General features: G+C 46.0%; 1 protein-coding gene across 1 annotated transcript; it reads right to left on the bottom strand.

The window, feature by feature from the left end:
• Positions 1-11924: 11924 nt before the first annotated feature.
• LOC117975754 (rhophilin-2-like) lies at positions 11925-46760 on the bottom strand. Its single transcript, XM_055100178.2, is given in 11 exon segments — positions 11925-12916; positions 12919-12985; positions 23565-23720; positions 24860-25006; positions 27022-27098; positions 29063-29257; positions 32911-33030; positions 35614-35770; positions 36180-36367; positions 41498-41664; positions 46118-46760. Coding segments are annotated over 11 exon segments (1725 nt in total). The 5' UTR covers positions 46378-46760; the 3' UTR covers positions 11925-12725.
• Positions 46761-60948: the final 14188 nt, after the last annotated feature.

The following is a 60948-nucleotide window of genomic DNA, read 5'->3' on the forward strand; positions in this document are numbered from 1 at the left end:
AGTAAGTAGCTAGTCAGACATGGGTGGAGCAGGGCAGGGCAGGAGAGGCGAGGAGTCGGCAGGAGAGGGAAGGAATGGGCAGGAGAGGGTTCCCCCATCCCCAACCCAGGAGTCTTGGGCAGGCGAGGGGGTTGTTAACTGTCTCTCTAAAGTAATAATTGGTCCCAGCCGGTGCTAGGGAAAGGCAGGCGCCCAATAAATAGAAAACACCTGAAACTGATCAACTTCTGGATAAGCTTTCAGGAGTGGGGAGAAGTAACCCAAGATCCTGGAAGTATGCTGATGTATAAAACCCCAAATCAAAAGGTCAAACCACACACTTGTCTTTCAGGTCACCCACTTGGCCCTCTTCCAAGTATATTTTCCTCCCTTTCATTCCTGCTCTGAAGTTTTTTAATAAACTTTCACTTCTGCTCTAAAACTTGCCTCAGTATCTCCTTCTGCCTTCTGCCCCTCAGTCAAATTATTTCTTCTGAGGAAACGAGAATTGAGGTTGCTGCAGACCTGTGGGATTTGCCATGGTAACAAGGCCAGGAGTTCGAGACTAGCCCAGAAAACGTGGTGAGATCTTGCCTCTAAAGAAAAGGGGGGAAAAAAGTTTCTTGACTCTCTTCAGATCTTTCGGAAATCTTATCCCTTGCTAATAAATATTTGTAGAGTCAGAAAGAGGAGATGGCATTAATTTCTGCATTGATGTTTATATTTTGGTGGTATATGGCCAGGTCAAAGGGCTACATATTCCACCTCTGCTCCAGAGCTGCGTATCCAAGTTCTCTGGGATGTAGCTGGTATAACTAGGAATTATGTCCTTAGAAAGACGCAACCCTGCAGCAGCTAGAATTAGTGCAATTTAGTGAGAAGAGCACGGGACTTTCTCTACACCTGGGTTCAAATTTCAATGCCAGCACTTCTGGGAGCAAGTCTTTGGGCAACTCAGTGTTTGTGAGTCAATCTACTATTTCTAAAATAGGGAAGGAGACAGGTGAACATTCATTGAATACAGAGGCTTTACACAAGCGATCTCGTTTAACTCTCACTAAAAAATGACTGATCCTTTTAAAAATAAGCAAACAGGCTCAGACTGGGTAAGTAATTACTCAGACTCATAAGGAGGCAAGGCAGGATTTAATTCCAGATCTGTCTAGCCCTAAAGCTCACATTCCCTGCCCCACTTGACATGTTGCTTCCTGGACTCACTTGGATTGTGGAGAAATTAGTTGGATTTGAATATCTCCTCTAGCGTAGTGAGCACAGTTTTCACTCCTGTAGCAGTTTTTGTATAGTTTGTTGGGATAGAGGGTTGGGACCAGGGCCAGGAACAGGTTCAGGCAAGTGAAACACTAACCTCAGGCAGAAAATATAAGGGGTGGGGCACAAAAACTCAGTCATCAAGATAAATAATATTTTAATATAATAGTTTTTAAAATCTAAATTAATGCAAAAATCCATAAAGAACAAAATAACATTTTAAATGAAAACAAGAACTGATAGTGCCATGTTAAGCCATATTGGAGCCTACAACAGAAAAACATACAACCCTATTCACATGTTTTTTATGTATTTTTGATGTTTAATTATGATAAATTCTATGTAATAATACCTTGGCCGGGCGCGGTGGCTCACGCCTGTAATCCCAGCACTTTGGGAGGCCGAGGCAGGTGGATCATGAGGTCAGGAGATCGAGAACATTCTGGCTAACACGGTGAAACCCTGTCTCTACTAAAAATACCAAAAAAATTAGCTGGGCGCAGTGGCGGGCGCCTGTAGTCCCAGCTACTCAGGAGGCTGAGGAGGAAAATGGCGTGAACCCGGGAGGCGGAGCTTGCAAGTTTGCGCCACTGCACTCCAGCCTGGGCGACAGAGTGAGACTCCATCTCAAAAAAAATAAAATAAAATAAAAATAATACCTTAAGCAGATATGAATTTTTTTCAGAACACTAGTTTTAAAATATTGAAACAATTGAAAAGTAGATATATTAAAACTCACATTAAGTATTTGATTTATACCAAAATCAGAATTTACTATAAATTTATTTTGCTGGTTTTAATGGAAGCAAACTCATAGGTGATATTTTTATCTAAGTCAATAACCTTTTTTTTTTCCAAGACAGAGTTTCACTCTTATTGCCCAGGCTGGAGTGTGATGGCGCCATCTCGGCTCACTGCAACCTCCACCTCCTAGGTTCAAGCGATTCTCCAGCCTCAGCCTCCCGAGTAGCTGGGATTACAGGTGCTCGCCACCATGCCCAGCTCATTTTTTTGTATTTTTAGTAGAGATGGGGTTTCATCATGTTAGCCAGGCTGGTCATGAACTCCTGACCTCAGGTGATCCACCTGCCTCGGCCTCCCAAAGTGCTGGGATTACAGGTATGAGCCACTGCGCCTGGCCGCCAATAACTGGTTTTAAAAATACGTAAAATCATGTATCCAGTTATATAGTATGTAGTACACATCCTTCCTTTTGCAACATGGCTCAGCACAGCACTGGCTGGAACTATGACTTGTGGCTACCAGCCTCAAAGATTTTCAGGACTCTGTAAATGGAAACAGAACATCTGATCATATCTGACTCCTCAGGTCTCCTGTCACAGCTCCTTTGGGTAGCAGTCTCTCTTTTCATAGAAGAATATCACTGTCAGGCTGACTTTTAGGGTCATGTTCCTAAAGGCCAATAAAGACAAGCTGTGTTCTCATGACAACAGGCAGAAATCAACCTCACACATCTGCTGACACTCCAGAACATCTATGTGGACTTCCAAGCACTAAATATCTGAGAGTTACTGTCTTTTAAATACCCCCAAATGAAGGTTTTGAATAACTTTTCTGGAGCACATATGTTCATTTAACATTTATTGAAGACTACATCCCTACTAAATAAAACAGCCTATATCTGGGTTTGCAGATTCTATTATCCAGCCTTATGTTCTTTACCAATTAGTAGTGTATGTCATTATATCTTTTGTCATTTAAAAAGCATGTATTATGCATCTTTTATTACAGTAAGTGCTATATAATAATGCCTTATGCTTTTACGATTTTTCACTTGCATTCAATGCTTATGAAGGTTCTATGAGGTAGGCAGATATGATATTTTATACAAATTAACGTATTAACTTTTTCTTTGAAGCTGCAGATTATCTAGTGATCAGCCCTCTCACTTTTTACTCACTGTCCTCTGATTCCAGTTCTAATGCTCTTTCCACACTGCCAAGTTGCCTCTTCTAACAGACACACAGCCTAATAACATAGGATTTCAGATAGACAAGTGTAGACAAAACAGGACTGCACAGTTGAATATAGGATGTCTAAAGTGATCAAATGAATATGAAATTATGATATAACCTGCCAAGGAAAAGATGAATTTTCCAGAAGGGAGAGCGAAGAGGAGTCATAGGGCGACTCAGTCCCGGACACAGCCACAGAGCTGGGGAGGCCTGGGCCTGCTGGAGAGGCGGTGCCATGTGTGGTTACCATATGGCTGGGGGCAGAGGTGTGGTCAGCAGCACAAGCAGAGCTCAGAGCATGACAGCCTTACCAGAGACAAAAAATTGAGTCACAAACCTGGCCTAATCAGAATCAAGAAACAGACCAGGCCGGGAGCAGTAGCTCATGCTTGTAATCCCAGCACTTTGGGAGGCTGAGGTGGGTGGATCACAAGGTCAGGAGCTCGAGACCAGCCTGGCAACACGATGAAACCCTGTCTCTAAAATACAAAAATTAGCTGGGCATGGTGGCGGCTGCCTGTAATCCCAGCTACTTGGGAGGCTGAGGCAGAAGAATCACTTGAACTAGGGAGACAGAGGTTGCTGTGAGCCGAGATCGTGCCACTGAACTCCAGCCTGGGTGAGAGAGCTAGACTCCATCTCAAAAAAAAAAAGAAAAAAGAAATAGACCAATTCTCAGAATGAGTGCCAATGAGAAGACCTAAGAAAACAAGAGACAGGCCAGGTGTGGTGGCTCACGCCTATAAACCCAACACTTTGGGAGGCCGAGGCAGTTGGATCATGAGGTCAGGAGACTGAGGCCATCCTGGCCAACATGGTGAAACCCCGTCTCTACTAAAAATACAAAAATTAGCTGGGTGTGGTGACGGGCGCCTCTAATCTCAGCTACTCGGGAGGCTGAGGAACAAGAATCGTTTGAACCCAGGAGGTGGAGGTTGCAGTAAGCTGAGATCACACCACTGCACTCTAGCCTGGAGACAGAGTGAGACTCTGTCTCAAAAAAAAAAAAAAAAAAAGAAAAGAAAAAAGAAAACGAGAGACAAAACAGACTACTGTCTGTGATTTCTTTAAAAAACCAGGAGGAGAAGATAAAACTGTTCTGGAGATGGATAGTGGTATTGGTTGTACAATAATGTAAATGTTTAATGTCACTGAACTATACATTTAAAATGGTTTAAATGGTAACTTTTATTATATGTATATTTTTAACATTATATATTGTGTCATATATAATTGTGTATATGTGCACAATTTTTAACATAAATAATTTTTTAAAATCAGACTCAAGTTGACCTAATTCTCTGTACCTCAGAGGAAAATCCTCCCAGGTCCAAAAAAGAAAAACAGTCAGGAGCTGCTTAACCAGTGATTGAGGTGAAGGCAGGGGAATTATACCCACCTAAAGGGACAATTTGTAAGTTTGTCAGTATTTGGGGGTTTTGCTTTATTTTTCTTTTTTGAGACAGAGTCTCACTCTGTCGCCCAGGCTTGAGTGCAGGAGTTATCTCAGCTCACTGCAACCTCTGCCTCCCAAGTTCAAGCAGTGATCGTGCCTCAGCCTCCCAAGTAGCTAGGATTACAGGCACATGCCACCACGCCCAGCTGATTTTTGTATTTTTAGTAGAGACAGGGTTTCACTAGCCAGGCTGGTCTCAAATTCCCAACCTCAGGTCCACCCGCCTCAGCTTCCCAAAGTGCTGGGATTACAGGCATTAAGTCACCATGCCCGGCCTAGTTTGTTTGTATTTTGGCTCTAACAATGAATGGGGTACAACTTGCTGGGGTCCTGGGATTAGAGATGCCCAATAATATGTGGGTCAGTCATGCAAAAAAAAGCTGTCTCATGTCAGACATGAGCTTTGAATGTCTTTCAAGTAGATGAAAAACCTATTTACAATGATGTGAGCCTAAAACCTAACTTTAATTTACACATAAAACACAAAATACTTTTGAGTAGTTTTAAATGCACTGAATTTTCTAGGAATACAATTTATAAATGCAAAGAAAATTGGATGTTGCTTCACTGAATTTTTAGGAATGCACTTTATAAAGGCAAGGAAAACTGGATGTTGCTTCACGCATAACTTAACCCATTGTAGTTCATCATTCTGGAAAATTACAATACCAATGGTGATGCCCCCTGTGGTATTTGAGTCATCAATGTATCACTCCAGTATCAGTCTGCATTTGTAGGTGTCACATTCACAACGATTCTAGGTATAAGTACAAGCATCTGGCTAAAATGTATGTTTACTGTAAATTTAATTTTTAAAATTTCTCCTTTATGTTACGCTTAGGTTATGTGTGAGATTAGCTTGTATTTTCTATTCACTTTCTTTTAGAATAGAAGATATTTATGAAAGAAAAAGGGTACTGAGACTGGTGAAATGTATCTACATCCAACCAGGATGGCTTGGAGTACACAGCTACTGGGGATTTTCCAAGCACTATGGGAGAATGCACGCATTGTATTGTTTGAACAGAGACCACCCATTTATCACTGACATCCCGTATCCCTTTTCTGCTGCTTTCGGGGGTCTAATCTTGTCCAGACAAGCCAGAAATATCTCCTTTTCTCTTCCAAGTACTCTGCAGCATCTTCACTGGAAAAGAGGAATTTCAGATGTTTGACTATTAGAGGCTTGACAAGGGCAGAGAGAGCAGACACCTAGCACAGAGTTTAGTCAGTAGGAACTCTGAGGAAAAGGGCAATGATCAGTTAAAAAAGGTCAGCTATAATATGTTTCCTATCCTCAAAGTCTGCTGCTAAATTACGGGAAAAAATTTTAAAGATGTATGCAAAAAATTTATTGTACACAATCAAAAGGAAGTTGAATTTAACTACAATTGCAATTATTCATGAGGTTTATCAATTTGTAGATCATTTTGAAGAATTGACAAAATTTTGTATGCTCCTTGGGGAGACACTGAAAAAGTCATTAAAGCAAAGGAATCTCATTAGAAAATGTGGTCTCTGTCCTCACTGAAAGTTAAAGAATGACTCAACTGACAGATAGTTTCCATACTTCCTTTTTAATAGCCATACCTTATATCAGTTTGCTCTCATACATGAGAATTAGAGACCACATATTTTTTCAGAGCAATTTAAAAACAACTGTTTCGCCAAGTGCGGTGGCTCACGCCTGTAATCCCAGCACTTTTGGAGGCTGAGGCAGGTGGATAACGAGGTCAGGAGTTCAAGACCAGCATGGCCAAGATGGTGAAACCCCGTCTCTACTAAAAATACAAAAATTAACCGGGTGTGGTGGCAGGTGCCTGTAATCTCAGCTACTCGGGAGACTGAGGCAGAGAATTGCTTGAACCCGGGAAGCAGAGGTTGCAGTGAGCCGAGAGTACACCACTGCCCTCCAGCCTGGGCGACAGAGTGAGACTCCGTTTCAAAAAAAAAAAAAATCTGTTTCTTTCTACAACCACTTAAAAAAACAAACCACGCCCAAACTTAATTTCATAAACTAAATTGCACTACTAAAAACCAAAGGTTAATTGGAAAATTTAAATTTTCATTACTTTATTGCAGACTTGTTTGTAATAGTAAAAACAAAAATGGAAACAACCTAAATGTCTCAGCAGAAACATAGTTGAACAGGAGACAGTGCATTCATAAATGGAATACCATGCAATCTCCAAAATGATCTTATAGAATTACCAATGTTATTGAAAGATGTGCATGTGCCAGGTATGGTGGCTCATGCCTGTAATCCCAACACTTTGGGAAGCCAAGGTGGGTGGATCACTTGAGCCTAGGAGTTTGAGACAAGCCTAGGCAACATGGCAAAAACCTGTCCTAACAAAAAATACAAAAATTAGCTGGGCATGGTGGCGCACACCTGTAGTGCCAGCTACTTGGGAGGCTGAGGCAGAAGGATCACTCGAACTCAAGAGATGGGGGTTGAAGTGAGCCAGAATTGCACTACATTCAAGCCCAGGTGACAGAGCTAGACCATGTCTCAAAAAAAAAAAAAAAAAAAGCAAGAAAGAAAAGAAAGAAGGATGTGCATGATATATTTAATCATGAGAACATTACTGAAATCCTTTAAAAATGCATATATTTACACATGTGCTTAGAAAAAAAAGGATACACACCAAAGTGTTACAAGTCATTGTAACATTGCATTTGTGTAACAACATTTTCTTTGGCTTGTCTGTAATTTCTAAATTGTCTGTGTATATATTACTTTTGCAATAAAAACAATGTCTTATCAAAATAAATACATTTAATTTTTATTGAGAGTATTTTCTCTGGGGCTGTCATATTTTTTTCTAAGGCCTCAATAAACTAAACAACTAGACAGAACAGAAGGTAAAAAAGTGAAGCTCATTTTCTTTATTAGTTGTTCATGACCATCATCATCTCTACTCATCACCTTCAAGCACCAAGCTGGTTCTTCCCCACCATCCCTGCCTCATGAATGGCATCACCTCGCTGGCTGCCCAAGTGAGAATTTGTTACCTTTACCCATCCCCAATCCAGGGGCCCACCTCTGTCTAATGTTTCTCCATAATAGCTCCCAAACTCTAACACCCTCCTTATCATTTCTACCATCTTGTTGCTCTATGACTGCAGCAAGCCCTGTAACTGGCCTCTCTGCCTCTAGGCTTCTCCCGACCTAGACTTGCTTACATTGCTGTACAAGTGAGGTTTTTAACATTCTCAGTCTTGTCACTCACTGCTTAAACTCGAAGAAGAGTTTTCACTCCCTTCAGGCCAAGGGCTATATGAAGCCCTTCAGATGTGGCCCTTGCTTGTGTCTCCAGCCCCATCTCTCAGCAGTGCTCTTAACACTCCCAACCATCATGAGCTAATTACTATCCTTCCAACACGCCATGCTCCTTCACACCCCTCTTGCTTTGAACACGCTGACTCTTCTGCCTGAAATGCCTTTCCCAGTTCCCTTCTGATATGGTTTGGCTGTGTCCCCACCCAAATCTCATCTTGAATTGTAGTTCCCATAATCCCCACATGTTGTGGGAGGGACCTGGTAGGAGGTAATTGAGTCATGGGGGTGATTACCCTCATGCTGCCATTCTCATGGTAGTGAATGTGAGTTCTCACAAGATCTTATGGTTTTATAAGGGGCTTCTCTCCCTTTTGCTCAGCACTTCACCTTGCTGTCACCATGTGAAGGACACGTTTTCTTCCCCTTCCACCATGATTGTAAGTTTCCTGAGGCCTCCTCAGCCATGCTGAACTGTGAGTCAATTAACTTCTTTCCTTTATAAATTACCCAGTCTCAGGTATGTCTTTATTAGCAGTGTGAGAATGGACTAATACACCCCCTTCACTCACTTTTCAGTCCTCAAAGTGCACAGCCATCCTTTACTGCCCCGTGCAGCACCTTCAGGCCTTGAGCTCTATGCAGGGAGGTAAGCCACGGAAGTCACAAGCACATCTTTTATACTAGTGCACACAGCTGAAAACTCACAGACTGGTACCAAACCAGCTTGGTTCTGTTCTGCTTCCACTGCCTGTCAAGACTGTGTGCTCTGGGCAAGGTACTTCAACCACTGGGTCTTGGCTTCCTCATCTGGAAAATGAAAATAAAACTGCAACTTTAAAAAGCTTTTCTGAAATCAAATGCAGCAATGTACATAAAAGGCAAATAAGCTCACCCTATGTTTTACCTAATTTTCTTTTTATCCTGCTCTGTGTATTTCTTAAGCCAACCGTCTTACTTCCTTTTTAGAATGCATCAGGATAGACACAAATAAATGGAAACACCGTTACAAAGCCCCTGCTCACACTTCAGAATTCAGATTGCATTACCTCCTCCAGGAAGTCTTCCTTAATCACTCTCTGCTCGAGTCTCATTTAGATGATCTCCTGTGTGCTTGCATATCGTCTGTGCATACCTCTGTGTTGGGAGGAGTGGTAAGAGATGGGGCTGGAGACTCAAGAAAAGGCCACATCGGAAGGGCCTCGATCCTTTCCCCTGAAGGGAGTAAAGGCTCTCCAAAGAGTTTAAGCAGTGAGTGAAAAGACCAGCCAAGAATGTGAAAAACCTCATCTGGACACAAGGCAAAATAATTATTTTCTCCCTTGGTTACCTTTTCCATTCCCTTTCTTCAAGGGAAAGAACCATGTCTTATTTTACTTGGCATCAGCAGCTCTCAGAACAGTGGCTTGACCAATACCAAGCATTCAATAAATGTTTATTGAAGGAATGAATCAATGGCCACCCACAACCTATACCTCTTACAGCCCATTTAATTGTCCTTTAGCCCCTTCCATAGGTATTTGCCTGGAATGTTTGTAAGATTTTTGAAAATCTCAGAAACAACACCAGCCCTCCACCCATGGGAAGATGTGTCTCAGGCTAACACCTGTGCTCTTGTTGATGCCATTGCCCCAAAGAAGACCAACCTCTCCTTCTTGCCCATATAAGTTGGCTCTAATTTCAATGCTGCTGAAAACCTCTCCTCTTCCATAAATTATTTTTTCAGATTGCTCCAGCCCATTGTGATATTTCATCCTTCAAACTCCTTTAACATCTAGGGCCTACACCATTAATCTGACAATCACCATATACTGCTTAATATTGTTGTAGTCTGCTATTTACCTTCAGTCTGCAATTTAACTTCCTTAAGTTTATTTCTTGTTCCCCATTGTAGACAATATCTCCCTTAAATAGCTGCCAAGTCTTGCCAATCATGGCCTTTCCTGTAGTGTTTTGCATGTGTGTGCACACATGTGTTTTTAATTGACTTGAAGACAAAGAGACTCCCCTTAGGAAGCTTTATTTTCTGTTTGCCACTTCCCTAGGACCCAAGATACCCTGATCCCCCTCAATTCATTCTCTGCCTTTCCCTGCTCTTCTTCCCAAGGAAACGAACACCTTCCAACTTTATCACCAGGGCTCCTTTGCCTTCTGGCTTGCATTTGGGTTCAACCAATAGAAGGCACAGATAGGTAACAGATGGGTGGGAGGACAGTGGTAGGGAATGTCTTCCCTTGCTTGGCCCATTCTGTAGTGTTTGAGCCCTTCCAGGACTATGGCTTCTCTAGGGCAGCCTCTCTTCAAAAGCTGTGCCCCCCCAGGTAAGCTCCAATGGCATCATTTCTTCCCTTTACCTTTTCAGGCCTGGTGCCTCAACATCCTTTTTTGATGCTCTTAACTCTGCCCACACTTCTGTAAATAGTCCCTTTATTAAAGGGACTTTTATCTCTTCAAAAATCCCCACATAATATTCTGTTTCTTGCTGGGATCTTGACTAACACAGGAACTTTCCGTTTAGTTGGGATAAGACTATGGGTACCTTATAATTTATCATCCAAGCCAGGACACTTCTGAGAGTGAAAGGGGGCACTATTAATTAAACCATGGCAACGGGCGCAAATCAGAACTGTTCCAGGCCACCTGGAATGAATGAGCATCCTAGGTAAGTCAGGCACATAAAAAGATAATTGTTATAATGAAGAGATAAAAACATTTCTAAAAGAGATAATATTACCACATAGATTAAGGTAAGTGCCAAGGGTGGAATAGACTTTCAGTGCTACAGCCATTCCAAGACAAGAGAGATTATTTCTCCTGGGGAAAGACATTTGAGATCAGCGGGTTGCTCAGTTCTCCTCCAACTAAATGAAGTCACACAATCCATGTGTGCTTGGCCGATTTTGTAGATTTTCTCCAAGAAATTTCAGTCCCAGTTGGGTCCCCCCCTCCACCCCTCACACACCCAGTGTAACTGTTCCTATTTCTTTCTATTGTTTAGGCTCTGGGTTTTTAAGGAAAGCAAATTAATTTAAATCTTAGCCAATTATTCCTTTTAAAAAATACCAAATGCATTCCTGATTCAATTATAAATCATTGTAAATATCTTGTATTTTTGATTCTTTAAACCATGTTTTAGCTTCATTTTGCAAAGATATCTAAGAGTTGATTTATAAGCTTTGCTTGCAAATACAAACATTTCTGCTACTAATCACATAAAGCCTAAGTAACCCTAGAAAGCTTCTCTATGTATATATGTATGAATGTTTACCTTGTCTCTTAAACAAAAGAGTTTGACAATTAACCAATACTCTAAAGCCTTGTCACCCTGAGCAAAGTGAACTCAGACTCATTGCACCCCTACTCCTAGCTGATTCAAGGCTACTTGGCCAGGAAATGTTTCTAATGCTCACGTTGCTAGCAGAAGCAAGTTACTATGAGCCCCAGTGTGTGACTTCAGGCTTGCCAAATCACTGCTTTGTTCAGGCATTTCATACTCAAGAGAATACTATATAAAAACACCCACACCCCTGCCCAGGAGCAGAGAGCACCATGTAGATTAGGGCAGCCAGAGTTCCTGCTCTACTTCCCAACCAGCTGGTGCTGGTTAGGATTAGACCAGTGGGAGTTGGGGTTGAAAAGGTCCCTCTTGAGAGAGTCAGAAAGGGTCCTACAAGAACAAGACAAACAGGAAAAGAAAGCAGTAACCAGAGACAAAAAGCAATGGCAGACGTGCAAATCACACCCAGGAAATAGCACAAATCAACGCAGATAGTGTCAATAAATGCAAATAGTGTCAGATATTGAACCAAGTAGGTCCATGCTATGCCCAACATCAGAGAAAACAGTTAAGTATGCCCCACCATGTACCTGAAAGGCAGATAGCTAGAAGGCTTTTGCTATTGACACTAGCAAGACTCTATCTCAAACAACAATAAAAAAGTCAAATAGAGCTTTAAACCTGAATCATTTACATCTTTACTTTATAAAATGTAAAACTACTTTTTTACCCAAGACTTAAAATATAGAATTATGTAACTTCTACTTTAAACAAAATGAAAAATGTTTTGAGTATCAAACAGTATATTATCTACCTTGTAGACAGCATCTTCATCTAACACTGCCACTGAGTTAGCAATTCTTAAATGACATCAAACTAGAAGAAAAGCTGCTCCTACATTGTTTTTATTTAATAAGACAAATTTGGCACTAGACTTTTTCTAGAAATAGCATTCATAGTATATCGATATAATAGTAACATCTTGTTTTAGGTTAATGAATTCCTATTAGGAAGCAGCACTTTGGGACAGTTTTTAGTGACACCGATTTAATTCTATCATTATAGTCCTCTGACCTGCCTTAATTCCAGGATCATCTGAATTCTAGGTTAAGGAATGATTATTAGCCAAACCTGGAAACAACTACAAATTGTACTATTATAGGTAACCCCAATTTAATAGTGACTAAAAGTCATAATTGTCACCATTAAAAATAGCCGTATTTCATATCTTCAACACTATCTATTTACAATACTTTATATAATAAATAACTTATAGCAATATAGTAACAGCCTCAAAAAAGTTCTTTTTTCACTAATTCCTAGAGGTTTCTTGGTTACTTTCCTTCATAAAAACACATCAAATGTGAGTTTACACTATGAGAAAAACAGGATTTGAGAATAGATAGATATTTTCCATTATGGCACAAATGTTTAAGGCTGAGTCAGCACCGGAAATGTTCGGGGCCTGAACGTGTTTGTTTCCTCACATTAGTATGAAGAACTGTCTGAGTTGAGAAGGCTGAAAGGGGAGGGCAGCTTCTTCTTGACCTGAGGCCGTGCAGCCCCGACCGATGGGAGGCACAAGGTGCTGGCTGACTTCTGTCTGTTCTTTCTGGTGCCCCAACTCAGGAAGGAAAGCTTCTTGGAGATTTTCTGGGTTTTATCAGTTTTGTCATCATATCAATGGCTAAGCAGATCATGGAGTATGTTTTCTGCATTCCCACGGAGTACGTGGCACTCTTATTATGCTGCACATAGAAAAGAAAGAAAAAGGGCGTCAGGCATCATCAAGATAGATGATACAAACTACGAAGTTTGGCCAGGCACAGTGGCTCACACATGTAATCCCAACACTTTGGGAGGCCGAGGAAGGTGGATCACTTGAGGTCAGGAGTCCAAGACCAGCCTGGCCAACATGGTGAAACCCCATCTCTACTAAAATACAAAAATTAACCAGGTGTGGTGGTAGATGTCTGTAGTCCCAGCTGCTTGCGAGGCTGGGCATGAGAATCACTTGAACCCAGGAGGTGGAGGTTGCAGTGAGCTGAGATCGCACCACTGCACTCCAACCTGGGCGACAGAGCAGGACTCTGTCTCCAAAAAATAAATTAAACAGACATAATTCGGAAACTCAGGTGACCAATGCTTATATAGAATTAGGTTCTTAAAACAAGGACAAATTGTTTTTCTTTTTTGAGACAGGGTCTTGCTATGTTGCCCAGACTGGTCTTGAACTCCTGGGATCAAGTGATCTTCCTGCCTTGGCCTCCTGAGTAGCTGGGGCTGTAGGTGTGTGTCACCAGGTGCAACAAGGATAATTTTTTGTTTGTTTGTTTTTTGTTTTTTGTTTTTTTTTTTAAGACGGCGTCTCACTCTGTCGCCCAGGCTGGAGTGCAGTGGCACGATCTCGGCTCACTGCAAGCTCCACCTCCCGGGTTAATGCCATTCTCCTGCCTCAGCCTCTCTGAGTAGCTGGGACTACAGATGCCCACCACCACACCTGGCTAATTTTTTGTATTTTTAGTAGAGAGGGGTTTCACCATGGTCTTGATCTCCTGACCTCGTGATCCACCTGCCTCGGCCTCCCAAAGTGCTAGAATTACAAGCGTGAGCCACTGTGCCCAGCCCAACAAGGATAATTTTTAAGGAATGTACTCAATAGTAACAATTTAAGCTTAGGAGCCACAACTCACATTTTAAGGTTCTTCTTCTATTTGAGAAAGTAATAATTACTAATGGTCACGAATATGAAAGTACAGGGTGGGGTGCGGTGGCTCACGACTACAGTCCCAGCTACCTGGGAGGCTTAGAGGGGAGGATTGCTTGAGCCCAGGAGGTTGAGGGTATAGTGAGCTGTGACTGTGCCACTGCACTCCAGCCTGGGCAACAGAGTGAGACCTCTGTCTCAAAAAAAAAAAAGGGCAGGGGGGAAGGGAAGAGGGGAAAGGAAAGGGAAGAGGAGAAGGGAAGGGAAGAGGGGAAGGGAAGGAAAAAAAAAAAGAATATGCAGTGAGCAATAGGTCTCCCTGTCACCTGGGCTTCTAGGCCCTCCATGTTATACTTCTAGAGATGATGTGCATGTACAGGTATTTTTGTATGTACATAAGTATATTACCATTCATTTTCTTAAAAGGAATAAACTACACTATTCTACACCTGATTTTCTTTTTTTTTTCTTTTTCTTTTTTTTTTTTTTTAAGACGGAGTCTCGCTCTGTCGCCCAGGCTGGAGTGCCATTTTCATCATTTTCAAGTGTAGAGTTCAGTGGCATTAACTACATTCACATCATTATGCTCCACTGCCACCATCCATCTCTAAAACTTTTTCATCTTCCTCAGCTGAAACTTTGTACAATTAAACACTCTCTACTATTAACTTTCCAAGAATCATGTAGGATTCAAACTGGAAATCTAAGGAAGCTTGCTTTCTGAAGACTTCCACATGGGCTATCGCCAGCTTCTAAGGTTTGCCTAACATTGAGATTGTTTAGTTCGCCACATGTTTATTGATGGTCTACTATGTTCTGGCACTAAAATTAGGCATACAATATATCGCTGCAATAGTTGAGGACATTGTTCCTAATATAAACCCTAAGAGGGGCCGGGCACAGTGTCTTACACCTGTAATCCCAATACTTTGGGAGGCTGAGGTGGGTGGATCACTTGAGGCCAGGGGTTCCAGACCATGGTGGCCAACATGGTGAAACTCCATCTCTACTAAAAATACAAAAATTAGCCGGGTGTGGTGGCGCACACCTGCAATCCCAGCTACTCAGGAGCTGAGGCAGAAGAATCACTTGAACCCAGGAGGCAGAGGTTGCAGTGAGCCAAGATCACATCACTGCACTCCAGCCTGGGCGATGGAGTGAGACTCTATCGCAAAAAATAAATAAATAATGAATAAATAAATAAAATAAACCCTCAGGAATCTGAGTTATGCAGCAATAAAGTAGGGGGTACTTTGAGCCCCTAAGGATGGAGATGCCTCTTCCTTTTCTGGAAAACTGACCACTAATTCCACCATGTTTTACACAATGTCATTTAAAACAATAATAAAACGAATAATCCTGGAGACAGATGTGAGGCCTGAAAGCATTTCCCAACCCTCAGCTGCTCAAAGTCCATTGTGTATCAAAACCACTGCCTTATAAATACCCTCAGTTCTCTTCCATCTGCCCCCAGCAATGCTAACTCGCTCATCTCCACCCTCTGCCTCCCCTAGGGCCTGTATCTGAAAGGTTGTTCATTGCTGGAGGACACTCACCAAGGCTTCCCTTGGAATTCTAACCTGACCCCAAACCTCTAATAGGCACCCATTTCCCGGCACTCTTGTGTGTCCCTAGTAATTTCATTTCCTTTTCTCCTGTATTCTTGTTTCTTATCTTCACTCTCCTCCTGAAGCCACTCACGCACCCTCCTGAAATCCCTGCCGTATACTTCATGGCATCCGTCCCCCAAGACCAAGCCCTTCTGTGTGCCTGGATCCCATTCCCTCTCTCCTCCAGGCACCCTTGCCTCCCAGATCTCTACACACACATACACACATACACACACACCCCTCTCTCTACACACACACACACTCCTCTCTCTACACACACACACACCCCTCTCTCTACACAAACACACACACACACACCCCTCTCTCTACACGCACCCCTCTCTACACACACACACACACCCCTCTCTCTACACACAAACACACACACACACTCCTGCAATGCGTGCCATCACATTCTTTGAAAAGCCTTTCTTGGCCGGGCGCAGTGGCTCACGCCTGTAATCCCAGCACTTTGGGAAGCCAAGGTGGGCGGATCATAAGGTCACGAGATTGAGACCATCCTGGCTAACACAGTGAAACCCGCCTCTACTAAAAATACAATAAAATAGCCGGGCTTGGTGGCGGGAACCTGTAGTCCCAGCTACTCGGGAGGCTGAGGCAGGAGAATGGTGTGAACCAGGAGGTGAAGCTTGCAGTGAGCTGAGATAGCGCCACTCACTGCATTCCAGCCTGGGTGAAAGAGTGAGACTCTGTCTCAAAAAAAAAAAAGTAAAGCCTTTCTTGACCCTATTCCCCTCCAGGTCCACCCCAGTATCATACCCACATACACTCTCTCTCACTCCTGCAATGTGTACCACTACTTTCTTTGAAAAGCCTTTTTTTTTTTTTGAGACAGAGTCTTGCTGTCACCAGGCTGGAGTGCAGTGGCCCAATCTTGGCTCACTGCAACCTCCACCTCCAGGTTCAAGTGATTTTCCTGCCTCAGCCTCCCAAGTAGCTGGGATTACAGGCACATGCCACCATGCCCAGATAATTTTTGTATTTTTAGTAGAGTCAGGGTTTCACCATGTTGGCCAGGTTGGTCTTCAACTTCTGGCCTCAAGTGATCCACCTGCCTCAGCCTCCCAAAGTGCTGGGATTACAGGCTTGAGCCACTGTGCCCAGCTCCATTTACTATTTCTTTCCCCGCCACCCACTCCTCACTCAAATCCACTGGGGTATCCCTCTAGAACTCTTAGGACTTTATAGAGCACAGTTTAAAACCACTGTGTAGGCCTAACTCTTCCATCCTCTGGATGAGAAAACCGAGGCCCAGGGAGGGTATGAACGTGCTGAAGGTAACACAGCTTGTGAACGGCAGTCAGGGCCTAATTCCAGAGCTTGATTCCAAGCTTAGATTTGTTCAGCTAGGGATCCCCACTGTAGTCAAGAGGGTAGCCAAGGGCAGCAGGTCATTGGTTCAGCCAGAGTGCTAGGATAAATGCTCTCTTTATTTGATTTTGTTTGAAAGGTTCAGTCACTAAAAACAGTGCTTGGCTGTAATTATCTAAAATCCTTATCATAAAAATTAATAGACAAAAATAAATTATTTTTTAAAAATTATTTTTAAAAAGCCAGGGGCTGGGCATGGTGGCTCACTCCTGTAATCCCAGCACTTTAGGGAGGCCAAGGCAGGCTGATCACCGGAAGCCAGGAATTCAAGATCAGCCTGGCCAATGTGGTGAAACTCCATCTCTACTAAAAATACAAAAATTAGCCAGGCATCATGGTGGGTGCCTGTAATCCCAGCTACTCGGGAGGCTGAGGCAGGAGAATTGCTTGAACCCGGGAAGCGGAGGTTGCAGTGAGCCAAGATTGTGCCACTGCACTCCAGCCTGGATGACAAGAGCAAGACTCTATCTCCAAAAAAAAAAAAAAAGAGCCAGGTACAGTGTCTCACACCTGTAATCCCAACTATTCGGGAGGCTGATTCAAGAGGGTCTCTTGAGGCTAGGAATTCAAGATCAGCTTGGATAACTCAGTTAGACCCCATCACTACAAAATTAGTTAAATAAAAGACAAAAGGAAATTACTTTTGGCCTGGTGCACTGGCTCATTCCTGTAATCCTAACACTTTGGGAGGTGGAGGCAGGAAGATTGCTTAAGCCCAGGAGTCTGGGACCAGGCTGGGCAACAAAATGAGACTGTCACTACAAAAAAAATTAAAAATTAGCTGGGTATAGTGGTGCACACCTGTAGTCCCAGCTACTTGGGAGGATCTTTTTTTTTTTTTTTTTTTTTTGAGATGGAGTCTCCCTCTCTTGCCCAGGCTGGAGTGCAGTGGCATGATCTCGGCTCACTGCAACCTCTGCCTCCTGGGTTCAAGCAATTCTCCTGCCTTGGCTGCCCAAGTAGCTGGGATTACAGGCACCCACCACCTCCACACCCAGGGTTTCACCATGTTGACCAGGCTGGTCTAGAATTCCTGACCTCAGATGATGAGAAGGGAGGATCTTTTGAGCCCTGGAACTCGAGGCTGTAGTGAACTATGATTGCACTATTGCCCTCCAGCCTGGGCAACTGAGTGAGACCCTGTCTCAAAACAAACAAAACAAAACAAAAAACAACAACAAAAGAAATTATTTGGCCGGGCATGCTGGCTCATGCCTGTAATCCCAGCACTTTGGGAGGCAAGGTAGGTGGATTGCTTGAGCTTAGAAGTTAGAGAACAGCTAGGGCAACACGGTGAAGCCCCATCTCTACAAAAAATATGAAAAATTAGCTGAGTATGGTGTTGCATGCCTGTAGTCCTAGCTACTCAGGAAGCGGAGGTGGGGGGATCACTTAAGCCCAAGAGTAAAGGCCACAGTGAGCCAAGATCGTGCCAGGGCAATGAGAGCGAGACCCTGTCTCAAAACAAAAAACAAACTTTTTTTTGTCTAGACAGGGTCTTACTCTGTCGCCCCAGCTGGAGTACAGTGGCACGATCTCGGCTCACTGCAACCTCTGCCTCCCAGGCTCAAGCGATTCTTATGCCTCAGCCTCCCACGTAGCTGGGATTGCAGGTATGCACCACCACATCCCGCTAATTATTGTATTTTTAGTAGAGACAGGGTTTTGCCATGTTGGCCAGGATGGTCTCGAACTCCTGGCTTCAAGTGATCCGCCTGCCTCGGGCTCCCAAAGTGCTAGGATTATAGGAGTGAACCACTGTGCCCAGCCTAAAAACATTTTTTTTTTTGAGACGGAGTCTCGCTCTGTCGCTCAGGCTGGAGTGCAGTGGCGCGATCTCAGCTCACTGCAAGCTCCGCCTCCTGGTTTCACCCCATTCTCCTGCCTCAGCCTCCCAAGGAGCTGGGACTACAGGCACCTGCCACCACGCCCAGCTAATTTTTTGTATTTTTAGTAGAGATGGGGTTTCACCGTGTTAGCCAGGATGGTTTCGATCTCCTGACCTCGTGATCCACCCGTCTCAGCCTCCCAAAGTGCTGGGATTACAGGCGTGAGCCACTGCGCCCGGCCTAAAAACATTATTTTTAAAAAAATTAAAGACATCCTGCTGGGTGAAAAGAATAAACATCATGATCATGGTTATCATCATTATAATACCTATTGTGAATTGAAATGTAGCTCATGTTTGGCCCTCTTGGAAGGGCTTTATGTAAACTCAGTTTATCCTGAGGCTCACAGCTATTCACTGACTTGCTGAAGGCCACACAACGGTGGTGGAAAGCCAGGATACACATCTAGACTGTCTCAGTGCAGAACCCTTGCTTTCAGCTACTACAGCAGCCCCTTCCTTGGCCTGGTGTAAAGATGTCACAGACTTGAAAGTCAAGCCTTTGCACCTCTCACAGGCGGCAGGGCATGCCCCATAAACTCAGGCCTCTGCTGACGGGGTCCCTACTCCAACCTTCAGTATGTGGCTCGGCTCTTTTCTCTAACCTCCTTTTGGACAAACTTCTTTTCTGTTTCTGCTGCGGACCTTAATCACTTGTCCATAAACTCCATGCATTTTGTCCCTAAAAATATAATTTCTTATGATCCCTTCTCCCAAGATGCTCTGCGTCCCTTGACTTTATCTTCTTTTAAAATTTGAAGTATATCAGGTGCGGTGGCTCATGCCTATAATCCCAGTACTTTGGGAGGCCAAGGTGGATGGATCACGAGGTCAGGAGTTCGAGACCAGCCTGACCAATATGGCGAAACCCTGTCTCCACTAAAAATACAAAAATTAGCCAGGCATAGCGGTGCCCGCCTATAATCCCAGCCACTCGGGAAGCTGAGGCAGGAGATTCACTTGAATCCTGGAGGCAGAGGTTGCAGTGAGCCAAGATCACGCCACTGCACTCCAGCCTGGGCGATAGTGCAAGACTCCGTCTCAAAAAAAAAAAATTTTTTTTGAGATATAATTCACATACATGCATAAAATTCACCATTTTAATACCCTTCTGTGGCTTTTATTTATTATTTTTGAGACAGGGTCTTGCTCTGACACCCAGGCTGGAGTGCAGTGGTACAATCATAGCTCCCTGCAGCCCCAACCTCCCTGGGCTCAAGTGATCCTCCGGCCTCAGCCCCCCAAGCAGCTGGGACTACAGGTGTGTGCCACCATGCCACACTAATTTTTTTTATTTTTTGTAGAGACACGGTCTCGCCATGTTGCCCAGGCTGGTCTCGAACTCCTGGGCTCAAGCGAACATACTGCCTCAGCCTCTCAAAGTGCTGGAATTACAGGTGTGAGCCAGTATGCCAAAACATCAGTGATTTTTTAGTATATTCACAAAGTTAGGTGACCATCACTACTACCTAATTTCAGAATATTTCCATCCCCCCAAAAAGAAACCTTCTACCTTATGACCCTTCAGCAGTCCCTCCCCACTCCCATTGCCCAGCCCCAGCACCATCTACTTTCTGTCTCTGGATTTGCCTATGCTGAGCATTTCATATCCACGGACTCCAAATCCATTGGCTCTCTGGCCCTCTCTCAACTGACTTCTGTTGCCACCTCTCCACCAAAGTGTCTTTTCATCCTGCTGCCAAATACAATAGGCACAGCTAAGCCAACCTCATTCTCCACCTCTCAACTGCATTCAATGCAACCCATCACTCTCTCCTGCAGAGCTTTCTCCTCTTAATTTGAGAAGCTCCTTTCCTCCGACATCTCTGAACTCTCCTGCATTTTCTTTGCACTTGCTTCTCTTCCAACTGACCTCTAAATGTTTAGCCCTCAGCCCTAGCCCCCTTGCAGGGAGCTGCGTTTTGTCTCACAGCCTCAAATATCATCCGTGTGCAATGATTCTCAAATATTTATTTCTAGCTCTGATTTCTTCCTCGAACTGAAGACTTCACATCCAGTCTCCTCCTTTATGCTTATGTCTGACTGCTAATAGCATCTGAAACATTCAAAACACGACTCTTGATTTCTCTCTCCTTCACCTCCCTCACACCCATTACCCATCATTATGAAAAATAACCAGGCCGGGCATGGTGGCTAATGCCTGTAATCCCAACACTTTGGGAGGCGGAGGTGGAAGGATCGCTTAAGGCCAGGAGTTTGAGGCCAACCTTGGCAATATATCAAGGCCCCATCTCTACCAAAAAAAAATTATAATAGGTAAATAAACAAATTAGCCAGGCATAGTGGTACACACCTGTAGTTCCAGCTACTCGGGAGGCTGAGGCAAAAGGATTGCCTCAGCCCAGGAAGTCAAGGCTATAGTGAGCTATGATTGCACCACTGCATTCCAGCCAAGCAACAGAGTGAGACCCTGCCTCAAAAACAAAACAAAACAAAACAAAACAAAAAACAAACAAAAAAACAACAAGAGAAAAACGAAATTAAAGGTAGAAAAATAACCACTACCCATGAGATTGATCAAGCCAAAAACTGAGGCCTCACCTCCCTGTTCACTGTCTCCTTTACACAAATCATCCACAAATCCCCCATCAGCTCTACCTCCAAACTATGTCCCAGGGCCACTCATGTCTCTCCAACTCTACAGCCACCCCCATCACCTCAGCCACTAACGTCACCAGCCTGGACAACTGCCATGGCCAGTCTCCGGCAGCAGACGCCCTTCTAAAACAAACATCACACCACACCGTTCCCCTTCTGAAAATGCCCAGTGGCTTCCAAGCTCCCACCACTGCCGCCAAGGCCTCCTTCCTACCTCACTTCCCACGGCTCCCTTCCTTGTCCTGGTGCTCTTGCCAAAAGGCCTTCCTTTTGCCTCTCTGGTAGGAGAAGCTTATTCTGCTGCAGGGGCCCTGTACCTGTAGGTACCCCTGCCCAGAAGGCCTTTCTTGTCTCTCTGCAACTGGCTCGAACCTCCTGGTCACTCTCATGTCTGTTCCGGCCCTGCCTACATAGAGCCTCGCCTCCTCTCCAGTCATTCCACCCCATTATAGGTATTTTTTCCTTTACAACACTTATCAAAATCCTGACCATTTATTTACTGACTTAGTGCCAGCTTCGTGGGGAGGGGCAGGGACCTTACCTGTGTAATGTAAACTGGAGCTCTGACACCTAAGAGAGTGTCTGGCACCCAATTGATCCCCAATCAATATTTGTTGAATGAATAAATGAGTGTTGTTACAGAGGGAAGGTCGAGGGTACGTCATTAAGTGTGGCAAAGTGCAGAGGAGAACGTCATTAAGTGTGGCATGAACCCTAGCACTTGGGGAAAATTTTAGGGTTTTTTTGCAGACAGAGTCTCACTCTGCTGCCCAGGCTGGAGTGCAATGGTGCAATCTCCACTCACTGCAACCTCCACCTCCCAAAGTATTCTCCTGCCTCAGCCTCCTGAGTAGCTGGGGTTACAGGCGTGCACCACCATGCCCAGCTAATTTTTATATTTTCAGTAGAGACAGGGTTTGCCTTGTTGGTCAGGCTGGTCTTGAACTCCTGACTTCAAGCAATCCACACACCTCAGCCTCCAAAAGTACTCAGATTACAAACATGAGCACCGTGCCCGGCCTCACGTGGGGAAAATTAAAGGTGGTAACTGTGCAGGTGAACTTGAGAGACTCAAATGCTTCCCAAATCTCCCAGAACATGGCTGACACTGCCTCTAGGGCATACAGAGGGATTGTCTTAACTTTCACAGGTCGTCTTAAGCTCTTCTGTACCATTAGAATTTTTTTTTGTTTTTTGTTTTTTTCACTATGAGTATGTATTACTTTTGTAATTAAACAATTTGATCAGAAAAACAGATCAGTTGATTATTTTATCCACAGGATATTTTTAAAAGTTTGCTAGCAGGGTGCAGTGGCTCACACCTGTAATCCCAGCACTTTGGGAGGCCAAGGTCAGAGGATGGCTTGAGCCCAGGAGTTCAAGACCAGTCTTGGCAACACAGCGAGAACCTGTCTCTACAAAAAATAAAGAATGGGCTGGGCATGGTGGCTCACACCCGTAATCCCGGCACTCTGGGAGGCCGAGGTGGGTGGATCACGAGGTCAGGAGATCGAGACCATCCTGGCTAACACAATGAGACCCCATCTCTACTAAAAATACAAAAAATTAGCCAGGCGCGTTGGCAGGCACCTGTAGTCCCAGCTACTTGGGAGGCTGAGGCAGAAGAATGGCGTGAACCTGGGAGGCAGAGCTTGCAGTGAGCCAAGATTGCACGACTGCACTCCAGCCTGGGCGACAGTGCGAGACTCCGTCTCAAAAAAAAAAATAAAATAAAAAATGAATAAATAAATAAATAAATAAAGAATGAGCCAGGGGTGGTAGTGGGTGCCTATAATTCCAGCTGCTTGTGTGGCTGAAGTGGGAGGATCACTTAAACCGAGGAGATAGAGGCTGCAGTAAGCCATGATCATACCACTGCAAACCAGCCTGGGCAATAGGGCAAGACCCCGTCTTTAAAAAGAAAAAGTTTGCCAATTTTCTCTTTGACCCAAGGTGAGCACATTACAGTGATTACAAGCCTGGGAGTCCAGTCATTTGTACCATGTTACACAGGCAGGAGACAGAGGGTCTGATAAACACCTCTGGGGCTGAACTCATGCAGATTTCACTCCACGCCACTACTGACTGCCCAGGGAGGTGTCAGTGCTCACCACGGATGATGTGGAGTCCAGGAGGCTCACGGCTTGCATCTCGATCTTGTCCTCGCCAAAGCTCTTCAGCAGCTTCATAACCTCACTCACTGTCAGCCACTTACAATCCACAAGCTGAATGGAGACAATATAATTTCCTTCCCGGGCTCCTGCCACCTGAAAAAGTATTGTTGAAAATAAGTCAACGTTTTGTTCACTCAAATCCTTGAATCAGTCCCCATTAACAAAATAGGTATTTGCGTAAGTTCACATCAAGAAAGCAAAAATTCACGTTGGGTGGCTGAGACGGGTAGATCACTTGAGGTCAGTAGTTCAAGACCAGCCTGAACAACACAGTGAAACCCATCTCTACTAAAAATACAATAATCAGCCAGGTGTGGTGGTGGGCACCTGTAGTCCTAGCTACCTGGGAGGCTGAGGCAGGAGAATTGCTTGTACCCGGGGGGAGGCAGACATTGCAGTAAGCCGAGATCGTGCCACTGCCCTCCAGCCTGGGTGCAATTAAAAAAAAAAAAGTCAAAATTGGCCAGGCACAGTGGCTCATGCCTATAATGCTAGCACTCTGGGAGGCCAAGGCAGACAGAATATTTGAGGCCAGGAGTTCGAGACCAGCCTGGCCAACATGGCAAAACCCCGTTTCTACTAAAAATACAAAAATTAGGCCGGGCCAGGTAGCTCACACTTGTAATCCCAGCACTTTGGGAGGCCGAGGTGGGCAGATCACAAGATCAGGAGATCAAGACCATCCTGGCTAACACGGTGAAACCCCGTCTCTACTAAAAACACAAAAAAATTAGCCGGGCATGGTGGCACACACCTGTAATCCCAGCTACTCAGCAGGCGGAGGCAGAAGAATTACTTGAACCCAGGAGGTGGAGGTTGCAGTGAACCAAGATCGCGCCACTGCACTCCAGCCTGGGCGACAGAGCAAAAATGTGTCTCAAAAAACAAAAACTAAAACTAAAATTAGCTGAGTGTGGTGGCACGTGCCCGTAATCCCAGCTACTCAGGAAGCTGAGACAGGAGAATCACTAGAACCCAGGAAGCAGAAGCTGCACTGAGCCCTGAGATCGTGCCACTGCACGATCACGACTCACTGCAGCCTCCACCTCCCAACGTCTAAAAAAAACTAAAAACAAAAAAAAGACAGTAAAAATTAATCCTTTTCTTTTAGGGACTGTAGCACCCATGAGGCCTTTCACATCAAGTCAGGCCTTTGACATGGGTGAACCCGCCCTAAATTCAATCACCCAGATATCTGTGTTTGCTGCCAACCAAGAAAAGCATGTGCTTACCGAGGCAGAGCAGTAAGGATCCAGGAAGTGAACCTCAACGGGGGCATTCCCTCTTAAGGTGAACCCCAAGTCCCCTTCTTCTGCAGTGAAGTGGATGCTTCGAGGAGGCGTCCACTGCTTGTTAGCCAAAAACACAGATAAGGGGCCCTTTGGAAGAGAGAATCATTAGGTGTAGGATTTGAAGGCTGGATCAGACACTTGAAAGCTAAAGGGAACTTTGCCTGCTGTCCTTGAAGATCTCACTTGGCCTTGTTCAGGGACAAATGACACATCTGGGGGCATACACGCTACAGCAGTCATGTGAGAACCTGGAAAGCCATCTTCTCAAACATACCCAATATATTTACAATAAAATTATCTTTTAGACATTGTATTAATTATCTTTTTCTTTTTTTTTTTTTGAGACATTGTCTCGCTCTATCGCCCAGGCTAGAGTGTGGTGGTGTAATCTCGGCTCACTGCAGCCTCTGCCTCCCGGGTTCAAGCAATTCTCCTGAGTAGCTGGAATTACAGGTGCGAACCACCACGCCTGGCTAATTTTTGTATTTTTAGCAGAGATGGGGTTTCACCATGTTGGCCAGGCTGGTCTCAAACTCCTGACCTCAGGTGATCCGCCTGCCTCAGCCTCCCAAAGTGCTGGGATTAAAGGCGTGAGCCACCACACCCAGCCAAAATTATCTTAAATAAAATCTCTAATATAAACAATTTAAGACTAGACATGTCTTGCCTGTAATCCTAAGCACTTTGTGTGACCAAGGCAGAAGGATTGCTTGAGGCCAGGGGTTTGAGACCAGCCTGGGCAACATAGCGGGAACCATTCTCTACTAAAAACATAAAAGAATTAGCCAGGCATGGTGGTGCACGCCTATGGTTCCATCTACTCAGGCTGCTGAGGCAGGAGGACTTCTTGAGCCCAGCAGTTCGAGGCTGCAGTGAACTGATTGTGCCACTGCACTCCAGCCTGGGTGAAAACAGAGTTAGACCCTGTCTAAAAAAAAAAAAAAAAAAAAGGAAAAAAAATCTCAGGTCAGGCATAGTGGCTCATACCTGTAATCCCAGCACTCTGGGATGCCTAGGCAGGAGGATGGTTGGAACCCAGGGTTTGAGACCAGCCTAGGCAACATAGCAAGACCCCATCTCTACAAGAAATAAAAATTAGTTGGACGTGGTGGTGTGTGCCTGTAGTCCCATCTACTAGGGTAGCTAAGGCAGGAGGATCACTTGAGCCCAGAAGGTTCAGGCTGCAGTGACCTATGATCATGCCACTGTAATCCAGCCTAGGTGACACAGTGAGACCACATCTCTAAAAAAAATTTAAAAATATTTTAAAAATTTTTAAATAGACAATACCTAAAAACTACTTTTAAAATATGCTATGGGGCCGGGCACAGTGGCTCAGGCCTATAATCCCAGCACTTTGGGAGGCCGAGGTGAGGGGATCACTGGGGCCCAGGAGTTCAAGATCAGCCTGGCCAACATGGTGAAACCCTGTCTCTACTAAAAATACAAAATTAGCCGAGCGTAGTGGCAAAGGCCTGTAATCTCGACTACTCGGGAGGCTGAAGCTGGAGAATCACTTGAACTTGGGAGGTGGAGGCTGCACTGAGCTGAGATCGCACCACTGCACTCCAGCCTGAGCAACAGAGTGAGACTCTGTCTCAAAAAACAAATAAATAAAAATAAGTGCATAAAATAAAATATGCTATGGTCTGAATGTTTGTACCCTCCCAAAGTTTGTATATTAAAATATTAAAATTTTATTAATATTTATTAAAATTTTAAATGTATATTAAAATCATCAATGTAATTATTAGGAAGTGGGGCCTCGTGAGAGGTGATTCAGTCTTGGGGTTGAGCCCTCAAGAATGGGATACATGCTTTTAAAACAGGCCCAAGGGAGCTCATCACCTTTTCTGCCATGAGGACACAGGTAGAAGGCCCTACCTATAAACCAGAACATGGGCCTTCAGCAGATACCAAATCTGCCCATACCTTGGTCTTGGACTTCCCAGCCTCCAAAACTGAGAAATATATTTCTGCTGTTCATAAGCCACCCAGTTTGAGGCATTTTGTTATAGCAGCCCACATGGACTAAGACACCATACTCGCCAAAGTGAAGAGCTGTCCCCTTCGGTCATTTATGTAGAGAGCTTTCAACATACCAGCTTCTAGAAGAAGTCCGTGACTGTCAGCTTGGAGAACTGGGGTAATATAATGTCAACCTCTTGCTCAGTTTTAGCTAGAATAGAGGATTAGAAATGGGAGGATAAATGTTTCTGTAATTGAAAGTGATCCTTATAGCCCGGTGTTGTGGCTCTCGCCTGTAATCCCAGCACTTTGGGAGGCCGAGGCAGGTGGATCAATGAGGCCAGAAGTTCAAGACCAGTCTGGCCAGCATGGTGAAACCCCGTCTCTATTAAAAATACAAAAAGTAGCCAGGTATGGTGGTAGGCGACTATAATCTGAGTTACTTGGGAGGCTGAGGCAGGAGAATCACTTGAACCCAGGAGGCAGAGGTTGCAGTGAGTTGAAGTCTTGCCACTGCACTCCAGCCTGGTGACAGAGTAAGACTCCAGGGGGGGGAAAAAAAAAGAAAGTGATCCTTGGGAATGAGACAGTACAGAACTTTCTCTTAGTCACACATCCTTCCCCTCGGTTTAGACAAGTAGTACAAGAAGATGGAACACAGCTCAAACCCCGACCTAGGTTGAACTCTACCTTCCATTTGGGTACCTCATGTGAGCCATAGGAGGTATAACTCATTCCTGAGCTGGGACCAAGGAGTGATAACCAGACACATTCCCATGGGGTTTCCTGATATTTAAGGGGCTTAGTGGGCTTCTCTGGCACTCATAAAACCCTAATGAGGAGGCTGGGCATGGTGGCTAATGCTTGTAATCCCAGCACTTTGGGAGGCCGCGGTGGGAGGATCATCTGAGGTCAAGAGTTCAAGACCAGCCTGGCCAACATGATGAAACCCCATCTCTACTAAAAATACAAAAAATTAGCCAGGCGTGGTGGCATGCACCTGTAGTCCCAGCTACTTGGGAGGCTGAGGCCTGAACCAGGGAGGCAGAGTTTGCAGTGAGCTGAGATCACACCACTGCACTCCAGCCTGGGTGACAAGAGTGAAACGACCTCTCAAAAACAAACAAACAAACAAAAAACCTATTGAGAAGTCATCTATGTTTCAAGTGTTATTGTTATGGAAGTTCCATGCCTCACTGGACACAGTCCTGGGATACTGAGCTTTCTGTTTTCAACATTATTATTATTTTGAGACAGGGTGTCGCTCTGTCGCCCAAGCTGGAGTGCAGTGGTGCGATCACAGCTCTCTTGCAGCTTGACCTCCTGGACTCAAATGATTCTCCTGCCTCAGCCTCCCGAGTAGCTGGAACTATAGGTATGCACCACCATACCTGATGAATTTTTTTTAAATTTTTTGTAGAGATGGGGTCTCACTATGTTGCCCAGGCTGGTCTCAAACTCCTGAGCTCAAGTAATCCTCCGCCTCGGCCTCCCAAAGTGCTGAGATTAGAGTTTTGGGCCACCGTGCTTGACCTTTTCATTATTAATGTGGTATGAGGATTTCCCAGTGAAAAGGAGGTTTGGCAAGTCATAACCATTGACAGCTACATACCCCCACCAGCATCTTCACAGCAGGCTCGGACTACCCTTAACATAAGGCTGGTCAATCTCTAACAAAGGATCCCAGGGCAGGCTGATTCTACAAACAGCATAAAAAGTGTATCTAGGCCAGGTGTGGTGGCTTACTCTGGTAATCCCAGCACTTTGGGAGGCCAAGGCAGGTGGATCGCTTGAGGTCAGGAGTTCGAGACCAGCCTGGCCAACATGGTGAAACCCCATCTCTACTAAAAATCCAAAAATTAGCTGGGTGTGGTGGTGGGTGCTTGTAATCCCAGCTCCTCGGGAGGATGAGGCAGAAGAATCACTTGAACCCGGGAAGCAGAGGTTGCAGTGAGCCGAGATCATGCCACTGCACTCCAGCCTGGGCAACAGAGCGAGACTCCATCTGAAAAAGAAAAGAGAACTCCAGGGCAAAATAAGCACCTCGGTCCCTGCCCTGTGCAGCCCTCCTTGTGCCAAGCACACAGCAAGGGCTTACTCAACCCCCACAGGCCAGGCGTACTCTTTCCGCAGCACAGGCACCCCCACAGAGGGAACACAGTCTAGGTTACTCACCAACAACACTGGGGGCGTCGATCAGGTTCAGCAGGTCATCATCCTCCTGGTGCTGGGCGTACGTGAGCCGGGAGCATTCCTGTGCTGCACACAGCACCTTCTGTAGCACCTCAATGCTCCGCAGCTTCTTGCAGAGGCTGGCCTCCTGCACTGACTCCTCGTGATGAGCCATGGCTCTGCGCAGGTGGGACTTTCCTGCAGACGGAAGCCAGCACCCACGTGACTTGGAGATCCACCAAACAGAGCATAAGGGCCCAAAGGGCAGCCCAAGAGGTTGGACGTTCTCTTTTCTAAAGGATCTGCCTGGATAGCTAGAGCCCGTGATACCCTACCTTGTTTTAACCTGAGTGACTCTCTCCTAGCAGAGAGAGACGGACAGACTACATTTTAGTTTCTTCACTTGCAGCTCCCTTTATCCCCCTTAAGGGAAAAATTAGTGTAAGCTGACTCCAAGCACACCCAGGAATGCAAACTGCTGATAAGATACTGAGGCAGGCTGTACCAGCAGCTCCTGGGGATGTGCTCAGTGGCAGGTACCTAAAGCCCCTGCATTTATCTCTTAGTGATAGTTTAAGCACCTGCACCTGGAACTGTTTATTTTTTGTAACTGCTTCTATAACCAATTACTTTTTTTAACTTTTTGCCTATTCTGCTTCTGTAAAATTGCTTCAGTTAAACCCCCCTCCCCTATTTAGACCACAGTATAAAAGAAAATCTAGCCCCTTCTTCAGGCCCGAGACAATTTCGAGCATTATCCGTCTCTCGGTCACCGGCTAATAAACGACTCCTGAATTAGTCTCAAAGTGTGGCGTTTCTCTACAATTCACTTGGTTACAACAAGCCTTTTATTAAAATATTATTTTATTTCATTTTATATTTTATATTTAGAGACAGGGTCTCACTTTGTTTCACATGCTGGAGTACAGTGGTGCAATCATGGCTTACCGTAGCCTCAAACTCCTGGGCTCAACTGAAATTTCCGCTTCTGACTCTTGAGTAGCTGGGACCACAGGCATGCACCACCACACTTGGATAATGTTTTCATTATCATTATCATTTCATTATCATTGCTATGTTGCCCAGGCTGGTCTCAAACTCCTGGCCTCAAGCAATCTGCCTGCCTTAGCCTCCCAGAGTGCTGGGATGACAGGCGTGAGTCACCGCGCCCAGCCCAAGCCTCCCTTAAATGCATATGTAATAAGCTCACTTGTGTTCATAAGATGTTCACTCAACAAATATTTACCAAATGTGCTGGGCACTAGAGATAAAGCAACGAGTAAACAAACTGCCCCCACATTCATGGAGTTTACATGTAGTGGTTGAAGACAGATAACTAACAAGACAAGAAATATGTAATGGATGGGGTGGTGATGAGGTTATAGAGAAAAATAAAGCACGGTAAGCAGAGATGGTAAGAGAAGACTGGGAATGGGGTTGTCCTATGATGGGTGACCAAGAAAGGCTTTTTTTTTTTTTTTCTTGAGACGGAGTCTCACTCTGTCACCCAGGCTGGAATGCAGTGGCATGATCTCGGCTCACTGCAACCTCTGCCTCCCAGGTTCAAGCGATTCTCCCACCTCAGCCTCCCAAGTAGCTGGGACTACAGGCACACACCACCACATCTGGCTAAGTTTTTGTATTTTTGGTAGAGACGGGGTTTCTCCATGTTGCCCAGACTGGTCTCAAACTCCTGACTTCAAGCCATCCTCCCACCTCAGCCTCCCAAAGTGCTGGGATTGCAGGCATGAGCCACCACACCCAGCCAAGGAAGGCTTTGTGATATGGTCCTTTTTGAGCAGAGCCCTAATGGATGTGAAAGAGCAGCAGGTGCGAGGGCCCTGGAGCAGGGGCACGCACAGGTGTTCAAGGGCAAGGAGGAGCTAAGGTGTGCCTGAAGGCGGGAGAGAATGAGTGCAGGGAAGGAACAAGGCCAGATCATGGCGGATCTCATGCGTGCGAGATGAGGGCTCTCACTCCTGTTCTGCGTGAGATGGGAGCCCACTGGGGTGTGAGCCGGGGACTGATGTGATCTGGCCTGTATGAGCAGACTCTGAAGGGGCAGCAAGAAAACCAGCTATGAGCAGGGCAAGCCACGTGACCGCTCTGGGTCTCAGTTTCCTCAGCTGTAAAATGGGGATGCCATGAGACCCACCTCATAGTGTTGTGTGGGGTTTAAGTGAGTAAATGTTTCTTACATAAGCACTGTACACATGTGGCTTCCACCAGGGCAGCAGGGTTAAAGTGGCCAGATTTGAGTGTGTCTTCTAGGTACAGCCAAAGGGATTTGCTAATCAAATGTAGGGTGAGAAAGTAAGACAAGAGGTTAGGTGTGGTGGCTCGTGCCTGTAATCCCAGCACTTTGGGAGACAGAGGAAGGAGGATCACTGGAGGCCAGTAGCTCAAAACCAGCCCGGGCAACATAGTGAGACCGCATCTCTAAAAAAACCTTTTTATAATATTAGCCGGGCATGGTGGTGCATGCCTATAGTCCCAGCTACTCAGCAGGCTGAGGCAGGAGGATCACTTGAAGCTAGGAGTTCAAAACCAGCCTGGGCAACATAGTGAGACCGCATCTCTAAAAAAACCTTTTTATAATATTAGCCGGGCATGGTGGTGCATGCCTATAGTCCCAGCTACTCAGCAGGCTGAGGCAGGAGGATCACTTGAAGCCAGGAGTTTGAGGCTGCACTGAGCTGTGATTGCACTACTGCACTGCAGCCTGGGGGACAGCAAGACACTGTCAAAGAAAGCAAATGAAAGAAAAGGAAAGAGGAAAGGAGGGAGGAAGGGTAGATGGGGAGGAGAGAAAGAGAGAACGGAAAGAAAGAAAGAATAAAAGAGAGAGAGGAAAGGAAAGGGAAAGAAAAGGAAAGCAACAAGGAAAAAGAAAAGGAGAGGAGAGGGGAGGGGAGAGGGGAGAGGGGAAGGGTGAGGGGAGAGGAGGAAGGATGAGAGGAGAGGGGAGGGGAGAGGAGGAGAAAGGGGAGTGAAGGGGAGGTGGGAGAGGGGAGGAGAGGAGAGGAGGGGAAGGATGGGAGGGGAGGGGAGAAAGGGAAGGGAGGGGAGGAGAGGGAGGAGGGGAAGGGAGGAGAGGGAGGAGGGGAGGGAGGACGGAGGAGGGAGGAGAGGGAGGACGGCAGAGAGAGGAGGGGAGGGGAGAAGAGAGGAGGGGAGAGAAGGGGAGAGGAGGGGAGGGGAGGGTAACAGAGGGGAGGGAAGAGGAGGGGAGAGAACGGGAGAGGAGGGGAGGGGAGCAGAGGGGAAGAGAGGAGAGGGGAGCAGAGGGGAGGGGAGGTGAAAGAGGAGGAAAGAAAAGAAGAGTGGAGAGTGAGTCCAAGGTTTCTGGCCTGAGCACCTAGAGGGGTGGGAGTTGCCATCACTGAGACGGGGAAGCTGTGTATGTGTGTGTGGGGGCAGAGTAGGGTGGTGGAGGTGAGGTCTGCACATGGGAAGAGATATTCACACTGAGACATGGCAGAGACCAAACCAGGACACTTCATTACCAGTCATTAGGTGTTCTTGGGAATTCAGCCATGCATAAGGAAATCAACAAACGTCTCCTTCCCTGTTAGCATGATACAGGCCACCCTGTGGACCCCAAGGGAGATGGTTAAAGTCCTGGCTCCACAGGGGGAGGCCTGGGTGCTATGGAACCCATGAGAACACAGCCTGGGAAGCCCTCTGAGGCTCAGGACTGTGCCTCATGACTTCCGAACCCAAAGTGGCCACGATGACTTGGAACACCCCCCTCTCCCGGGCCCTCTTCAGGGACCTCTTTGTGGCTGTCTGTGAGCAGGACCAGCTGGGCACCAAGTGGGACCCACATCTGGGTGCAGAGGGACACGCACCCAGCTGTCGGCGCTGCTGATCATTCTTCAGTGTGGCCAAGGGTGTCAGCCCCTCTGGCATGTGGTCGTAGAGCTGGGACAGGCACTTCTCCTGGTGGTCCAGATCCGTGCCTGGCTTCACTGCAAAGAGAACCACAGGTTAAATCCCCTCTCATGGACCTGGCCACAGACCCACATAGAGATTTCTCTTTCTACCATGTCTCTAGTTTCCTTTCTTCTGCAGTTTCACAAGGCATTTGGGATCATGGCTCTCCTTTCTGCCCCTGGACACACCCCAGGCAGTCTGACCCTCAAGCTTTTTTTTTCTTTGAGACGGTCTCACTCTGTCACTCAGGTTAGAGTGTGGTCTCACTCTGTCACCAGGCTGGAGTGCAATGGCACAATCATATTTCACCGCAGCCTTGAACTCCTGGGCTCAAGTGATCCTCCCACCTCAGCCTCCTGAGTAGTTAGGACTACAGACATGCACCACCACACGCTAGGCTAATTTTTAAATTTTTTTGTAAAGATAAGGTCTTGCTACATTGCCCAGGCTGGTCTCAACCCCCTGGGTTCAAACGATCCTCCTGCCTTAGAATCCCAAAGTGCTGGGATCAAATGTGTGAGCCACCATGCCTGGCTACCCCGAAGCTCTTGCTCACTGGAACCAGTCATGCTCCAGAGGTTCAGAGGTTCAGAATATTTTTTTTTTTTTTTTTTGAGATGGAGTTTCGCTCTGTCGCCCAGGCTTGGGTGCAGTGGTGTGATCTTGGCTCACTGCAACCTCCACCTCCCGGGTTCAAGTGATTCTCCTGCCTCAGCCTCCCGAGTAGCTGGGATTACAGGCATGTGCCACCATGCCCAGCTAATTTTTCTATTTTTAGTAGAGACGGGGTTTCAGCATCTTGGCCAGGCTGGTCTCGAACTCCTGACCTCATGATCCACCCATCTCGGCCTCCCAAAGTGCTGGGATTGTAGGCGTGAACCACCACACCCGGTGAGGTTCATAATTTGACCCTGAGCCCCCACACGCTACCTCCTCTGACTTACCCCCCACACAGAACCTCCTAGCACAGCCCAGACCCTGTCATGCCTGGCCTGCACCCCTCTGCAGGCCTGCACACCTGCAGCAGAGCCCCTTCCTGCTTCAACCACACCCTCCCTGGTGCGTATCCTGCTCTCAAACCTCACAAAACCACTCTCCACTTCCCCAGCACCCTCGGCCTCTGTTCCTGTGCTCAGACACTTTACTCCCTCTAGGCTGACCCTTCCCTCCTGTGCAGATGGAAAAGTTGAACTCAAATGTCACCGCCTCTGAGAAGCCATCAATGACTGCACCATGGAGTCCACCTGCTGCTGCATTTGTGTCTCTGCAGCAATCACCAAGGCACTATATGGTATTTCTATTTGTTTCAACATCTTGTCTCGCCTAATAGACTATATAGTACTAGGAGTGGTGGCTCACACTTTCAGAGAACCTACAGCATATAAAGCATTATTGAGCTTTGCATACAGGCCCTTCATTTTCATGACAGCCTGTGAGGTAGATTCTCTCCATATACCCATTTTACAGATGAGAAAATCGAGGCAGAGGACAGCTAAGTAACTTGCCCAAGGTAATACAGCTCATTCATGGCAGAGCTGAGATATGAACCCAGGAAGTCTGGCTCCAGAGGCTGTCTTTTTAATTCCTCGGGAGGCTGCCTGGATTAGTACTTATTAGATCAAAAATCCCTGGCCAGGCACCATGGCTCATGCCTGTAATCCCAACACTTTGGGGAGGCCAAGGCAGGACAATTGCTTGAGGCCAGGAATTTGAAACCAACCTAGGCAACATAGTGAGACTCCATCTCTACGAAAAAAATTTTTTCCAATTAACTGGTGTAGTGGCATGTGCCTGTAGTCCCAGGTATTCAGGAGGCTGAAGTGGGAGGATTGCTTGAGCCCAGGAGTTCAAGAAGGCAGTGAGCCATGATCATACCACTGCACTCCAGCCCCATCTCTCAAAATAAATAAAATAAAATAAAATAAAACTAAATTAAATTCCGATCATCACAGATTTTTTTTGCATTAATTTTTATTTTATTATTATTAGTTTTTTTGAGATGGAGTCTTGCTCTGCTGCCCAGGCTGGAGTGTGGTGGCACAATCTCGGCTCACTGCAACCTCCACCTCCCCGGCCCAAGCCATTCTCCTGCCTCAGTCACCGGAGTAGCTGGGATTAGAGGCACGCGCCATGCCCGGCTAATTTTTGTATTTTCAGTAGAGACAGGGTTTCACCATGTTGGCCAGGCTGGTCTCAAACTCCTGACCTCAAATGATCTGCCTGCTTTGGCCTTCCAAAGTGCTGGGATTACAGGCTTGAGCCACTGTACCCAGCCTGCATTAATTTTGATTCTTTTAAAATATTACCTTAAAATGTTACTTATCTTGATGCCAGCATTTTTGGCATTCCCTTAGATTCTAGATTCCAGGTGAAAATTCATCCTCTTGCACACAGGCAGAATTAAAGGTGCCTCCTCTTCCTCCCTCTAAAGAAGCTTATAACCCCTAACCCCACCATGGCCTGTGCAGCAGCTGCCTCAGTCATGGGTCATTCTCATCCTCTGCCTTCAGCCTGTGAGCATCTCCAGGGAAGGCAGTTAGCTCTCACTCAGCTCAGAATCGCCCCTGGGGCAGCGGGACCACAGCCCTGGCCAAACCCCCGAACCTCACAGGCCTTACCCTGGTGGTCGATGAGGAGGATGGCAGTGAAGTAGTGGGCCAGGGCCGCGTAGTGGTGGGCCTTCACGCAGGCCAAGCTGGCCCAGGAGTAGAGGATGTTCTCTTTCACCGGCGCCTGGCTCATGGCTGCGTGCAGCTGTTGGCAGACCTCTCCCACCTGAAATAGAAGGGGCATTGGGAAGGGGCAGCCCGGCACAAGGGCCCTCATGAACCCATTTGCAGAGAAAGAGCCCTTTCTTCTTCTCATGCAACAGCCCCTGCCAGGGGCTGCTCCAGAATCTGGGAGCAACTCCAAGCAACCCCTCGTTCTGTCATTGTCACAGTTAACAGGGGGATCAGGCTGCTGTCATTATGCTGGCTTTTAGGTTAAGCTGCAGATGGAATCAGTGATCTGTATCTGAAACACCAACACTTGCCAAGAAAACTCAAGCCAGCAGTACTGGCCGGAGCTGGCACAATGCCCAGGTCACAGGCAAGCTCCTGTGGGAAGGCCCCACTACTTCCAGTGCTCCTGTGCCAGCATTTCCTGCCCACTCCCCAAAGTCACAGGAACCAGGGAGTCTTACCTTGGCAGCCTCCTGAGCCACCTTCACCAGCATGAAGAATTCATTCCAGATCCCAGGAAGGCTGATTTTCTCAAACACGCTTTCTTGGGTTTGTGCAAGCATCATTTTGACAAGCACGCTGAGCGTGGCAGGGATCATATCGTAACTTGGAGTATGGGTAAATGTCTCTTTCAGGTAGTTTAAAACCCCTAAAAGTGGAAAATGTTTTGCCCATTAGTTCGGTTTTATATTTACTTCATCACGTTGCTGTAGAGAAAGATAGGAGGCCAGGTGTGGTGGCTCATGCCCATAATCCCAACACATTGGGAGGTCAAAGCGAGCAGATCACTTGCGTCAGGAATTTAAGACCAGTGTGGGCAACATGGTGAAACCCTGTCTCTACAAAAAACACAAAAATTAGCTGGGTGTGATGGCATGCACCTATAGTCTCAGCTCCTCTGGAGGCTGAGGCAGGAGGATTGCTTGAGCCCAGGAGGCAGAGGTTGCAGTGAGCTGAGATCTCACCACTGCACTCCAGCCTGGGTGACAGAGCAAGACTCCGTCTCAAAAAAAAAAAAAAAAGGAAAGATAGGAAAAAAAAAGAACCGGTGTCCTACAACATATTAAAAAGTTTGATTCTCAATTATATGGTCCAGCAATTCCACTCCTATGATATATATCCCCAAACAATTGAAAGTGGGGGCTTAAATGATACTTGAACACCCGTGTTAATAGCAACATTATTTACAAGAGCTGAAAAGTGGAAACCACCCAGACATCCATGAGCAGATGAATGATTAAACACAATGTGGCCTATCCATACAATGGCATATTTTTCAGCCTTAAAAAGGAATGAAATTCTGACACATGGTACAGTGTAAATAAGGGCATTATGCTAAGTGAAACAAGCCAGTCACAAAAGGACCAATATTGTAGGATTCCATTTAGATAAGGTACCCAGAATAGTCAAATTCACAGAAACAGAAAGGAGAATAGAGGTTAGCTGGGGCTGGGAAAGGGGGCAATGGGAAGTTATTGCTTAACTGAGTACAGAGCTTTGCTTATCCATCATCCAGATGAAAAAGTTCCGGAGATAGCTGGGCACAGGGGCTGCTGCCTGTAATCCCAGCTACAAGGGAGGCTGAGGTGGGAGGGTTGCTTGATATTAAGAGTTCAAGACCAGCCTGGGCAACATACTGAGACCCCTGTCTCTTAAAAAATATATACTTTTAAAAAATGTATTTATTTTATTTATTTTTGAGACAAGATCACACTCTGTTGCCCAGACTGGAGTGCAGTGGCATGATCATGACTCACTGCAGCCTTAAACTCCTGGGCTCAAGCAGTCCTCCCACCTCAGTCTCCTGAAGAGCTGGGACTACAGACATGCACTACCCCACACCCAGCTAATTGTAAAATTTTTTGTACAGATGGGGTGTGCCTATGTTGCCCAGACTGGTCTCCAACTCTTGGATTCAAGTGATCCTTCTGACTCAGCCTCCCAAAGTGCTGAGATTACAGGTGTGAGCCACCTTGCCTAACCAACAAAAAAAATTTTTAACTTCTGGAGATGTTTAGTGGTAATGGCTGCACAACACTATGAATGTACAAATGCACTTAATGCCATTGAACTACACACTTCAAAATGGTTAAAATGTGCTTCTGGTTGGCAGGATAATTTTAAAATTTTAAAAATTTAAGATAATCATTAAAATGGTAATTTTATGTTCTGTGTTATTTTACTATAATAAAAAAACTGGTTAAAATAGTACATTTTAGGTTATATATGTATATTTTAACACTATTTATTTATTTATTTATAAATAAATGCCCAGGCTGGAGTGCAGTGGCATGATTTCAGCTCACTGAAACCTCTGCCTCCCAGGTTCAAGCGATCCCCCTGCCTCAGCCCCCCAAGTAGCAGGGATTACAGGTGCTCACCACCACACCCAGCTAATTTTTGTATTTTTACTACAGACGGGGTTTCACCATGTTGGCCAGACTGGTCTTGAACTCCTGACCTCAGGTGATCTGCCTGCCTCGGCCACCCAAAGTGCTGGGATAACAGGTGTGAGCCACCCCACCCAGCCTTTAAACCCAATTTTACAAATTGGATTATCTTCCAAAACACTTACATCTCTATTGAGTAGAGAAACCAGCCTGCTCCCCACAACTCCTGTGTCACCTGGGACAAAATTCCATCACGACAGGTATGGAGATGCAAGCAGAGAGCAGGCAGAAGGACTGAGGGGCTCACAGGGGGCCAGGCTCACACATAAGATCTGAGTCATTCAGCAGTCCAGGGCTTTTCCCCTGGACCTCAAGAAAGATCTATTCTGGCCAGGCGCGGTGGCTCATGCCTCTAATCCCAGCACTTTGGGAGGCCGAGGCGGGTGGTTCACCTGAGGTCAGGTTCGAGACCAGCCTGGCCAACATGGCAAAACCCTGCCTCTACTAAAATTATAAAAATTAGCCAGACATGATGGTACACACCTATAATCCCAGCTACTCAGGAGGCTGAGGTAGGAGAATCACTTGAACCCGGGAAGCGGAGGCTGCAATGAGCCGAGATCTCACCACTGCACTCCAACCTGGGTGATAGAGTGAGATTCCGTCTCAAAAAAAAAAAAAAAAAAACTCAATCCGTCTGCTCCAATGGAAATTTTCATGCTGCAGCCTTCCACTGACTTCTTTATAGTTTAGAAAATTAACTGTCCAAAGCGCTAACTGACAATCAATCTGGAACTGAAATAGAGTCTCTCATATGAATCCCAGCCAACTGGGTCCTCTGGTTTTGCTGCTGAGCAAAAAAAAAAAAAAAATCTCCGCCCTGCGGAGGGATGGCACCTGCTGTTTTGAGCTGTGAGCTCCGTGGGGGTTCCCTCACACTCCCCACTGTTCTCCCACTTGCTTCATTTCATCTATAATTTGTCTCCATTGCTATAATCTCAGAGACAGGACACAGAGTGCCTGCCTAAGATTCCCCAGAAAGATGAGTCCAGAAAAAAGATTTACAACAAAAGAAATCAACTCATACTTGGAATCTTAGCATATCACTTCATCCTAAGAGACCAATCTTTCATTTTTTTAATTAATTAATTATTTTTTGAGACAGGTTCTTGCTCTGTCGCCCAGGCTGGAGTGCAATGGCACGATCTTGGCTTACCACAACCTTGGCTGATCCTTCCATCTCAGCCTCCCAAGTAGCTGAGACTACAGGCATGCACCACCAGGCCCAGCTAATTTTTGTACTTTTTGTAGAGATGGAATTTTGCCTTGTTGCCCAGGCTGATCTCAAATTCCTGAGCTCCAGCAATCCACCCACCTCAGCCTCCTAAAGTGCTGGGATTACAGGCATGAGCCACCATGCCTGGCCTATTTCTTTAATTAAAAAAAAAAATTCTTTTTGACAATCCTAGCTCACTGCAGCCTCAAACTCCTGGGCTTAAGTGATCCTCCCGTCTTAGCCTCTGGAGTAGCTGGAACTATGGGCGTACACCACCACGCTTGGCTAATTTTAAATATTCTGTAGAGACAGGGTCTTCCTGTGTGGCCCAGGCTGTTAGGACCAATCATTGTAACATCAGAAATTTCACAATGAGTTGAAGTGGCAAAGCTCTGGTTCTTCACAAGCTTGCAGGGCAAAGTGATATCAAACAATGATCCACACGGGTGGAAGGGGATCACACCCCAAAGCAGAATGTCGATGATCAACCTAGAAGGCAACACACTATAGAGCTAGTGTGGAGAACACACTGTGGTCTACACTGTGCCCTGCTCTTGCATCCATCCCCACGCGGAGTCTGACCCAGACACAGGCCCTGCTATGGGGGAGCAAGGCAGAACCCGCAGGCAAGGGTGAGCCATGCCAGGCTTACCCACAGCACTGGGTCTGGTGACCCCGGTCCTCTACAGGTGTAAGCACTAGGCTGCTTTTCTCCTCGACCCCGCACCTCGTTCTCATACTAGGATTACCTGAGGTCAGGAGATTGAGACCAGCCTGGCCAACAGGGCAAAACCTCATCTCTACTAAAAATACAAAAATTAGCCGGGCATGGTGGCAGGCGCCTGTAATCCCAGCTACTTGGGAGGCTGAGGCAGAAGAGTTGCTTGAACCCAGCAGGCAGAGGTCGTAGTGAGCAGAGATTGTGCCACTGCACTCCAGGCTGGGTGACAAGAGCAAGACTCTATCTCAAAATAAACAAATAAATAAAATAAAATAACAAAAGACAGTTCCCAGAAGAAGGGAACTGAGCTATGAGACATCCTTTGAATGCATCACTTGACAAAGGGTTGAGAACACCCACCTCATGCTGGAGAAGTTGGCAGAATGCAGGTGACATAAAGGCATGGAGGGGTAGGGCGCGGTGGCTCACCCTGTAATCCCAGCATTTTGGGAGGCTGAGGCAGGTGGAACACCTGAGGTCAGGAATTCGAGACCAGCCTGGCCAGGATGGTGAGACCCCATCTCTACTAAAAATACAAAAATTAGCCGGGCGTGGCGGCAGGTGCCTGTAATCCCAGCTACTCAGGAGGCTGAGGCAGGAGAATCGCCTGAAACCGGGAGGTTTCAAGCAGTGAGCCAACATTGCGCCACTGCACTCCAGCCTGGGCGACAAGGGCGAAACTCCATCTCATAAATAAATAAATAAATAAATAAATAAAGGCACGGAGAGTAATACACACAGATAGGGTACACCTAATACAAGAAAAAGAAGCCTACGGTTTCACTATTTGGGAAAAGTTATTCTGCTCTTCATGACAGTGTTGAAAGAACAGTTATGCACTGCCATCCCAGGGCCACTTGTCTGGAAAAGATCAATCATCAGCCACAGGATTCACCATGTACATCAAGCCATCCCAGACTGAGGTCTGAACCACCGAGCAAGTTTCTTTTTTTTTTTTTGAGACGGAGTCTGACTCTGTCACCCAGGCTGGAGTGCAGTGGCGCGATCTCGGCTCACTGCAAGCTCCGCCTCCCGGGTTCATGCCATTCTCCTGCCTCAGCCTCCCAAGTAGCTGGGAATACAGGTGCCCGCCACCAGGCCCAGCTAATTTTATGTATTTTTAGTAGAGATGGGGTTTCACCATGTTAGCCAGGATGGTCTCGATCTCCTGACCTTCATGATCCACCTGCCTCGGCCTCCCAAAGTGCTGGGATTACAGGCATGAGCCACTGCGCCCGGCTGGAGCAAGTTTCTTAGTGGGAAGTTACACCAGAGCTGCAGACTGGTCTGGCCCTTGCAGGGGACGACCTGTAGACCCTCTTCAGTGGGGGGTCACCTGGTGCCACCGGGCGGGGCCAAGGCTCTGTCCAGTCAGCCCTGGAGGAGACATACCTGCAGCTCTCTGAAAGGCATCTATGGCACTCTGCAGCCCAGCCTGCGTCTGCCGATAGCGCCGGGTCCCAATCTGGGTGTAGAGGGCCCCAGTGTTGAACAGGACACTGGCCTTCTCCAGCAGCAGGTTCTGCTGGCTGACCAGAACCCCAGTGAGGGAGTCATACCTATGTGAAAGAAATGCATTCAGGGAATACAGATTACTTGGCTAGTTAATGCTACTTTTGGATGCAAGTGGAAAAATTATCATTATTATTATTATTATTATTATTATTATTATTATCATTTTATTTATTTATTTATTTTTGAGATACAGTCTCGCTCTGTCACCCAGGCTGGAGTCCAGTGGAGCGATCTCAGCTCACTGCAAGCTCCGCCTCCCAGGTTCATGCCATTCTCCTGCCTCAGCTTCCCAAGTAGCTGGGACTACAGGCACCCGCCACCACACCCAGCTAATTTTTTTGTATTTTTAGTAGAGACAGGGTTTCACCGTTTTAGCCAGGATGGTCTCAATCTCCTGACCTCGTGATCCACCCACCTCAGCCTCCCAAAGTGCTGGGATTACAGGCATGAGCCACTGTGCCTGGCTCTATTATTATTTTTTTAAGAGTCAGGATCTCACTCTGTTGCCCAGGCTGGAGTGCAGTGGTGTGATCATAGCTTACTGCAGCCTCCAACTTTAGGGCTCAATTGATCCTCCCACCTCAGCCTCATGAGAATAGCTGGGATTACAGGTGCATGCCACCATACCTGCCTAGTTTTTTTTTTTAAATTTTTGTAGAGATGGGGTCTCACTATGTTACCCAAACTGCTGTTAAACTCCTGGGTTGGCTGGGTGCAGTGGCTCACACCTGTAATCCCAGCACTTTGGGAGGCCAAGGCGGGTGGATCACCTGAGGTCAGGAGTTCGAGACCAGCCTGGCCAACATGGTGAAACCCAGTCTCCACCAAAAATACAAAAATTAGCCAGGCATGGTAGCAGGCACCTGTAATCCCAGCTACTCAGGAGGCTGAGGCGGGAGAATCGCTTGAACCCGAGAGGCGGAGGTTACAGTGAGCCGAGATTGTGCCACTGTGCTCCAGCCTGGGCAACAATAACAACAACAACAAACTCATTTCTTCAACAAAATTCAAGAATGCACATGCACTGAGGCTTTTGTTTCCAAGCAAGATGACAGGACTAATCACACTGACCACCACAGCCACACACAAAAATATCTGATGGGGTAACTTTATAAACACAGCATGGGACATCCAGACAATGGACTATTACTCAGTACTAAAAATGGAGCCTTTTCAAGCAAGCCTTGAAAAGATGCAGAGGAAACATTACTAAGAGCCAACCTGAACATTGCTACCTACTGTATAGCACGCTGTGTGAGTCCAACATTCTGAAAAGCCAAAAACCCTGGAGACAGAAGAAAGATCAGGGGTTGCCAGGACTTAGGGGGAGGGAGGGAGGAACAGGCAGAGCACACGGAGGATTTTTCCAGCAGGGAAACTCTTCTGTACAACACTGCAAAGATGGATCACTGTCACTCTATGTTGGTCAAAAGCCGCAGAATACACAAGTGCAAGAATGAACCCTAATGGGAACTATGGACTCTGGGTGATAATGATGTGTCAGGTAAGTTCCTCAATTATTAAAAAAAAAAAATGCGCCAGGTGCGATGGCTCACACCTGTAATCCCAGCACTTTGGGAGCCCGAGGCAGGCAGATCACAAGGCCAGGGACTGAGACCAGCCTGGCCAACGTGGTGAAACCCCATCTCTACTAAAAATACAAAAATTAGCCAGGCATGGTGGGGCACACCTGTAATCCCAGCTACTCAGGAAGCTGAGGCAGAAGAATCACTTGAACCCAGGAGGCGGAGGTTGCAGTGAGCCGAGATCACGCCACTGCCCTCCAGCCTGGGCAACAGAGCAAGAATCTGTCTCAAAAAAAAAAAAAAAAAAGGCCGGGTGCAGTGGCTTACACCTGTAATCCCAGCATTTTAGAGGCCAAGGCAGGTGGCTGGCTTGAGCTCAGGAGTTTGAGACCAGCCTGGGCAACATAGTGAAACCCCTCTCTATCAAAAATACATGGTGGTGGCATGTGCCTTTAAGCCCAGCTACTTGGGAGGCTAAGGTGGGAAGATGGTTTGATACTGGGAGGCAGAGGTTGAAGTGAGCTGAGATCACACCACCACACTCCAGCCTGGGTGACAGAGTGAGACTCTGTCTCAAAAAAAAAAAAAAAAGTGTGTGTGTGTGCATATATATATATATATGGCTTCTCCTAAATGAAATATGGCAATTACTAACCCCTCATAATTCTTTCTGAAATCTAAAACCTCAGGATTTGTTTTACTTTTTTATTTTTTCAGACCAAGTCTCACTCTGTTGCCTAGGCTGGAGTGCAGTGGCATGATCATGACTCACTGCAGCCTCAACCTCCTGGGCTTAAGTGATCCTCTCATCTGAGCCTCCCAAGTAGATGGGACTACAGGCATGTGCCACTCATGCCTGGCACATTTTCTCTAATTGTTTTGTAGAGATGGGGTCTCACTGTGTTGCCTAGACTGGTCTCAAACTCCTGGGCTCAAGTGATCCACCCACCTTGGCCTCCCAACATGCTGGGATTCCAGATGTGAACCACCACACCCAGCCTAGGACTTGTTTTATTTATTTATTTATTTATTTATTTTATTTTTTGAGACAAAGTTTTGCTCTTTCACCCAGGCTGGAGTGCAGTGGCGCCATCTCGGCTCACTGCAGCTTCCGCTTCCCAGGTTCAAGCAATGGTCCTGCCTCAGCCTCCTGAGTAGCTGAGATTACAGGTGCCCGCCACCACACCCGGCTAATTTTTGTATTTTTAGTAGAGACATGTTGGTCAGGCTGGTCTCGAACTCCCAACCTCAGGTGATCCACCCACCTCGGCCTCCCAAAGTGCTAGGATTACAGGTGTGAGCCACCGCACCTGGCCCTAGGACTTGTTTTAAAGTTTACTCATGAACCAAGGGGTGTGCAGACAGCTTCTCCCTAATTCATGACTAAGGAGAAACCACCTTTCACCATGCAGACAGCCTGGTGCATTGTTAGGAAAAGTCATCCCCCTTTCCTTTGCTTTCCATGAGGAAGGCATCAGTAGCCAACCATCGGCTATAGAAACATTCAATTCTGATACGCCCCCACCTTCTAGGATGTATTCTCCTTTCACTGACACTCCTAACGACACTCAGAGAAGGGGTGCAGCATCTCCAAAGTACTTTTTTTTTAGGTTTTTGGTGTTTTGTTTTGTTTTGTTTTGTTTTGTTTTGATACAGACTCTCACTCTGTCGCCCAGGTTGGAGTTCAGTGGTGCAATCTTGGCTCACTGCAACCTCTGCCTCCCAGGTTCAAGCAATTCTCCTGCCTCAGCTTCCCAAGTAGCTGGGACTACAGGCATGCACAACCATGTCCAGCTAATTTTTGTATTTTTTAGTAGAAGCAGGGTTTCACCATATTGGACAGGCTGGTCTTGAACTCCTGACCTCATGATCCACCTGCCTCGGCCTCCCAAAGTGCTGGGATTACAGGTGTGAACCACCGCACTCAGCCTTTTTTTTTCTTTTTTGAAACAGGGTTTCACTCCTATCACCCAGGCTGCAGCGCAGTGGTGTGATCTCGGCTCACTGCAACCTCTGCCTCCCGGGCTCAAGTGATTCTCCTGCCTCAGCCTCACGAGTACCTGGGAATACAGGTGCATACCATCGTACCCAGCAAATTTTTGTATTGTTTGTAGATATGGGGTTTTGCCACGTTGCCCAGGCTGGTCTCAAACTCCTGGGCTCAAGTGATCTGCTTGCCTCAGCCTCCCAAAGTGTTGGCAATATAGGCATGAAAACCACTGTACCCAGCCTCCCAAGTATTTAAAGTATACTAATCTTTGAAAACACCAATTGGGTCTACGGCCATACCACCCTGACATGCCTGATCTTGTCTGAAAATGCCAATTGTGGAGAAGAATCAAATCCTCTACTTCCATTTTTTAAATCTGATCTAAGCTGAGTGTGTAGCTCATGCCTATAGTCCCAGCTACTCAGGAGGCTGAGGCAGAAATATCACCTGAGCCCAGGAATTCAAGACTAGCCTGGGCAACACAGTGAGACCCCGTTTCAAAAGAAACCTGATCTATTTCTGTTTGGTGCTTTTGTCTCACTGGACAAGACCCGATTTTCTCTCTCTCTCTCTCACTCACTCACACATACACACGCATGCCCCAGTCCAATCTGCGACAAGAATCTTGCTTCTGGCTAATTCTACTTCAGAGCCCTGTGCTTCCGCAGTGATACAACAAGCAAGAAAAATGTCTCCTCTCCTTGGCTCACTTGTTCTGTGAAGCAAGAGGCCACAGTCTGTTGGGGCCATCTCCCTCGGATCACCTTCATAAATAAATACCAATGTATTGACACCTTTCTAGACTTCCCTGGATAAATGCAAGACAGGAAAGGGGGCTGAGGTGCACAGGGGTGCACCCCGGATAAATGCAAGATAGGAAAAGGGGCTGAGGTGCCCGCAGAGGGGCGTCTGTGATGCTGAGGCTCCGAAACTGTGGCTGCCATAACACGTGAAGCGCCAGCGCAGACCTCCAGCACCTACCAGGTGAACAGGAATCCCATCTGCCGTGTGGGTGGGAAGAATCGATTCTCAACAAAGCCCAGCTGGATGAAGTATGTCATCAGCAGTTCCACCCTGGCCTCATCCCGGCTGGGCGTCCGACAAGCCTGCGAGGAAAAGAACCCCAGAGGGCATGAGCAGAGGAGGACACAGCTGACAGCCCTTCCCGGAAGGTGCCCTGCACATACCAGCAGATGCCTGTAACTATTTCTGCAGTATGACGACCTCACTGCTGGCATCATCAACTCTAGGAGGGGTGGAAAGAACCTGTGAGGAAGTCAGAAATCCTGGAATCCAGTCCCAGCCCTGCCAGGAGGCAGGTCTCTCCCCTTCTATGGTTTTCCTTTTTTTTTTGAGATGGAGTCTCGCTCTGTCACCCAAGCTGGAGTGCAGTGGTGCGATCTTGGCTCACTGTAACTTCCACCTACCAGGTTCAAGTGATTCTCCTGCCTCAGCCTCCCTAGTAGCTGGGATTACAGGCATGTAGCACCATGCCCGGCTTGTTTTTGTATTTTTAGTAGAAACGGGGTTTTGCAGTGTTAGCCAGTCTGGTCTCAAACTTCTGACCTCAGGTGATCCACCTGCTTCAGCCTCCCAAAGTGCTGGAATTACCAGCATGCACCACCACGCCCAGCTAATTTCTGAATTTTTAGTAGAGACGGGGTTTCACCATGTTGGCCAGGATGGTCTGGAACTCCTGATCTCAGGTGATTCTCCCGCCTCCGCCTCCCAAAGTGCTGGGATTACATAGGCGTGAACCACTGCACCCGGCCTCCTTCTACAGTTTTCTTATGCAGCAAATGGAATGGATGATTCCAGCACCCCCCAGCCATCACCTCAATCTGCCCATGATTCTGTTAAGACCACAAGCATGCAATAATGGGGTTCCCTGAAAACTTGGAAAAGCTACCCTCCCCTCTCTGCTGCATGCAAAAACTTACTTGTCTCAGATCCATAAGATCTGTGATTTCATCTTCATATAAATAGCCATCTTCACTGTAATGTTCCAGGATAAAATCCTTAAAGAAAAATGAGGTTAGATACTATAAAATGTGATTGAAAAGCATGTATGTGCATAACAGTAATATGTCAATTGTGAACCTGTTTCTAAAAAGGCAGAATAAAGAAAAACTTACAGTGATTTTCAAAGTGGGGGAATTTATTTTCTTAATTTATGTAGTTTTTTTTATATGGAGTCTTGCTCTGTAGCCCAGGCTGGAGTGCAGTGGCACAATCTCAGCTCACTGCAACCTCTGCCTCCCAGGTTCACGCAATTCTCCTTCCTCAGCCTCTCAAGGAGCTGGGGTTACAGGCACCCACCACAACGTCTGGCTAATTGTTGTACTTCTGACCTCAGGTGATCCACCCACCTCAACCTCCCAAAGTGCTGGGATTACAGATGTCAGCCACCGTGTCCGGCCATAGATTTTTTTTTTTTTTTTTTTTTAAACAGGGTTTCACTCCTGTTGCCCAGGCTAGAATGCAATGTTGCAATCTCGGGTCACTGCAACCTCCACCTCCCAGGCTCAAGTGATTCTCGTGCCTCAGCCTCCCAAGTAGCTGGGATTACAGGCATGTGCTACCATGCCCAGCTAATTTTTGTATTTTTAGTGGAGATGGAGTTTCACCACATTGCCCAGGCTGGTCTCAAACTCCTGGGCTCAAGCAATCCATCTGCCTCAGCCTCCCAAAGTGCTGGGATTACAGGTGTGAGCACTGCACCCCATGCCTGTTTTTAAATGCTGTGTCGCTTCAGTAAAAGTGAGAGTTGAAGTTAATTTTTTGCTTAAAAATGTCTTTGTGTCTACGCATCATGGCTCACATCTGTAATCCCAGCACTTTGTGAAGACAGGGCAGGTAAATCACTTGAGCCCAGGAGTTTGAGACTAGTCTATGGACTATACATTCAACCATACTGCAAACACTGCAGATATTCAGGGGCTCAGACTTGCAATTCTGGGCCTCCCTCAGGACCCAGACAAGTTTCCCAGCACAGACCCTGAGGGTAGGACTGTCATAACAGTCCCCAGATACAGGTTTCCTTTGCCAAGAAGACCCTTAACCACGTTATAAAGGCATTTTATTTTATTTTATCTTTGAGGCAGGGTCTCACGTGGTTGCCTAGGCTGGAGTGCAGTGGTGCAATCGCGGCTCACCGCAGCCTCGACTTCTCTGGGCTCAAGTAATCCTCCTACTTCAGCCTCCCAAGTAGCTGGGACCACAGGCACGTGCCACAAGCTAATTTCATTTTTGTATTTTTTAATAGAGATGGGGTTTTGCCCCGTCACCCCACTGCTGCCCCTACAAGTGCTGGCTCCCCCAAGCTGCAAGAAAGGTGATCACATAGATCGCTCAATTATGTCTTCCCAAGTGACTGTGTAACCTCTTTACACAACTTCTACATTAAAGCTCCTCCTGTTTTTGTGTGTTCAATGTACAGACACACAGACAAACACTTGTCTTACAAAAATGGATTTGTACTAAATATACAACTCTGCTGTGCCTTCTTTTTCTTTTTTTAAGAGATGAGGGTCTCGCTCTGTCGTCCAGGGTGGAGTGCAATGGTGCAATCATAGCTCACTGCAGCCTTGAACTCCTGGGCTCAAGTCATCCTCCCACTTCAGCTTCTCCAGTAGAGGGGACTATAGGTGTGCACCATCACACTCAGCTAATATTGTTATTTTTCGTAAAGACAGAGTCTTCCTATGTTGCCTAGGCTGGTCTTGGACTCCTGGCCTCAGGTGATCCTCCCACCTCAGCTTCCCAAAGTGTTGGAATTACAGGTATGAGCCACTGCGCTCGGCTGACTATGCCTCTTTTCTTTAAACTTGGCCATGGGCTGGGTATGGTGGCTCACACCTGTAATCCCAGCGCTTTGGGAAGCTGAGGTAGGTAGATCACTTGAGGTCAGGTGTTCCAGACCAGGCTGGCCAACATGGTGAAACCCTGTCTCCATTAAAAATTAAAAAAATAAAAAAATAAAATAGCTGGGCATAGTGGTTAAAAGGGGTCAGGTGTAGTGACTCGTGCCTGTGATCCCAGCACTTTGGGAGGCCAAGGTGGGAGAATCACTTGAGACCAGGAGTTTGAGACCAGCATGGACAACATAGTGAAACCCCATCTCTACAAATAATAAAAAAATTAGCCAGGCGTGCTGAGGCAGGAGGAGGATCACTTGAGCCCAGGAGGTTGAGGCTGCAGTGAGCCATGATCACGTCACTGCACTCCAATCTTATGTTCACCTCTTAAAGGCAAAGAGGATTTTGATTAAATTATATATGTGATCCTGAATTTGAAACTTAGTAAACTAGGGTAAATTAATGTACTTAGTGGGATAAAAAAAATTATCTAACTGGCCAGGCACGGTGGCTCACCCCTGTAATCTCAGCACTTTGGGAGGCCGAGGCAGGTGGATCACTTGAGGCCAGGAGTTCGAGACCAGCCTGGCCAACTTGGTGAAACCCCATCTCTACTAAAAATCCAAAAATTAGCCAGGCATGCTGGCAGGTGCCTGTAATCCCAGCTACTCAGGAGGCTGAGGCAGGAGAATAGCTTGAGCCCAGGATGTGGAGGTTGCAGTGAGCTGAGATTGAGCCATTGCACTCCAGCTTGGATGACAGAGCGAGACTTCATCTAAAAAAAAAAAAAAAAAATCCTAACTGAAACCCACTGTAAACATTAGGGACAAAACGAGAATTTCTACCATCACTGTTATTACTTAGCCTAATTCCAAACATTCTCTAGCCCACACATTAAGAAAAATAAGAGACATGAAATCTTGGAAAGAAACAAAATAATTTTTTGCAACACAACAGCATGTTTATAAAACCCAATAGCGTCAACTGAAACATTACTAAATTAATAAGAATTCAATAAAGTGGCAAAGAAGTTAACACATGAAAGTCAATAGTAAAAAAGAAAAGTCAATATTTTTCCTTTCTTATACAAGCAATAACCAATTAGAAAAACTTAACAGACAGCCAGGTGTGGCGGCTCACATCTGTAATCCCAGCAGTTTTCAAGGCTGAGGTAGGCGGATCATTTGAGGTCAGGAGTTTGCGACCAGCCTGGCCAGCAAGGTGAAACCCTGTCTCTACTAAAAATACAAAAAATTAGGTGGGTATGGTGGCAGGTGCCTCTAATCCCAGCTACCCAGGAGGCTGAGGCAGGAGAATCACTTGGACCTGGGGGGCAGAGATTGCAGTGAGCCAAGGCTGCACCACTGTACTCCAGCCTGGGCGACACAGTGAGACTCTGTCTCAAAAACAAACAAACAAACAAACAAAACCTAACAGAGAAACAATACCTTTCACAATAGCAACAAAAATACATTTCTAGGGATACAATTAATACGATTAAGCAGAAAACTATTAAACTTTACTGAAGAACAGATGTGATTTCATTTTCTTTCATTGATTCGATTTTTTTTTTTTTTTTTTTTTTATGAGACAAGGTATCATTCTGTTTTCCAGGATGGACTGCAGGGGCTCAATCACAGCTGACTGCAGCCTCGACCTCTTGGGCTCAAGCAAGCCACCTCAGCCTCCTAAGTAGCTGGGACTAAAGGTGTGAGCCACTGTCCCTGGCCCTATTTCCTCAAAATAAAACAAAATCAGCCAGCTGCAGTGGCTCACGCCTGTAATCCCAACACTTTGGGAAGCTGAGGCGGGTGGATCACTTGAGGTCAGGAGTTCGAGAACAGCCTGGCCAACATGGTGAAACCCTGTCTCTACTAAAAATATAAAAATTAGCTGGGTGTGGCGGTGGATGCCTGTAATCCCAGGTACTCAGGAGGCTGAAGCAGGAGAATCGCTTGAACCCGGGAGACAGAGGTTGCAGTGAGCCAAGACTGTGCCACTGCACTCCGGCCTGGGCTTCAGAGCGAGACTCCCTCTCTAAATAAATAAATACATAAAATAAAACAAAATCACACTGTGAAGCTTCACTGATTATTAAAAAAAATCACACGGACACACAAGTCACATTTGAAATGGAATTGCCCTAATTCAGTCTGCTGAACCACTTCTGCAGTACCTGTGTTTCTCTCAAATATGGAAGGGAAAAAATACAACAGAAAGTCCCTCAAACGTTCTCATTTTCATATGACTGACATTTGTAGAGTCTCTTTTAGGCTAAAATGACATGGTTGGAAGCCTGTGCCGAATGGCAGCTGGCCATGTCCACAACATGTGAATATTTTCATTTGCTTTAATGTGGAATTCAGAACATGACCCAGTTGAATCCTTAAAAATGCCTATAAAATTCCTAAGTTTCTCCAAGAGACTCTTCCTTTGAAATGCTTGCATTCTTGGCCGGATGCAGTGGCTCACGTCTGTAATCCCAGCACTTTGGGAGGTTGAGGCAGGCGGATCATCTGAGGTCAGGAGTTCAAGACCAGCCTGGCCAACATGGTGAAACCCTGTCTTTGCTAATAAAAATTAGCTGGGTGTGGTGGCACATGCCTGTAATCCCAGCTACTTGTGAAACTGAAGCAGGAGAATCGCTTGAACCCAGGAGGCAGAGGTTGCAGTGAGCTGAGATCATGCCATTGGACTCCAGCCTGGGCAACAAGAGTGAAACTCCATCTCAAAAAAAAAATGCTTACATTCTTGTAGCCCAGCACCAAGCAACAGATAAATTAAATCATAAAGAAACTTCTATGATAGCAGCAACAGACATTTCCAAACAGGTGGATTGTTTTGAGTCCCACAGACCAGTGGCAAGTCACATCTATTTTTGCATTTATATATACACACGTATATTTTAAATAAAAATAGAGATAGGGCTGGGTGTGGTGGCTCACATCTATAATCTCAGCACTTTTGCTGGAGGTGGAAGCAGGAAGATCGCTTGCGGCCAGGAGCTGAAGACCAGCCTGGGCATCCTAGTGAGGAGACCCCATCTCTTAAAAAAGAAAAAAAAAAGAGAGAGAGAGAAAGAGATGACTGTGCATGATGGCTGATGCCTGTAATCCCAGTACTTTGGAAGGCCAAGGTGGGCAGATCACCTGAGGTCAGGAGTTCAAGACCAGCCTGGCCAGGATGGTGAAACCCTGTCTCTACTAAAAATACAAAAATTAGCCTGGTGCAGTGGCTCACACCTCTAATCCCAGTACTCTGAGAGGCCGAGGCAGGTGGATCATGAGGTCAGGAGTTCAAGACCAGCCTGGCCAGGATGGTGAAACTCTGTCTCTACTAAAAATACAAAAATTAGCCGGCGTGGTGGTGGGTTCCTGAAAAACCCCAGCTACTCAGGAGGCTGAGGCAGAGAATTGCTTGAACCTGGGAGGTGGAGTTTGCAGTGAGCTGAGATCACGCCACTGTACTCCAGCCTGGGCGACAGAGCGAGGCTTCATCTCAAAAAATATACATATATACACACAAAAATTAGTTGGCCATGGTGGTGCATGCCTGTAGTCCCAGCTGCTCAGGAGGCTGAGGAAGGAGAATTGCTTGAACCCAGAAGGTGGAGGTTACAGTGAGCTGAGATCGCACCATTGCACTCCAGCCTGGGCAACACAGTGAGACTGTGTCTCAGAAAAAAAAAAGAGAGAGAGAGAGAGAGAAGGCCTCATTCTGTTGCCCAGGCTGGTCTCCAACTCCTGGCCTCAAGCTGTCCTCTTGCCTCAGCCTCCCAAAGCGCTAAGATTATAGGTGTGAACCATTGCATCTGGGCATAAGTCTCACGTAAAAGTTCAGGCAGGCTGTGGCAGTGTGGCATAAAGCTGCAATTCCTGGATTGTTTTCATTGCTTTCTACCCAGAACATAAACTTTCCGGTAAACTTGAGTCCTGAAACACTCAGAATACCAACTTCCCTTCTCCAGTCCCAAAATAAACCCCAAACTCACAGGATTTAAACAAGGCAGCAGTCAAAAAGGCCTCTATTTATGTCAAACAACTCACCGTCTCTGAGAATGAAGGTCAAGTGCTTCCAAAGTATTAACCAATTGCTTTTAAAAGTAGTAGTTGGCCAGGAGCGGTGGCTCACACCTGTAATCCCAGCACTTTGGGAGGCCGAGGCGGGTGGATAGAGTACGAGACCAGCCTGGCCAACATAGTGAAACCCCATCTCTACTAAAAACACAAATTAGCCAGGCATGATGGCGGGTGCCTGTAATCCCACCTACTCAGGAGGCTGAGGCAGGAGAATCACTTGAACCTGGGAGGTGGAGGTTGCAGTGAGCTGAGATGGCCGTCACTGCCCTCCAGCCTGGGCAACAAGAGCGAAACTCCAGCTCAAAAAAAAAAAAAAAAGAAAGAAAGAAAGAAAAAAAAAGTAATAGTCAAAATGTCATAAGATGTTTTCTTTTCTAAACTAATAGTCCAAGATGAGCCAACTAAGAGGATTATCATGGAAAGTAAAATAAGCCAGGCACAGTGGCTCATGCCTATAATCCCAGCACTTTGGGAGGCTGAGGCAGGAGGACTGCTTGAACCCAGGAGTTTGAGACCAGCCTGGGCAACAGTGGGAAACTCTGTCTCTACGAAAAATACAAAAATTGGCCGGGCTTGGTGGCTCACGCCTATAATCCCAGCACTTTGGAAGGCCAAGGCAGGTGGATCACCTGTGGTCAGGAGTTCAAGACCCACCTGACCAACATGGAGAAACCCCGTCTCTATTAAAAATACATAATTAGCCAGGCATGGTGGCACAGGCCTGTAATCCCAGCTACTCGGAAGGCTGAGGCAGGAGAATCGCTTGAACCCAGGAGGTGGAGGTTGCGGTAAGCCGAGATCATGCCATTGCACTCCAGCCTGGGCAACAAGAGCTAAACTCCATCTCAATAAAAAAGAAAGAAAAATGCAACAATTAGCCAGGCACGGTGGCACACGCCTATATTACCAGCTACGCAGGAGGCTGAAGTGGGAGGATCAACTGAGCCCAGGAGGCAGGGGTTGCAGTGAGCCAAGATCATGCCACTGCATGCCAGCCTGGGTGAAACAGTGAGACTCTGTCTCAAAATAATAAAGAAAAAGAAAAAAAAAGAACATAAAATATTTCTTCGAAGCAATTTTCGTGATGCTAGGATTAATTCCTATAACCAATGCCTGGGCTGCATGATGCAAACTTGGGCCACCCTGCACCTCATCCCCTTTCCCTTCCTTGATGGAATTTGGAGGCGACTGGTTAAAAACTCAAATTGATGGAGTTGAAGAGGGAAGGAAGAGGAGGGTATTCCAGGCACAGGACGGTCTCCTGGCCCCAGCCTCGGGGCACGGTCTCTCCTGTGTTCTCCATTGAAGCACCCCTTCCACTTCCCACTTGAATCCCCCACTGACCCAAGGGCCCCGCAGGCAGGGCTTGTGGCACCTCTGGCACCCAGCACAGTGCCAGGCACAGGTGGGCTTATGAGGATCTGCCAAATGGGAGAGGAGTCCAGATACCCAGGAATGTGGCAGGGGGACACACAAGCAAAGACTCTGGTTATTCAAATATTTAATGGGAGTGAATTGACATCTTTGATTTCCTTTGAAATTGCATCACAAATAAGACAGACTGATATTAGCCATTAATTTCATTCTCTTTTTTTGTTTTTTGAGACAGTTTCACTGTTGCCCAGGCTGGAGTGCAGTGGCACAATCTCAACTCACTGTATCCTCTGCCTCCTGGGTTCAAGTGCCTCTCTCATGCCTCAGCCTCTCAAGTAACTGGGATTACAGGCAAATGCCACTATGCCCAGCTAATTTTTTTTTTTTTGAGATGGGATCTCGCTCTGTCACCCAGGCTGGAGGGCAGTGGCATGATCTTGGCTCCCTGCAACCTCCACCTCTACCTCCCGGGTTCGAACGATTCACCTGCCTCAGCCTCTCCAGTAACTGGGATTACAGGTGTGCACCACCACGTCCAGCTAATTTCTGTACGTTTGGTAGAGACAGGGGTTTTACCATTTTAGCCAGCCTGGTCTTCAACTCCCGAGCTCAAGTGATCCGCCTGCTTCAGCCTCCCAAAGTGCTGGGATTACAGGCATGAGCCACTGTGCCCAGCCTTTAGCCATTACTTTCAATGGCAAAAACTGCAATTACCTTCAAACCAACCTAACAGACACAAGAATACACAGATGGACAAATATGTCAGGAAGCAATGCTGACAGTATGTTCTTGGAAGAAGTGAGTACACAGGGGTTTGCTAGAAAATTCTTAAAATTTTTTGAAAAGTTTGGAAAGTTTCATAATAAAATGTTAGAGAAAAAACTTTAGCTATTCTTCCAAAGACATAACCTAAACTGGATACATGATTTAAGAAAAAAATACACTATTAATAAAAGAGGATGTAAGTTTTAAATTTCAAAGCATATCCACGACAGACACTTCTGACGCTTCCCCTCCAGCTCTGAAACCACCCCGGTGCCCTGTGGAGGACCAGCACCAGGAAACACACATTCCATAGGTGACTCAAGGTTTCCAAATCCAGGGAGCTATTTTCCGACTGAGTTTCCCCTGGGGCCCACCTACTTTTTGAGAAGTCTCATGCCCACACTGAAAAAGCACGTAAACCCTTCTTTGAACTGTCTCAAAGTTATTTCTCCTTAAAAAGAAGCATTTCACTTAGGGTTTGGTTTTGTTTTTGTGTTTTTTGAGACAGGACTTCTTTCTGTTGCCATTACTGCAGTCTCGACCTCCCTGGCTCAAGTGATCTTCCCACCTCAGCCTTCTGAGTAGCTGGGACTACAGGTGTGCACCACCATGCCCGGCTAATTTTCCTATTTTTTGTAGAGATGGGGTTTCACTAAGTTGCCCAGGCTGGCCTTGAACTCCTGGGCTCAAGCGATCCCCCACCTCAGCCTCCTGAGGAGCTGGGATTACAGACATGAGGCAAGAGGGGCATTTCTTTCATAGTTAGATCTCCATTTTTGGAGATGTATTGCAATTCTGAGGGATGGTGTTGTTGGCTTTCACCTTGCAGAAATCGATTCCAAAATTGAGTTATGGAGAATGATATGATAGAGTGCCTTCAAAATTGACCTAGGAGCCAGGCACAGTGGCTCACATCTGTAATCCCAGCACTTTGGGAGGCCAAGGCGGGCAGATTACTTGAGACCAGGAGTTCAAGACCAGCCTGGCCAACATGATGAAACCCTGTCTCTACAAAAAAATAATAATAATAATAATAATAATAATTAGCCAAGTGTGATGGTGCACACCTGCAATCCCAGCTACTCAGGTGGCTGAGGCACAAGAATCGCTTGAACCCAGGAGGTGGAGATTGCAGTGAGCTGAGATCTCGCCACTGCACTCCAACCTGGGTGAGAGAGGGAGACTCTGTGTCAAAAAAAAAAAAAAAAAAAAAAAAGAAATACAACCTTAAAAGGAGACTGGTGTGTTACTTTGTTTTAATTTGGATTTTTCTGTTTCAGTTTGTCACCTCCAGCTAGGAAACAGACTGCAGTCCAACGTAAGTACAGTGCACAGAATCTCTGTGTGTGCATAGTGGCCTCCCCTTACAGGGTCAATTTTGGCCTTTGGCCTTAATCCCGAAGTATTTGCGTATGCTTTTTGTTCCTTGGCAAATAAATGAGAAAATCATTAGTCAACATTGGAAAGATATTGTCCTAACAATGTCCCTTTAATGTTTCTTAGGAAAATTATGGTGACTCACTAAAATATCCTTGCTCAATGTCTGTTCAGTTGAATTTAATAACATATCTTGCTAATGTTTGCATGTCTATGAAATGTGACTATGCGGAATTACTGAAAATTAACTATAAAATCCAAGGCATCTAACTTCTAAACTTATCTTGGTTCATCACATATATTTACACTAGATTTTATACTGTCTTCCTTTTTTTTTTTTTTTGTCTGTTTGTTTGTTTGGAGACAGAGTCTTGCTCTGTCAGCCGGGCTGGAGTACAGTAGTGTGATCTCGGCTCACTGAAACGTCCAGCTCCCGGGTTCAAGCAATTCTGCCTCAGCCTCTGAGAAGCCAGGATTACAAGTGTGCACCACCATGTCCGGCTATTTTTTTTATTTTTAGTAGAGACGGGGTTTCACCATGTAGGCCAGACTGGTCTCGAACTCCTGACCTCAGGTGATCCACATGCCTCAGCCTCCCAAAGTGTTGGGATTATGGGAGTGAGCCACTGTGCCCAGCCTCACAAATGCCTTTTTGTTCAACACTGCAGATATTTCCCAACAAATGGGCTCATCCCTTCCAGTCTAGCACCTCACTCAACCCCAAACCTGATGGTTCTCTCACTTCCCAAAGTTGAGGCTGCCACACCCCAGTCTAGAACCCTATCTAGCCTCTGTGCAGATAGGGTTCGTACCTAGGTACCTCTTCATACCCTGGATGTATGAAGGATCTCTGGCTCAGAGGCTTCTGGAAGGTGTGCTGCTCCCACTTACTCTGTGTTCTGATAGACGCCCACCGAGCTGTTCAGCCCCTCCAGCTCTTCCTTGAGCATCTGCAGGTCTGAGTTGACGAAGCTCAGCTCCAGCCGCACTTGCTCCCGCACCTTTGGGTTTGCGGCCACTCTGTTCAAAGAGAAGAGGGAGAGAAGTGCCCTCAGCCAGGTATCCCAGCTTCTGGGTGAGCAGACCCAATCCCCAGTCCCTGCAGGGAGGATCAGGGCACGGCTTGCAGAGGAGGGCCGGGAGTGTCGGGTAAGGTATCCCACGGACACAGAGCACCTGCCCAGCTTGCAGCACACCTGCCAGTACGTGGAGCTGGGGACACAGGCAATGACACTGTGAGCTGCAGACATGAATTCTATGACATCCTACAAAAACTCTGTCTTGAGAAGAGAAAACAAAACTGCTCCTAGCCATGCCCTAAAATACCGTAAGATATCCACTTGAAAAGAAATGAATGATTCCAGTCAGGCGTGGTGGTTCACATCTGTAATCCCAGCACTTTGGGAGGCCAAAGCAGGTGGATCAGCTGAGATCAGGAGTTCGAGACCAGCCTAGCCAACATATAGTGAAACTCTGTCTCTAATAAAAAACACAAAAACTAGCTGGGTGTGGTGGCGCACGCTTGTAGTTCCAGCTATGCAGAAGGCTGAGGCTTGAACCTGGGAGATAGGGGTTGCAGTGAGCTGAGATTGTGCCACTGCACTCCAGCCTGGGCAACAGAGCAACACTCCCTCTCAAAAAAAAAAAAAAAAAAAAAGAATGATTCCTTTCGGTAGGAGAAATCCAAATAAATAAATGAATAAACATAAAATTTGTTTTAAAAAAAGAAAGAAATGGATGATTAGCTGGGCATGGTGGTGCATGCCTATAGTCCCAGGCAGGAGGATCGCTTGAGTCCAGGAGGTTGATACTGCAGTGAGCTATGATCACACCACCGCAATCCAGCCTGGGTGACAGGGCAAGACACTGTCTCTAAAAACTAAAATAAGATAATATGAAATTATATATATATATGATAGTAAAATAAAATAAATGAATGAGAAAATGAAGGGAGAGGTAATGCTTCCCAATTCATTCTGTAAACTAGTATTAGCAACCCAAGCCTAGCAACATATAAATAGGATTATACACCATAACTAAGTGGGATTTATCCCAGGAATGCAAGGTTGGTTTAACATCTGAAAATCAATATAATATATTATATTAACAGAATAAAGGACAAAAAACACATGGTGACTTCAACAGATATTGGAAAAACTATATGACAAAATCCATCACAGATTCATAATAAAAATTCTCAACAAAGTAGGAATAAAAGAGAATTTATGAAATCTGATAAAAGACACCTATAAAAACCCACAGTTAGCATCACACTTTGTGGTGAATGACTGCTTTCCTCTTCTCACCACAAACAAGGCAAAGATGCCCACTTTTGCTATTTCTAATCAATGAGGCAAATAAAGAAATTAAAGGCATCCAGATTAGAAAGGAAAAAATAAAACTGTCTTTATTTACAGATGGCATTATCTTATATATAGAAAATCCTAAGGCATCCATAAAATAAATATTAGTACTAATAAATTTAGCAAGGTCACAGGGTATAATCAATATACAAAAATCAATTCTTTTTTTTTTTCTCTAGACAGGGTATCACTCTGTCACCTAGGCTGGAGTGCAATGTCACCATTATGGCTTACTACAGCCTCAACTTCCCAGGCTGAAGCCATCCTCCAGCCTCAGCCTCCCAAGGAGCTGGAACTACAGGTGCACACCACCACGCTGGCTGATTTTTGTATTTTTTTTGTAGAGATGGAGTCTCACTATGTTGCCCAGGCTGGCCCAGAAATCCTGGGCTCAAGCAATCTTCCTGCCTCAGCCTCCCAAAGTGCTGAGATTACAGGCATGAGCCACTGTGCCTGGCCAACTCAATTTCTATATAATAGCAATGAACAATCTTGAAACTGAGAAAACCATTCCATTCACAATAGCATCAAAAAGAATAAAATACTCAGGAATAAACAAAAGAATCACAAGACATGTAAACTGAAAACTACAAAACAATGCTGAGATATATTAAAAGAAGAGCTATTCCATGTTTACGGATGGGAAGGCTCATTATTGTCAAGATGTCAAGCCTCCTTAGTTGGTACATTCATTCAATGCAACCTCAATCAAAATCCCAGTAACCTTTTTAATAAAACTCGGCAAGCTGAATGGAAATGCAAAAAAAAAAAAACCTACAATAGGCAAAATAATTTTGAAAAATAAGAACAGAGTTGGAAAACACATTGATTTTAAAATTTACTAAGAAGCTGGGCTGGGCATGGTGGCTCACATCTGTAATCCTAGCACTTTGGGAGGCTGAAGCAGGTAGATCACCTGAGGTCAGGAGTTCGAGACCAGCCTAGTCAACACAGTGAAACCCCATCTCTACTAAAAATACAAAAAATTAGCCAGGTGTGGTGGCAGACACCTATAATCCCAGCTACTCGCGAGCCTGATGCAGGAGAATCACTTGAACCTGGAAGGCAGAGGTTGCAGTGAGCCAAGATCACACCACTGCACTCCAGCCTGGGCAACAAGAGAGAAACTCCATCCCCAAAAAGAATAAAAAATAAAAAATAAACTTACTAAGAAGCCATAGTCATCAAGATAGCATGGTACTGACATAAAGATAGGCAATTAAACAGAATAAGAGTCCAGGAATAGGCCAGGTGTGGTAGCTCATGCCTGTAATCCCAGGCCTTTGGGAGGCCAAGACGGATGGATCACGAGGTCAGGAGATCGAGACCATCCTGGCTGACATGGTGAAACCCCGTCTCTACTAAAAATACAAAAAAAATTGTATTTTTAGTAGAGCGTGGTGGCGGGTGTGGTGGTGGGCACCTGTAGTCCCAGCTACTCAGGAGGCTGAGGCAGGAGAATGGTGTGAATCCAGGAGGCGGAGCTTGCAGTGAGCTGAGATCGCACCACTGCACTCCAGCCTGGGTGACAGAGCGAGACTCTGTCTCATGAAAAAAAAAAAAAAAAGAGTCCAGGAATAAATGTTTACATTCATGTAGCAAATCTTTACAATTGATTTTGAACAAAAGTGCCAAATCAATTCAATGTGGAAAAGATTATTGTTTCAACAAATAGTGCTAAAGCAAGTTGACATCCATAGGTACGTCAGGGTCCCTAAAACCACCCCCAAGTTCAGTGTTAATCTAGGAGGACTTGCAAAAGTCATGGCTACGGTTTACTACAGCAAAAGACACAAAGCATAACGAGCAAAGGGAAAGGCATATGGGGTGAAATTGGGAGGAGGCCCGGCCCAGGCTTTTAGGGGTCCTCTCCCAGTGGAATCCCACAGACCATGCTTAATTCTCCCGTCAAGGAGTTGTGACAACACACGTAAAATGCCAAGAAAGCCCCCAGAAAGTTCCAATCAGGACTCAGGTCCCACCGGGAGGTCCCTCCC

The sequence above is a fragment of the Pan paniscus genome, chromosome 18 (genome assembly GCF_029289425.2).
Source record: "Pan paniscus chromosome 18, NHGRI_mPanPan1-v2.0_pri, whole genome shotgun sequence".
NCBI classification, from domain to species: domain Eukaryota; kingdom Metazoa; phylum Chordata; class Mammalia; order Primates; family Hominidae; genus Pan; species Pan paniscus.